Raw genomic sequence first — 72089 nt, 5'->3', positions numbered from 1 at the left:
CCGACCCGTTGGTCAGGAGCCTGCTGGACACCACGACCCCACTAGGCCTAGTGGAGGTCCTTGCACAGCTCCCCCGAGACCGGGAGTGTGCGCAGACTGCCCTGGAGGGCCTCGCACGGAGGATGGCCCGGGTACAGCGCGAGATATTGGCGGAGTGGAGCCGTGAGATGGCCCAGCAAGCTGAAACCAAGACGCAAGCTGAAACCAAGACCCGGAGCACGCCAGCCGAGATGAGGAAGGAGACCGCCTCTGAGGATGGCGCGGGAGGACCCAAGGCCGGAGACGGCGCCGAGGAGGGAGCCGAACGCATGGAGGCAGGTAAAGGGGACGCCTATACCCCAAGCCGTGACACCGCTTACCTGCCCCAGCTCCCCGTCGCAGAGCCCGAAAGTCCCCCTGCTGTGCCCGAAAACGCCATGTCACCGACGCAGACTAGGCCCCAACCGGAAGCCGCCGCCGCGACCCCTGTGACGTCACACGCCTCGACCCCGAGCGTGACCAAGCAGGAAGTACCACCAGCCTGGTCGCAAGGCCTAGTACCCCCGGGCGCCGCATCACCAACAGCGCCCCCTACCTCCGCGGAGCCTCCGGCCTGGTCGCAAGGCCAGGTAGCCCAGGGCGCCGCCGTATTAACGGTGCCCTTCACCTTCCAGGTGCCCCAGGCCTGGCCGCAAGGCCTGGGTAACCCGGGCGCCACCACCACCGCGCCCGCACCCGTAAAACCAAGGGTGCCGCGTCTGGGAGAGGACTTGTTTGCCCAGCACACGTGGCCGGACGGGCAGCCTTTCATCTGGCCCCAGAAGTATTACGAACTGGAGCACCAGAGGAGGGTTGGGGCCATGTGTGCACCCCTGATTCCGGCTCCGAAGCCCGTAATAAGGATCTCGCCCCCGCTAGCGGAAGCGCAGTTTGAGTGGGACCCCACCGGAGAAGATCTAATGGGGTTCACTCAGGAAACTAGGGCAGCTGCAGCAGAGCGTGCGGAGTGCTGCCGCCAACAGCTCGAGGAGTTTGCGAGGGAGCGGAGAGAGAGGCGGGTCCGGGAACAACAGGCCCAAATAAGGAGCGCGGACCAGAAGAGCCGGACCAGGAGGGACCCCCGTGCAGCGCATTGTCCCCGCACCATCGGGACAGTGATAAAGTTCAACCAGCAGCACGGGTGGGGCTTCATTAGAGACAACAACACCCCCGGCGACGTCTTTGTCACGCGCAGAGACGTGGAGTCCCATCTGCCGGAGGGGCACAGAGGTCGTGACCTCTACATCGGAGACGAGGTCACCTTCACCCGGCACAAGTGTGCCAAAGGACCTTACGCCCTCCACGTACACCGCCTGACGGAGGAGGAGTTGCGGTGCGAGGAGGAGGAGCAAGAGGACCCGGACGGGTCTGAAGTTACCAACAGCTACAAGCAAAGAGCAGGAGGAAGACGCCGTTGAGTGCGGCAGAGCAGGTGCTGTAAATAAGTTACCCGATCGGGGTATAAAGAAACTGAAACTGTTGATACTTATATATAGTCCCCGTTGGGACCAGCTGAGTGAACTGTTTACCCGTTAACCCCTTAATCCCACAGGCTGAGGACTGTGAGCAGCCATCCCCTTCCCTATACCTGGCCGAGGACTGAGAGCGGCCAACTTCCCCTGTATATAGTTGCGCGTCCTAAAGCGCCCCCTACCGGTTTTATAGTAAAACCAGTTTTCTAAGAGACTGTCGCACTTTTCCCGGACACACGTTGCACAGTGTCCGGAGGAGGAACCTGAAACAAGAGACGACGAGAATGTTTATATGAAAAGTTTTATATATATAATGTTTTATATGTTTTATTATGTTTATATGAAAATTTTGTATGTTTTTGGTGTTGTTTTTGTCTTACAGCCCGAGGGCGTGCTGTGATTTACCAGGGGGGAATGTAGCACCCTGAGGATTCGGCTGCTACAGGGGTATTGCACCTCAACCCAGAGGTGTGATATTCCACTCCCGGGTAAGGATGGAGTGTGGATCTGAGCTCGGTAGGCTGCATGCACTACACACATCCCATTTCCGGGGAACAGGCCGACGGTACTCCCACTTAGAAATGTGCAGGTACGACCGAGTCTGTTCCTGGCTGGAGTGGGAGGGGGGTGGTACATCCCATGTAGTGTAGGGGCAGATAGGGGGAGCAGCCTGGGTAAAGATAGGAGCTCATTGGGTGCTGGTCACCTGAGCTCACACATAGAGGGTGTATATAAGGTGGGCACCAACTAAGAACAGGGTCAGATGCAGAGAACAAGTCAGTTGGAGACAGCAAGACAGCTGCAGAGGAGCAGACAGCAAGCAGAGAGAGGAAGTCAGCCTGCAGCAAGGGAGAAGAGAGACCCTGAGTGAGAGAGGAGCAGAGAAGGAGTACCCAGAGGGGAAAACAGAGAGGACCCAAGAACCCAAATTAAAGCACCGGGTGAGGAGTCGGCACAGGGTACCGGAACCCAAGCTGGTGGGGGTAAAAACATTCCCCAGCCAGAGACCGGAGACCGTGGGCAGCGTTTGCCACGGTCACCCACCACATCCACCCCGAAGGCACACCACATGAAGGGTCAGGGAACCCAAGGCCAAGGGTGTCCCAACAGAAGGCCCGAGGGAGCTGGACCTAGGTGGATTACTGGTGGGGACGGCCAGAGAACGGGACAGAAAGAGAGCTCAGGGCCACGCTCCGGACTTGTTTGGGGGTTGGCTGGATCCAGGACCTGGTGGACGCAGCACGGCTCGGGTGGTCACTAGCAGCTGGAGTGACCAGTACAACATCTGCAGTAAGTAAACACCCTTAACTGCACAACCCGACTCTGTCTTCACTGCCGTCTGCACTACACCACCACAACCCCCATCCTCTGCGCCTGTCCCCTCTGAGGCTATACCCCTCCCGTTGGGGGTTATCCCACCAAGCTGCGCACCCACCATCAGCCTCAGCGGACCCTGCTGCAGCGGCGGCCACAGTGACCGCATCACAACGGGTGGCGTAGTCGACACAAAAGAACTCTTAATAACATCTGTAGGACTGCCACATAACACTGAGCTTGACGCCCTGGGCACGGGCCGGGTCACAGCCGCTCGGAGACTACAACCCCCCATCTGATCCGGTGCCGGGTATTCCCCTCAAAAAGGAATATGTCCCAGGGGGCGCGTCATATGCACTATGTGGTATATGGACACCGGCCGCTCCTCATCACCAGTCTGCACTATGTGGTATATGGACACCGGCCGCTCCTCATCACCAGTATGCACTATGTGGTATATGGACACCGGCCGCTCCTCATCACCAGTCTGCACTATGTGGGATATGGACACCGGCCACTCCTCATCACCAGTCTGCTGCACTATGTGGGATATGGACACCGGCCGCTCCTCATCACCAGTATGCACTATGTGGTATATGGACACCGGCCGCTCCTCATCACCAGTCTGCACTATGTGGTATATGGACACCGGCCGCTCCTCATCATCAGTATGCACTATGTGGTATATGGACACCGGCCGCTCCTCATCACCAGTATGCACTATGTGGGATATGGACACTGGCCGATCCTCATCACCAGTATGCACTATGTGGTATATAGACACCGGCCGCTCCTCATCATCAGTATGCACTATGTGGTATATGGACACCGGCCGCTCCTCATCATCAGTATGCACTATATGGTATATGGACACCGGCCGCTCCTCATCACCAGTATGCACTATGTGATATATGGACACCGGCCGCTCCTCATCATCAGTATGCAATATGTGGTATATAGACACCGGCCGCTCCTCATCATCAGTATGCACTATATGGTATATGGACACCGGCCGCTCCTCATCATCAGTATGCACTATGTGGTATATGGACACCGGCCGCTCCTCATCACCAGTATGCACTATGTGGGATATGGACACTGGCCGATCCTCATCACCAGTATGCACTATGTGGTATATAGACACCGGCCGCTCCTCATCATCAGTATGCACTATGTGGTATATGGACACCGGCCGCTACTCATCACCAGTCTGCACTATGTGGTATATGGACACCGGCCGCTCCTCATCACCAGTATGCACTATGTGGTATATGGACACCGGCCGCTCCTCATCACCAGTCTGCACTATGTGGTATATGGACACCGGCCGCTCCTCATCACCAGTATGCACTATGTGGGATATGGACACCGGCCGCTCCTCATCACCAGTCTGCACTATGTGGTATATGGACACCGGCCGCTCCTCATCACCAGTCTGCACTATGTGCTATATGGACACCGGCCGCTCCTCATCACCAGTATGCACTATGTGGTATATGGACACCGACCGCTCCTCATCACCAGTCTGCTGCACTATGTGGGATATGGACACCGGCCGCTCCTCATCACCAGTATGCACTATGTGGTATATGGACACCGGCCGCTCCTCATCACCAGTATGCACTATGTGGTATATGGACACCGGCCGCTCCTCATCACCAGTATGCACTATGTGGTATATGGACACCGGCCGCTCCTCATCACCAGTCTGCTGCACTATGTGGGATATGGACACCGGCCGCTCCTCATCACCAGTATGCACTATGTGGTATATGGACACCGGCCGCTCCTCATCACCAGTATGCACTATGTGGTATATGGACACCGGCCGCTCCTCATCACCAGTCTGCTGCACTATGTGGGATATGGACACCGGCCGCTCCTCATCACCAGTATGCACTATGTGGTATATGGACACCGGCCACTCCTCATCACCAGTATGCACTATGTGGTATATGGACACCGGCCGCTCCTCATCACCAGCATGCACTATGTGGTATATGGACACCGGCCGCTCCTCATCACCAGTATGCACTATGTGGTATATGGACACCGGCCGCTCCTCATCACCAGTCTGCACTATGTGGTATATGGACACCGGCCGCTCCTCATCACCAGTATGCACTATGTGGTATATGGACACCGGCCGCTCCTCATCACCAGTATGCACTATGTGGTATATGGACACCGGCCGCTCCTCATCACCAGTATGCACTATGTGGTATATGGACACCAGCCGCTCCTCATCACCAGTCTGCACTATGTGGTATATGGACACCGGCCGCTCCTCATCACCAGTCTGCACTATGTGCTATATGGACACCGGCCGCTCCTCATCACCAGTATGCACTATGTGGTATATGGACACCGGCCGCTCCTCATCACCAGTATGCACTAAGTGGTATATGGACACCGGCCGCTCCTCATCACCAGTCTGCACTATGTGGTATATGGACACAGGCCGCTCCTCATCACCAGTATGCACTATGTGGGACATGGACACCGGCCGCTCCTCATCACCAGTCTGCACTATGTGGTATATGGACACCGGCCGCTCCTCATCACCAGTCTGCACTATGTGGTATATGGACACCGGTCGATCCACATCACCAGTCTGCACTATGTGGTTTATGGACACCGGCCGCTCCTCATCACCAGTATGCACTATGTGGTATATGGACACCGGCCGCTCCTCATCACCAGTATGCACTATGTGGTATATGGACACCGGTCGCTCCTCATCACCAGTATGCACTATGTGGTATATGGACACCGGCTGCTCCTCATCATCAGTATGCACTATGTGGTATATGGACACCGGCCGCTCCTCATCACCAGTATGCACTATGTGGTATATGGACACCGGCCGCTCCTCATTACCAGTATGCACTATGTGGTATATGGACACCGGCCGCTCCTCATCACCAGTATGCACTATGTGGTATATGGACACCGGCCGCTCCTGATCACCAGTATGCACTATGTGGTATATGGACACCGGCCGCTCCTCATCACCAGTATGCACTATGTGGTATATGGACACCGGTCGCTCCTCATCACCAGTATGCACTATGTGGTATATGGACACCGGCCGCTCCTCATCACCAGTCTGCACTATGTGGTATATGGACACCGGTCGCTCCTCATCACCAGTATGCACTATGTGGTATATGGACACCGGTCGCTCCTCATCACCAGTATGCACTATGTGGTATATGGACACCGGCCGCTCCTCATCACCAGTCTGCACTATGTGGTATATGGACACCGGTCGCTCCTGATCACCAGTATGCACTATGTGGTATATGGACACCGGCCGCTCCTCATCACCAGTCTGCACTATGTGGTATATGGACACCGGTCGCTCCTCATCACCAGTATGCACTATGTGGTATATGGACACCGGCCGCTCCTCATCACCAGTCTGCACTATGTGGTATATGGACACCGGCCGCTCCTCATCACCAGTCTGCACTATGTGGGATATGGACACCGGCCGCTCCTCATCACCAGTATGCACTATGTGGTATATGGACACCGGCCGCTCCTCATCACCAGTCTGCACTATGTGGTATATGGACACCGGCCGCTCCTCATCACCAGTCTGCACTATGTGGGATATGGACACCGGCCGCTCCTCATCACCAGTCTGCACTATGTGGTATATGGACACCGGCCGCTCCTCATCACCAGTCTGCACTATGTGGTATATGGACACCGGCCGCTCCTCATCACCAGTCTGCACTATGTGGGATATGGACACCGGCCGCTCCTCATCACCAGTCTGCACTATGTGGTATATGGACACCGGCCGCTCCTCATCACCAGTCTGCACTATTTGGGATATGGACACCGGCCGCTCCTCATCACCAGTATGCACTATGTGGTATATGGACACCGGCCGCTCCTCATCACCAGTCTGCACTATGTGGTATATGGACACCGGCCGCTCCTCATCACCAGTCTGCACTATGTGGTATATGGACACCGGCCGCTCCTCATCACCAGTATGCACTATGTGGTATATGGACACCGGCCGCTCCTCATCACCAGTCTGCACTATGTGGTATATGGACACCGGCCACTCCTCATCACCAGTCTGCACTATTTGGGATATGGACACCGGCCGCTCCTCATCACCAGTCTGCTGCACTATGTGGTATATGGACACTGGCCGATCCTCATCACCAGTATGCACTATGTCGTATATGGACACCGGCCGCTCCTCATCACCAGTCTGCACTATGTGGTATATGGACACCGGCCACTCCTCATCACCAGTCTGCACTATTTGGGATATGGACACCGGCAGCTCCTCATCATCAGTATGCACTATGTCGTATATGGACACCGGCCGCTCCTCATCACCAGTCTGCACTATGTGGTATATGGACACCGGCCACTCCTCATCACCAGTCTGCACTATTTGGGATATGGACACCGGCCGCTCCTCATCACCAGTCTGCTGCACTATGTGGTATATAGACACCGGCCGCTCCTCATCACCAGTATGCACTATGTGGTATATAGACACCGGCCGCTCCTCATCATCAGTATGCACTATGTGGTATATGGACACCGGCCGCTCCTCATCCCCAGTCTGCACTATGTGGTATATGGACACCGGCCGCTCCTCATCACCAGTATGCACTATGTGGGATATGGACACCGGCCGCTCCTCATCACCAGTATGCACTATGTGGTATATGGACACCGGCCGCTCCTCATCACCAGTCTGCTGCACTATGTGGTATATGGACACCGGCCGCTCCTCATCACCAGTCTGCACTATGTGGTATATGGACACCGGCCGCTCCTCATCACCAGTCTGCACTATGTGGGATATGGACACCGGCCGCTCCTCATCACCAGTATGCACTATGTGGTATATGGACACCGGCCGCTCCTCATCACCAGTCTGCTGCAGTATGTGGTATATGGACACCGGCCGCTCCTCATCACCAGTATGCACTATGTGGTATATGGACACCGGCCGCTCCTCATCACCAGTATGCACTATGTGGTATATGGACACCGGCCGCTCCTCATCACCAGTATGCACTATGTGGTATATGGACACCGGCCGCTCCTCATCACCAGTCTGCACTATGTGGTATATGGACACCGGCCGCTCCTCATCACCAGTATGCACTATGTGGTATATGGACACCGGCCGCTCCTCATCACCAGTCTGCACTATGTGGGATATGGACACCGGCCGCTCCTCATCACCAGTCTGCTGCACTATGTGGGATATGGACACCGGCCGCTCCTCATCACCAGTATGCACTATGTGATATATGGACACCGGCCGCTCCTCATCACCAGTCTGCACTATGTGGTATATGGACACCGGCCGCTCCTCATCATCAGTATGCACTATGTGGTATATGGACACCGGACGCTCCTCATCAGCAGTATGCACTATGTGGTATATGGACACCGGCCGCTCCTCATCACCAGTATGCACTATGTGGTATATAGACACCGGCCGCTCCTCATCATCAGTATGCACTATGTGGTATATGGACACCGGCCGCTCCTCATCATCAGTATGCACTATATGGTATATGGACACCGGCCGCTCCTCATCACCAGTATGCACTATGTGATATATGGACACCGGCCGCTCCTCATCACCAGTATGCACTATGTGGTATATGGACAGCGGCCGCTCCTCATCACCAGTCTGCACTATGTGATATATGGACACCGGCCGCTCCTCATCACCAGTCTGCACTATGTGGTATATGGACACCGGCCGCTCCTCATCACCAGTATGCACTATGTGGTATATGGACACCGGCCGCTCCTCATCACCAGTATGCACTATGTGGTATATGGACACCGGCCGCTCCTCATCACCAGTATGCACTATGTGATATATGGACACCGGCCGCTCCTCATCACCAGTCTGCACTATGTGGTATATGGACACCGGCCGCTCCTCATCACCAGTATGCACTATGTGGTATATGGACACCGGCCGCTCCTCATCACCAGTATGCACTATGTGATATATGGACACCGGCCGCTCCTCATCACCAGTATGCACTATGTGGTATATGGACACCGGCCGCTCCTCATCACCAGTCTGCACTATGTGGTATATGGACACCGGCCGCTCCTCATCACCAGTATGCACTATGTGGTATATGGACACCGGCCGCTCCTCATCACCAGTCTGCACTATGTGGTATATGGACACCGGCCGCTCCTCATCACCAGTATGCACTATGTGCTATATAGACACCGGCCGCTCCTCATCACCAGTCTGCACTATGTGGTATATGGACACCTGCCGCTCCTCATCACCAGTCTGCACTATGTGGTATATGGACACCGGCCGCTCCTCATCACCAGTATGCACTATGTGGTATATGGACACCGGCCGCTCCTCATCACCAGTCTGCACTATGTGGTATATGGACACCGGCCGCTCCTCATCACCAGTATGCACTATGTGGTATATGGACACCTTCCGCTCCTCATCACCAGTATGCACTATGTGGTATATGGACACCGGCCGCTCCTCATCACCAGTCTGCACTATGTGGTATATGGACACCGGCCGCTCCTCATCACCAGTCTGCACTATGTGGTATATGGACACCGGCCGCTCCTCATCACCAGTATGCACTATGTGGTATATGGACACCTGCCGCTCCTCATCACCAGTATGCACTATGTGGTATATGGACACCGGTCGCTCCTCATCACCAGTATGCACTATGTGGTATATGGACACCGGCCGATCCTCATCACCAGTATGCACTATGTGGTATATGGACACCGGTCGCTCCTCATCACCAGTCTGCACTATGTGGTATATAGACACCGGCCGCTCCTCATCACCAGTATGCACTATGTGGTATATGGACACCGGCCGATCCTCATCACCAGTATGCACTATGTGGTATATGGACACCGGCAGCTCCTCATCACCAGTATGCACTATGTGGTATATGGACACCGGCAGCTCCTCATCACCAGTATGCACTATGTGGTATATGGACACCAGCCGCTCCTCATCACCAGTATGCACTATGTGGTATATGGACACCGGCCGATCCTCATCACCAGCATGCACTATGTGGTATATGGACACCGGCCGATCCTCATCACCAGCATGCACTATGTGGTATATGGACACCGGCCGATCCTCATCACCAGTATGCACTATGTGGTATATGGACACCGGCCGATCCTCATCACCAGCATGCACTATGTGGTATATGGACACCGGCCGATCCTCATCACCAGTCTGCACTATGTGGTATATGGACACCGGCCGCTCCTCATCACCAGTATGCACTATGTGGTATATGGACACCGGCCGATCCTCATCACCAGCATGCACTATGTGGTATATGGACACCGGCCGATCCTCATCACCAGTATGCACTATGTGGTATATGGACACCGGCCGCTCCTCATCACCAGTATGCACTATGTGGTATATGGACACCGGCAGCTCCTCATCACCAGTATGCACTATGTGGTATATGGACACCGGCCGATCCTCATCACCAGTATGCACTATGTGGTATATGGACACTGGCCGCTCCTCATCACCAGTATGCACTATGTGGTATATGGACACCGGCCGATCCTCATCACCAGCATGCACTATGTGGTATATGGACACCGGCCGATCCTCATCACCAGTATGCACTATGTGGTATATGGACACCGGCCGCTCCTCATCACCAGTATGCACTATGTGGTATATGGACACCGGCTGCTCCTCATCACCAGTATGCACTATGTGGTATATGGACACCGGCCGCTCCTCATCACCAGTATGCACTATGTGGTATATGGACACCGGCCGATCCTCATCACCAGTCTGCACTATGTGGTATATGGACACCGGCCGCTCCTCATCACCAGTATGCACTATGTGGTATATGGACACCGGCCGATCCTCATCACCAGTATGCACTATGTGGTATATGGACACCGGCCTCTCCTCATCACCAGTATGCACTATGTGGTATATGGACACCGGCTGCTCCTCATCACCAGTATGCACTATGTGGTATATGCACACCGGCCGATCCTCATCACCAGTCTGCACTATGTGGTATATGGACACCGGCAGCTCCTCATCACCAGTCTGCACTATGTGGGATATGGACACCGGCCGCTCCTCATCACCAGTCTGCACTATGTGGGATATGGACACCGGCCGCTCCTCATCAACAGTATGCACTATGTGGGATATGGACACCGGCCGCTCCTCATCACCAGTATGCACTATGTGATATATGGACACCGGCCGCTCCTCATCACCAGTATGCACTATGTGGTATATGGACACCGGCCGCTCCTCATCACCAGTCTGCACTATGTGGTATATGGACACCGGCCGCTCCTCATCACCAGTATGCACTATGTGGTATATGGACACCGACCGCTCCTCATCACCAGTCTGCACTATGTGGTATATGGACACCGGCCGCTCCTCATCACCAGTCTGCACTATGTGGTATATGGACACCGGCCACTCCTCATCACCAGTATGCACTATGTGGGATATGGACACCGACCGCTCCTCATCACCAGTCTGCACTATGTGGTATATGGACACCGGCCGCTCCTCATCACCAGTCTGCACTATGTGGTATATGGACACCGGCCGCTCCTCATCACCAGTATGCACTATGTGGTATATGGACACCGACCGCTCCTCATCACCAGTCTGCACTATGTGGTATATGGACACCGGCCGCTCCTCATCACCAGTATGCACTATGTGGTATATGGACACCGGCCGCTCCTCATCACCAGTCTGCACTATGTGGTATATGGACACCGGCCGCTCCTCATCACCAGTATGCACTATGTGGTATATGGACACCGGCCGCTCCTCATCACCAGTCTGCACTATGTGGTATATGGACACCGGCCGCTCCTCATCACCAGTATGCACTATGTGGTATATGGACATCTTCCGCTCCTCATCACCAGTATGCACTATGTGGTATATGGACACCGGCCGCTACTCATCACCAGTCTGCACTATGTGGTATATGGACACCGGCCGCTCCTCATCACCAGTCTGCACTATGTGGTATATGGACACCGGCCGCTCCTCATCACCAGTATGCACTATGTGGTATATGGACACCGGCCGCTCCTCATCACCAGTATGCACTATATGGGATATGGACACCGGCCGCTCCTCATCACCAGTATGCACTATGTGGTATATGGACACCTTCCGCTCCTCATCACCAGTCTGCACTATGTGGTATATGGACACCGGTCGCTCCTCATCACCAGTCTGCACTATGTGGTATATGGACACCGGCCGCTCCTCATCACCAGTATGCGCTATGTGGTATATGGACATCTTCCGCTCCTCATCACCAGTATGCACTATGTGGTATATGGACACCGGCCGCTCCTCATCACCAGTCTGCACTATGTGGTATATGGACACCGGCCGCTCCTCATCACCAGTCTGCACTATGTGGTATATGGACACCGGCCGCTCCTCATCACCAGTATGCACTATGTGGTATATGGACACCGGCCGCTCCTCATCACCAGTATGCACTATATGGGATATGGACACCGGCCGCTCCTCATCACCAGTATGCACTATGTGGTATATGGACACCTTCCGCTCCTCATCACCAGTCTGCACTATGTGGTATATGGACACCGGCCGCTCCTCATCACCAGTATGCACTATGTGGTATATGGACACCGGCCGCTCCTCATCACCAGTATGCACTATATGGGATATGGACACCGGCCGCTCCTCATCACCAGTATGCACTATGTGGTATATGGACACCTTCCGCTCCTCATCACCAGTCTGCACTATGTGGTATATGGACACCGGCCGCTCCTCATCACCAGTATGCACTATGTGATATATGGACAGCGGCCGCTCCTCATCACCAGTATGCACTATGTGGTATATGGACACCGGCCGCTCCTCATCACCAGTCTGCACTATGTGGTATATGGACACCGGCCGCTCCTCATCACCAGTCTGCACTATGTGGTATATGGACACCGGCCGCTCCTCATCACCAGTCTGCACTATGTGGTATATGGACACCGGCCGCTCCTCATCACCAGTATGCACTATGTGGTATATGGACACCGGCCGCTCCTCATCACCAGTCTGCACTATGTGGTATATGGACACCGGCCGATCCTCATCACCAGTATGCACTATGTGGTATATGGACACCGGCAGCTCCTCATCACCAGTATGCACTATGTGGTATATGGACACCGGCCGATCCTCATCACCAGTATGCACTATGTGGTATATGGACACCGGCCGCTCCTCATCACCAGTATGCACTATGTGGTATATGGACACCTTCCGCTCCTCATCACCAGTCTGCACTATGTGGTATATGGACACCGGCCGATCCTCATCACCAGTATGCACTATGTGGTATATGGACACCGGCAGCTCCTCATCACCAGTATGCACTATGTGGTATATGGACACCGGCCGATCCTCATCACCAGTATGCACTATGTGGCATATGGACACCGGCCGCTCCTCATCACCAGTATGCACTATGTGGTATATGGACACCGGCCGATCCTCATCACCAGCATCCACCATGTGGTATATGGACACCGGCCGATCCTCATCACCAGTATGCACTATGTGGTATATGGACACCGGCCGCTCCTCATCACCAGTATGCACTATGTGGTATATGGACACCGGCTGCTCCTCATCACCAGTATGCACTATGTGGTATATGGACACCGGCCGCTCCTCATCACCAGTCTGCACTATGTGGTATATGGACACCGGCCGCTCCTCATCACCAGTCTGCACTATGTGGTATATGGACACCGGCCGATCCTCATCACCAGTCTGCACTATGTGGTATATGGACACCGGCCGCTCCTCATCACCAGTATGCACTATGTGGTATATGGACACCGGCCGATCCTCATCACCAGTCTGCACTATGTGGTATATGGACACCGGCCGCTCCTCATCACCAGTATGCACTATGTGGTATATGGACACCGGCCGATCCTCATCACCAGTCTGCACTATGTGGTATATGGACATCGGCCGCTCCTCATCACCAGTATGCACTATGTGGTATATGGACACCGGTCGCTCCTCATCACCAGTATGCACTATGTGGTATATGGACACCGGCTGCTCCTCATCACCAGTATGCACTATGTGGTATATGCACACCGGCCGATCCTCATCACCAGTCTGCACTATGTGGTATATGGACACCGGCCGCTCCTCATCACCAGTATGCACTATGTGGTATATGGACACCGGCCGCTCCTCATCATCAGTCTGCACTATGTGGTATATGGACACCGGCAGCTCCTCATCACCAGTCTGCACTATGTGGTATATGGACACAGGCCGCTCCTCATCACCAGTATGCACTATGTGGTATATGGACACCGGCCGCTCCTCATCACCAGTATGCACTATGTGGTATATGGACACCGGCCGCTCCTCATCACCAGTCTGCACTATGTGGTATATGGACACCGGCCGCTCCTCATCACCAGTCTGCACTATGTGGTATATGGACACCGGCCGCTCCTCATCACCAGTATGCACTATGTGGTATATGGACACCGGCCGCTCCTCATCACCAGTATGCACTATGTGGTATATGGACACCGGCCGCTACTCATCACCAGTATGCACTATGTGGTATATGGACACCGGCCGCTCCTCATCACCAGTATGCACTATGTGGTATATGGACACCGGCCGCTCCTCATCACCAGTATGCACTATGTGGTATATAGACACCGGCCGCTCCTCATCACCAGTCTGCACTATGTGGGATATGGACACCGGCCGCTCCTCATCACCAGTATGCACTATGTGGTATATGGACACCGGCCGCTCCTCATCACCAGTCTGCACTATGTGGTATATGGACACCGGCCGCTCCTCATCACCAGTCTGCACTATGTGGGATATGGACACCGGCCGCTCCTCATCACCAGTATGCACTATGTGGTATATGGACACCGGCCGCTCCTCATCATCAGTCTGCACTATGTGGTATATGGCACCGGCCGCTCCTCATCACCAGTCTGCACTCTGTGGGATATGGACACCGGCCGCTCCTCATCACCAGTATGCACTATGTGGTATATGGACACCGGCCGCTCCTCATCACCAGTATGCACTATGTGGTATATGGACAACGGCCGCTCCTCATCATCAGTATGCACTATGTGGTATATGGACACCGGCCGCTCCTCATCACCAGTATGCACTATGTGGTATATGGACACCGGCCGCTCCTCATCACCAGTATGCACTATGTGGTATATGGACACCGGCCGCTCCTCATCACCAGTATGCACTATGTGGTATATGGACACCGATCGCTCCTCATCACCAGTATGCACTATGTGGTATATGGACACCGGTCGCTCCTCATCATCAGTATGCACTATGTGGGATATGGACACCGGCCGCTCCTCATCACCAGTCTGCTGCACTATGTGGTATATGGACACCGGCTGCTCCTCATCACCAGTATGCACTATGTGGTATATGGACACCGGTCGCTCCTCATCATCAGTATGCACTATGTGGGATATGGACACCGGCCGCTCCTCATCACCAGTATGCACTATGTGGTATATGGACACCGGCCGCTCCTCATCACCAGTATGCACTATGTGGTATATGGACACCGGCCGCTCCTCATCACCAGTCTGCATTATGTGGTATATGGACACCGGCTGCTCCTCATCACCAGTCTGCACTATGTGGTATATGGACACCGGCCGCTCCTCATCACCAGTCTGCACTATGTGGTATATGGACACCGGCCGCTCCTCATCACCAGTCTGCTGCACTATGTGGGATATGGACACCGGCCGTTCCTCATCACCAGTCTGCACTATGTGGGATATGGACACCGGCTGCTCCTCTTCACCAGTCTGAACTATGTGGGATATGGTCACCGGCCGCTCCTCATCACCGGTATGCACTATGTGGTATATAGACACCGGCCGCTCCTCATCACCAGTATGCACTATGTGGTATATGGACACCGGCCGCTCCTCATCACCAGTCTGCTGCACTATGTGGGATATGGACACCGGCCGTTCCTCATCACCAGTCTGCACTATGTGGGATATGGACACCGGCTGCTCCTCTTCACCAGTCTGAACTATGTGGGATATGGTCACCGGCCGCTCCTCATCACCGGTATGCACTATGTGGTATATAGACACCGGCCGCTCCTCATCACCAGTATGCACTATGTGGTATATGGACACCGGCCGCTCCTCATCACCAGTCTGCACTATGTGGTATATGGACACCGGCCGCTCCTCATCACCAGTCTGCACTATGTGGTATATGGACACCGGTCGCTCCTCATCATCAGTATGCACTATGTGGGATATGGACACCGGCCGCTCCTCATCACCAGTATGCACTATGTGGTATATGGACACCGGCCGCTCCTCATCACCAGTATGCACTATGTGGTATATGGACACCGGCCGCTCCTCATCACCAGTCTGCACTATGTGGGATATGGACACCGGCTGCTCCTCATCACCAGTCTGCACTATGTGGTATATGGACACCGGCCGCTCCTCATCACCAGTATGCACTATGTGGTATATGGACACCGGCCGCTCCTCATCACCAGTCTGCTGCACTATGTGGGATATGGACACCGGCCGCTCCTCATCACCAGTCTGCACTATGTGGGATATGGACACCGGCTGCTCCTCTTCACCAGTCTGAACTATGTGGTATATAGACACCGGCCGCTCCTCATCACCAGTATGCACTATGTGGTATATGGACACCGGCCGCTCCTCATCACCAGTCTGCACTATGTGGTATATGGACACCGGCCGCTCCTCATCACCAGTATGCACTATGTGGTATATGGACACCGGCCGCTCCTCATCACCAGTCTGCACTATGTGGTATATGGACACCGGCCGCTCCTCATCACCAGTATGCACTATGTGGTATATGGACACCGGCCGCTCCTCATCACCAGTCTGCACTATGTGGGATATGGACACCGGCCGCTCCTCATCACCAGTATGAACTATGTGGTATATGGACACCGGCCGCTCCTCATCACCAGTCTGCACTATGTGGGATATGGACACCGGCCGCTCCTCATCACCAGTATGCACTATGTGGTATATGGACACCGGCCGCTCCTCATCACCAGTATGCACTATGTGGTATATGGACACCGGCCGCTCCTCATCACCAGTATGCACTATGTGGTATATGGACACCGGCCGCTCCTCATCACCAGTATGCACTATGTGGTATATGGACACCGGCCGCTCCTCATCACCAGTATGCACTATGTGGGATGTGGACACCGGCCGCTCCTCATCACCAGTCTGCACTATGTGGTATATGGACACCGGCCGCTCCTCATCACCAGTCTGCACTATGTGGTATATGGACACCGGCTGCTCCTCATCACCAGTCTGCACTATGTGGTATATGGACACCGGCCGCTCCTCGTCACCAGTATGCACTATGTGGTATATGGACACCGGCCGCTCCTCATCACCAGTCTGCTGCACTATGTGGGATATAGACACCGGCCGCACCTCATCACCAGTCTGCACTATGTGGTATATGGACACCGGCCGCTCCTCATCACCAGTATACACTATGTGGTATATAGACACCGGCCGCTCCTCTTCACCAGTCTGAACTATGTGGGATATGGACACCGGCCGCTCCTCATCACCAGTATGCACTATGTGGAATATAGACACCGGCCGCTCCTCATCACCAGTCTGCACTATGTGGTATATGGACACCGGCCGCTCCTCATCACCAGTCTGCACTATGTGGGATATGGACACCGGCCGCTCCTCATCACCAGTATGAACTATGTGGTATATGGACACCGGCCGCTCCTCATCACCAGTCTGCACTATGTGGGATATGGACACCGGCCGTTCCTCATCACCAGTATGCACTATGTGGTATATGGACACCGGCCGCTCCTCATCACCAGTCTGCACTATGTGGTATATGGACACCGGCCGCTCCTCATCACCAGTCTGCACTATGTGGTATATGGACACCGGCCGATCCTCATCACCAGTCTGCACTATGTGGGATATGGACACCGGCCGCTCCTCATCACCAGTATGCACTATGTGGTATATGGACACCGGCCGCTCCTCATCACCAGTCTGCACTATGTGGTATATGGACACCGGCCGCTCCTCATCACCAGTATGCACTATGTGGGATATGGACACCGGCCGCTCCTCATCACCAGTATGCACTATGTGGGATATGGACACCGGCCGCTCCTCATCTCCAGTCTGCACTATGTGGGATATGGACACCGGTCGCTCCTCATCACCAGTATGCACTATGTGGTATATGGACACCGGCCGCTCCTCATCACCAGTCTGCACTATGTGGGATATGGACACCGGTCGCTCCTCATCACCAGTATGCACTATGTGGTATATGGACACCGGCCGCTCCTCATCGCCAGTATGCACTATGTGGTATATGGACACCGGCCGATCCTCATCACCAGTATGCACTATGTGGTATATGGACACCGGCAGCTCCTCATCACCAGTATGCACTATGTGGTATATGGACACCGGCCGCTCCTCATCACCAGTCTGCACTATGTGGTATATGGACACCGGCCGCTCCTCATCACCAGTATGCACTATGTGGTATATGGACACCGGCAGCTCCTCATCACCAGTATGCACTATGTGGTATATGGACACCGGCCGCTCCTCATCACCAGTCTGCACTATGTGGTATATGGACACCGGCTGCTCCTCATCACCAGTATGCACTATGTGGGATATGGACACCGGCCGCTCCTCATCACCAGTATGCACTATGTAGTATATGGACACCGGCCGCTCCTCATCACCAGTCTGCACTATGTGGTATTTGGACACCGGCCGCTCCTCATCACCAGTATGCACTATGTGGTATATGGACACCGGCCGCTCCTCATCACCAGTATGCACTATGTGGTATATAGACACCGGCCGCTCCTCATCACCAGTATGCACTATGTGGTATATGGACACCGGCCGCTCCTCATCACCAGTATGCACTATGTGGTATATGGACACCGGCCGCTCCTCATCACCAGTCTGCACTATGTGGTATATGGACACCGGCCGCTCCTCATGACCAGTATGCACTATGTGGGATATGGACACCGGCCGCTCCTCATTACCAGTATGCACTATGTGGTATATGGACACCGGCCGCTCCTCATCACCAGTATGCACTATGTGGTATATGGACACCGGCCGCTCCTCATTACCAGTATGCACTATGTGGGATATGGACACCGGCCGCTCCTCATTACCAGTATGCACTATGTGGTATATGGACACCGGCCGCTCCTCATCACCAGTATGCACTATGTGGTATATAGACACCGGCCGCTCCTCATCACCAGTCTGCACTATGTGGTATATGGACACCGGCCGCTCCTCATCACCAGTATGCACTATGTGGTATATGGACACCGGCCGCTCCTCATCACCAGTCTGCACTATGTGGGATATGGACACCGGCCGCTCCTCATCACCAGTCTGAACTATGTGGGATATGGACACCGGCGGCTCCTCATCACCAGTATGCACTATGTGGTATATAGACACCGGCTGCTCCTCATCACCAGTCTGCACTATGTGGGATATAGACACCGGCCGCTCCTCATCACCAGTCTGCACTATGTGGTATATGGACACCGGCCGCTCCTCATCACCAGTATGCACTATGTGGTATATGGACACCGGCCGCTCCTCATCACCAGTCTGCACTATGTGGGATATGGACACCGGCTGCTCCTCATCACCAGTCTGCACTATGTGGTATATGGACACCGGCCGCTCCTCATCACCAGTATGCACTATGTGGTATATGGACACCGGCCGCTCCTCATCACCAGTATGCACTATGTGGTATATGGACACCGGCCGCTCCTCATCACCAGTTTGCACTATGTGGTATATGGACACCGGCCGCTCCTCATCACCAGTCTGCACTATGTGGGATATGGACACCGGCCGCTCCTCATCACCAGTCTGAACTATATGGGATATGGACACCGGCCGCTCCTCATCACCAGTATGCACTATGTGGTATATAGACACCGGCCGCTCCTCATCACCAGTATGCACTATGTGGGATATGGACACCGGCCGATCCTCATCACCAGTCTGCACTATGTGGTATATAGACACCGGCCGCTCCTCATCACCAGTCTGCACTATGTGGTATATAGACACCGGCCGCTCCTCATCACCAGTATGCACTATGTGGTATATGGACACCGGCCGCTCCTCATCACCAGTCTGCACTATGTGGTATATGGACACCAGCAGCTCCTCATCACCAGTATGCACTATGTGGTATATGGACACCGGCCGCTCCTCATCACCAGTCTGCACTATGTGGTATATGGGCACCGGTCGCTCCTCATCACCAGTATGCACTATGTGGTATATGGACACCGGTCGCTCCTCATCACCAGTATGCACTATGTGGTATATAGACACCGGTCGCTCCTCATCACCAGTCTGCACTATGTGGTATATGGACACCGGCCGCTCCTCATCACCAGTCTGCACTATGTGGTATATGGGCACCGGTCGCTCCTCATCACCAGTATGCACTATGTGGTATATGGACACCGGCCGATCCTCATCACCAGTCTGCACTATGTGGTATATAGACACCGGCCGCTCCTCATCACCAGTCTGCACTATGTGGTATATGGACAACGGCCGCTCCTCATCACCAGTATGCACTATGTGGTATATAGACACCGGCCGCTCCTCATCACCAGTCTGCACTATGTGGTATATGGACACCGGCCGCTCCTCATCACCAGTCTGCACTATGTGGTATATGGACACCGGCCGCTCCTCATCACCAGTATGCACTATGTGGTATATAGACACCGGCCGCTCCTCATCACCAGTATGCACTATGTGGTATATGGACACCGGCCGCTCCTCATCACCAGTATGCACTATGTGGTATATGGACACCGGCCGCTCCTCATCACCAGTATGCACTATGTGGGATATGGACACCGGCCGATCCTCATCACCAGTTTGCACTATGTGGTATATGGACACCGGCCGCTCCTCATCACCAGTCTGCACTATGTGGTATATGGACATCGGCCGCTCCTCATCACCAGTATGCACTATGTGGTATATGGACACTGGCCGCTCCTCATCACCAGTATGCACTATGTGGTATATGGACACCGGCCGCTCCTCATCACCAGTATGCACTATGTGGTATATAGACACCGACCGCTCCTCATCACCAGTATGCACTATGTGGTATATGGGCACCGGCCGCTCCTCATCACCAGTATGCACTATGTGGTATATGGACACCGACCGCTCCTCATCACCAGTATGCACTATGTGGTATATGGACACCGGCCGCTCCTCATCACCAGTATGCACTATGTGGTATATGGACACCGGCCGCTCCTCATCACCAGTCTGCACTATGTGGTATATGGACACCGGCCGCTCCTCATCACCAGTCTGCACTATGTGGTATATGGACACCGGCCGCTCCTCATCACCAGTCTGCACTATGTGGTATATGGACACCGGCCGCTCCTCATCACCAGTCTGCACTATGTGGTATATGGACACCGGCCGCTCCTCATCACCAGTATGCACTATGTGGTATATGGACACCGGTCGCTCCTCATCACCAGTATGCACTATGTGGTATATGGACACCGGTCGCTCCTCATCACCAGTATGCACTATGTGGTATATGGACACCGGTCGCTCCTCATCACCAGTATGCACTATGTGGTATATGGACACCGGCAGCTCCTCATCAACAGTATGCACTATGTGGTATATGGACACCGGCCGCTCCTCATCACCAGTATGCACTATGTGGTATATGGACATCGGCCGCTCCTCATCACCAGTATGCACTATGTGGTATATGGACACCGGCAGCTCCTCATCAACAGTATGCACTATGTGGTATATGGACACCGGCCGCTCCTCATCACCAGTATGCACTATGTGGTATATGGACACCGGCCGCTCCTCATCACCAGTATGCACTATGTGGTATATGGACACCGGCCGCTCCTCATCACCAGTATGCACTATGTGATATATGGACACCGGCAGCTCCTCATCACCAGTATGCACTATGTGGTATATGGACACCGGCCGCTCCTCATCACCAGTCTGCACTATGTGGGATATAGACACCGGCCGCTCCTCATCACCAGTATGCACTATGTGATATATGGACACCGGCAGCTCCTCATCACCAGTATGCACTATGTGGTATATGGACACCGGCCGCTCCTCATCACCAGTCTGCACTATGTGGTATATGGGCACCGGTCGCTCCTCATCACCAGTATGCACTATGTGGTATATGGACACCGGTCGCTCCTCATCACCAGTATGCACTATGTGGTATATAGACACCGGTCGCTCCTCATCACCAGTATGCACTATGTGGTATATGGACACCGGCCGCTCCTCATCACCAGTATGCACTATGTGGTATATGGACACCGGTCGCTCCTCATCACCAGTATGCACTATGTGGTATATGGACACCGGTCGCTCCTCATCACCAGTATGCACTATGTGGTATATGGACACCGGCCGCTCCTCATCACCAGTCTGCACTATGTGGTATATGGACACCGGTCGCTCCTCATCACCAGTCTGCACTATGTGGTATATGGACACCGGCCGCTCCTCATCACCAGTATGCACTATGTGATATATGGACACCGGCAGCTCCTCATCACCAGTATGCACTATGTGGTATATGGACACCGGCCGCTCCTCATCACCAGTATGCACTATGTGGTATATGGACACCGGCCGCTCCTCATCACCAGTATGTACTATGTGGTATATGGACACCGGTCGCTCCTCATCACCAGTATGCACTATGTGGTATATGGACACCGGCCGCTCCTCATCACCAGTCTGCACTATGTGGTATATGGACACCGGTCGCTCCTCATCACCAGTATGCACTATGTGGTATATAGACACCGGTCACTCCTCATCACCAGTATGCACTATGTGGTATATGGACACCGGCCGCTCCTCATCTCCAGTATGCACTATGTGGTATATGGACACCGACCGCTCCTCATCACCAGTATGCACTATGTGGTATATGGACACCGGCCGCTCCTCATCACCAGTATGCACTATGTGGTATATGGACACCGGCCGCTCCTCATCACCAGTATGCACTATGTGGTATATGGACACCGGCCGCTCCTCATCACCAGTCTGCACTATGTGGTATATGGACACCGGCCGCTCCTCATCACCAGTCTGCACTATGTGATATATGGACACCGGCCGCTCCTCATCACCAGTATGCACTATGTGGTATATGGACACCGGCCGCTCCTCATCACCAGTATGCACTATGTGGTATATGGACACCGGCCGCTCCTCATCACCAGTATGCACTATGTTTTATATGGACACCGGCCGCTCCTCATCACCAGTATGCACTATGTGGTATATGAACACCGGTCGCTCCTCATCACCAGTATGCACTATGTGGTATATGGACACCGGCCGCTCCTCATCATCAGTATGCACTATGTGGTATATGGACACCGGCCGCTCCTCATCACCAGTATGCACTATGTGGTATATGGACACCGGCCGCTCCTCATCACCAGTATGCACTATGTGGTATATGGACACCGGCCGCTCCTCATCACCAGTATGCACTATGTGGTATATGGACACCGGTCGATCCACATAACCAGTATGCACTATGTGGTATATGAACACCGGCCGCTCCTCATCACCAGTATGCACTATGTGGTATATGGACACCGGACGCTCCTCATCACCAGTATGCACTATGTGGTATATGGACACCGGCCGCTCCTCATCACCAGTATGCACTATGTGATATATGGACACCGGCGGCTCCTCATCATCAGTATGCACTATGTGGTATATGGACACCGGTCGCTCCTCATCACCAGTATGCACTATGTGGTATATGGACACCGGCCGCTCCTCATCATCAGTATGCACTATGTGGTATATGGACACTGGCCGCTCCTCATCACCAGTCTGCACAATGTGATATATGGACACCGGCGGCTCCTCATCACCAGTCTGCACTATGTGGTATATGGACACTGGCCGCTCCTCATCACCAGTATGCACTATGTGATATATGGACAGCGGCCGCTCCTCATCATCAGTATGCACTATGTGATATATGGACAGCGGCCGCTCCTCATCACCAGTATGCACTATGTGGTATATGGACACCGGCCGCTCCTCATCACCAGTATGCACTATGTGGTATATGGACACCGGCCGCTCCTCATCACCAGTATGCACTATGTGGTATATGAACACCGGTCGCTCCTCATCACCAGTATGCACTATGTGGTATATGGACACCGGCTGCTCCTCATCACCAGTATGCACTATGTGGTATATGAACACCGGTCGCTCCTCATCACCAGTATGCACTATGTGGTATATGGACACCGGCTGCTCCTCATCACCAGTATGCACTATGTGGTATATGAACACCGGTCGCTCCTCATCACCAGTATGCACTATGTGGTATATGGACACCGGCTGCTCCTCATCACCAGTATGCACTATGTGGTATATGAACACCGGTCGCTCCTCATCACCAGTATGCACTATGTGGTATATGGACACCGGCCGCTCCTCATCACCAGTATGCACTATGTGGTATATGGACACCGGTCGCTCCTCATCACCAGTTTGCACTATGTGGTATATGGACACCGGCCGCTCCTCATCACCAGTATGCACTATGTGGTATATGGACACCGGCCGATCCTCATCACCAGTATGCACTATGTGGTATATGGACACCGGCCGATCCTCATCACCAGTATGCACTATGTGGTATATGGACACCGGCCGATCCTCATCACCAGTCTGCACTATGTGGTATATGGACACCGGCCGCTCCTCATCACCAGCCTGCACTATGTGGTATATGGACACCGGCCGCTCCTCATCACCAGTATGCACTATGTGGTGTATGGACACCGGCCGCTCCTCATCACCAATCTGCACTATGTGGGATATGGACACCGGCCGCTCCTCATCACCAGTATGCACTATGTGGTATATGGACACCGGCCGCTCCTCATCACCAGTCTGCTGCACTATGTGGTATATGGACACCGGCCGATCCTCATCACCAGTATGCACTATGTGGTATATGGACACCGGCCGCTCCTCATCACCAGTATGCACTATGTGGTATATGGACACCGGCCGCTCCTCATCACCAGTATGCACTATGTGGGATATGGACACCGGCCGCTCCTCATCACCAGTATGCACTATGTGGTATATGGACACCGGCCGATCCTCATCACCAGTATGCACTATGTGGTATATGGACACCGGCCGCTCCTCATCACCAGTATGCACTATGTGGGATATGGACACCGGCCGATCCTCATCACCAGTCTGCACTATGTGGGATATGGACACCGGCCGCTCCTCATCACCAGTCTGCTGCACTATGTGGTATATGGACACCGGCCGCTCCTCATCACCAGTCTGCACTATGTGGGATATGGACACCGGCCGCTCCTCATCACCAGTATGCACTATGTGGTATATGGACACCGGCCGCTCCTCCTCACCAGTATGCACTATGTGGTATATGGACACCGGCCGCTCCTCATCACCAGTATGCACTATGTGGTATATGGACACCGGCCGCTCCTCATCACCAGTATGCACTATGTGGTATATAGACACCGGCCGCTCCTCATCATCAGTATGCACTATGTGGTATATGGACACCGGCCGCTCCTCATCACCAGCCTGCACTATGTGGTATATGGACACCGGCCGCTCCTCATCACCAGTATGCACTATGTGGGATATGGACACCGGCCGCTCCTCATCACCAGTATGCACTATGTGGTATATGGACACCGGCCGCTCCTCATCACCAGTCTGCTGCACTATGTGGTATATGGACACCGGCCGCTCCTCATCACCAGTATGCACTATGTGGGATATGGACACCGGCCGATCCTCAACACCAGTCTGCACTATGTGGGATATGGACACCGGCCGCTCCTCATCACCAGTCTGCTGCACTATGTGGTATATGGACACCGGCCGCTCCTCATCACCAGTATGCACTATGTGGTATATGGACACCGGCCGCTCCTCATCACCAGTCTGCTGCACTATGTGGTATATGGACACCGGCCGCTCCTCATCACCAGTATGCACTATGTGGGATATGGACACCGGCCACTCCTCATCACCAGTATGCACTATGTGGTATATGGACACCGGCCGCTCCTCATCACCAGTCTGCACTATGTGGGATATGGACACCGGCCGCTCCTCATCACCAGTATGCACTATGTGGTATATGGACACCGGCCGCTCCTCATCACCAGTCTGCACTATGTGGTATATGGACACCGGCCGCTCCTCATCACCAGCCTGCACTATGTGGTATATGGACACCGGCCGCTCCTCATCACCAGTATGCACTATGTGGTATATGGACACCGGCCGCTCCTCATCATCAGTATGCACTATGTGGTATATGGACACCGGCCGCTCCTCATCACCAGCCTGCACTATGTGGTATATGGACACCGGCCGCTCCTCATCACCAGTATGCACTATGTGGGATATGGACACCGGCCGCTCCTCATCACCAGTATGCACTATGTGGTATATGGACACCGGCCGCTCCTCATCACCAGTCTGCTGCACTATGTGGTATATGGACACCGGCCGCTCCTCATCACCAGTATGCACTATGTGGGATATGGACACCGGCCGATCCTCATCACCAGTCTGCACTATGTGGGATATGGACACCGGCCGCTCCTCATCACCAGTCTGCTGCACTATGTGGTATATGGACACCGGCCGCTCCTCATCACCAGTCTGCACTATGTGGGATATGGACACCGGCCGCTCCTCATCACCAGTATGCACTATGTGGTATATGGACACCGGCCGCTCCTCATCACCAGTCTGCTGCACTATGTGGTATATGGACACCGGCCGCTCCTCATCACCAGTATGCACTATGTGGTATATGGACACCGGCCGCTCCTCATCACCAGTATGCACTATGTGGTATATGGACACCGGCCGCTCCTCATCACCAGTATGCACTATGTGGTATATAGACACCGGCCGCTCCTCATCATCAGTATGCACTATGTGGTATATGGACACCGGCCGCTCCTCATCACCAGCCTGCACTATGTGGTATATGGACACCGGCCGCTCCTCATCACCAGTATGCACTATGTGGGATATGGACACCGGCCGCTCCTCATCACCAGTATGCACTATGTGGTATATGGACACCGGCCGCTCCTCATCACCAGTCTGCTGCACTATGTGGTATATGGACACCGGCCGCTCCTCATCACCAGTATGCACTATGTGGGATATGGACATCGGCCGATCCTCATCACCAGTCTGCACTATGTGGGATATGGACACCGGCCGCTCCTCATCACCAGTCTGCTGCACTATGTGGTATATGGACACCGGCCGCTCCTCATCACCAGTATGCACTATGTGGTATATGGACACCGGCCGCTCCTCATCACCAGTCTGCACTATGTGGGATATGGACACCGGCCGCTCCTCATCACCAGTATGCACTATGTGGTATATGGACACCGGCCGCTCCTCATCACCAGTCTGCACTATGTGGTATATGGACACCGGCCGCTCCTCATCACCAGTATGCATTATGTGGTATATGGACACCGGCCGCTCCTCATCGCCAGTCTGCACTATGTGGGATATGGACACCGGCCGCTCCTCATCACCAGTCTGCACTATGTGGGATATGGACACCGGCCGCTCCTCATCACCAGTCTGCTGCACTATGTGGGATATGGACACCGGCCGCTCCTCATCACCAGTCTGCACTATGTGGTATATGGACACCGGCCGCTCCTCATCAGCAGTCTGCACTATGTGGTATATGGACACCGGCCGCTCCTCATCACCAGTATGCACTATGTGGTATATGGACACCGGCCGCTCCTCATCACCAGTATGCACTATGTGGTATATGGACACCGGCCGCTCCTCATCACCAGTCTGCACTATGTGGTATATGGACACCGGCCGCTCCTCATCACCAGTATGCACTATGTGGTATATGGACACCGGCCGCTCCTCATCATCAGTATGCACTATGTGGTATATGGACACCGGCCGCTCCTCATCACCAGTCTGCACTATGTGGTATATGGACACCGGCCGCTCCTCATCACCAGTATGCACTATGTGGTATATGGACACCGGCCGCTCCTCATCACCAGTCTGCACTATGTGGTATATGGACACCGGCTGCTCCTCATCACCAGTATGCACTATGTGGGATATGGACACCGGTCGCTCCTCATCAACAGTCTGCACTATGTGGTGTATAGACACCGGCCGCTCCTCATCACCAGTATGCACTATGTGGGATATGGACACCGGTCGCTCCTCATCATCAGTCTGCACTATGTGGTGTATAGACACCGGCTGCTCCTCATCACCAGTATGCACTATGTGGTATATGGACACCGGCCGCTCCTCATCACCAGTATGCACTATGTGGTATATGGACACCGGCCGCTCCTCATCACCAGTATGCACTATGTGGTATATGGACACCGGCTGCTCCTCATCACCAGTATGCACTATGTGGTATATGGACACCGGCCGCTCCTCATCACCAGTATGCACTATGTGGTATATGGACACCGGCCGCTCCTCATCACCAGTATGCACTATGTGGTATATGGACACCGGCTGCTCCTCATCACCAGTCTGCACTATGTGGTATATGGACACCGGCCGCTCCTCATCACCAGTATGCACTATGTGATATATGGACACCGGCCGCTCCTCATCACCAGTATGCACTATGTGGTATATGGACACCGGCCGCTCCTCATCACCAGTATGCACTATGTGGTATATGGACACCGGCCGCTCCTCATCACCAGTATGCACTATGTGATATATGGACACCGGCCGCTCCTCATCACCAGTATGCACTATGTGGTATATGGACACCGGCCGCTCCTCATCACCAGTATGCACTATGTGGTATATGGACACCGGCTGCTCCTCATCACCAGTATGCACTATGTGGTATATGGACACCGGCCGCTCCTCATCACCAGTATGCACTATGTGGTATATGGACACCGGCCGCTCCTCATCACCAGTATGCACTATGTGATATATGGACACCGGCCGCTCCTCATCACCAGTATGCACTATGTGGTATATGGACACCGGCCGCTCCTCATCACCAGTATGCACTATGTGGTATATGGACACCGGCAGCTCCTCATCACCAGTATGCACTATGTGATATATGGACACCGGCCGCTCCTCATCACCAGTATGCACTATGTGGTATATGGACACCGGCCGCTCCTCATCACCAGTATGCACTATGTGATATATGGACACCGGCCGCTCCTCATCACCAGTATGCACTATGTGGTATATGGACACCGGCCGCTCCTCATCACCAGTATGCACTATGTGGTATATGGACACCGGCTGCTCCTCATCACCAGTCTGCAGTATGTGGTATATGGACACCGGCCGCTCCTCATCACCAGTCTGCACTATGTGGTATATGGACACCGGCCGCTCCTCATCACCAGTCTGCACTATGTGGTATATGGACACCGGCTGCTCCTCATCACCAGTATGCACTATGTGGTATATGGACACCGGCCGCTCCTCATCACCAGTATGCACTATGTGGTATATGGACACCGGTCGCTCCTCATCACCAGTATGCACTATGTGGTATATGGACACCGGTCGCTCCTCATCACCAGTATGCACTATGTGGTATATGGACACCGGCCGCTCCTCATCACCAGTATGCACTATGTGGTATATGGACACCGGCCGCTCCTCATCACCAGTCTGCACTATGTGGTATATGGACACCGGCCGCTCCTCATCACCAGTCTGCACTATGTGGTATATGGACACCGGCCGCTACTCATCATCAGTCTGCACTATGTGGTATATCGACACCGGTCGCTCCTCATCACCAGTATGCACTATGTGTTATATGGACACCGGCCGCTCCTCATCACCAGTATGCACTATGTGGTATATGGACACCGGCCGCTCCTCATCACCAGTCTGCACTATGTGGTATATGGACACCGGCCGCTCCTCATCACCAGTCTGCACTATGTGGGATATGGACACCGGCAGCTCCTCATCACCAGTCTGCACTATGTGGGATATGGCCACCGGCCGCTCCTCATCACCAGTATGCACTATGTGGTATATGGACACCGGCCGCTTCTCATCATTAGTATGCACTATGTGGTATATGGACACCGGCCGCTCCTCATCACCAGTATGCACTATGTGGTATATGGACACCGGCCGCTTCTCATCATTAGTATGCACTATGTGGTATATGGACACCGGCCGCTCCTCATCACCAGTCTGCACTATGTGGTATATGGACACCGGCCGCTCCTCATCACCAGTATGCACTATGTGGGATATGGACACCGGCAGCTCCTCATCACCAGTATGCACTATGTGGGATATGGACACCGGCCGCTCCTCATCACCAGTATGCACTATGTGGTATATGGACACCGGCCGCTCCTCATCACCAGTATGCACTATGTGGTATATGGACACCGGCAGCTCCTCATCACCAGTCTGCACTATGTGGTATATGGACACCGGCCGCTCCTCATCACCAGTCTGCACAATGTGGGATATGGATACCGGCCGCTCCTCATCACCAGTCTGCACTATGTGGTATATGGACACTGGCCGCTCCTCATCACCAGTATGCACTATGTGGTATATGGACACCGGCCGCTCCTCATAACCAGTATGCACTATGTGGTATATGGACACCGGCAGCTCCTCATCACCAGTCTGCACTATGTGGTATATGGACACCGGCCGCTCCTCATCACCTGTATGCACTATGTGGGATATGGACACCGGCCGCTCCTCATCACCAGTCTGCACTATGTGGGATATGGACACCGGCCGCTCCTCATCACCAGTCTGCACAATGTGGGATATGGATACCGGCCGCTCCTCATCACCAGTCTGCACTATGTGGTATATGGACACCGGCCGCTCCTCATCACCAGTCTGCACTATGTGGTATATGGACACCGGCAGCTCCTCATCACCAGTATGCACTATGTGGTATATGGACACCGGCAGCTCCTCATCACCAGTCTGCACTATGTGGTATATGGACACCGGCCGCTCCTCATCACCAGTATGCACTATGTGGTATATGGACACCGGCCGCTCCTCATCACCAGTATGCACTATGTGGTATATGGACATCGGCCGCTCCTCATCACCAGTCTGCACTATGTGGGATATGGACACCGGCCGCTCCTCATCACCAGTCTGCACTATGTGGTATATGGACACCGGCCGCTCCTCATCACCAGTATGCACTATGTGGGATATGGACACCGGTCGCTCCTCATCACCAGTATGCACTATGTGGTATATGGACACCGGCCGCTCCTCATCACCAGTCTGCACTATGTGGTATATGGACACCGGCCGCTCCTCATCACCAGTCTGCACTATGTGGTATATGGACACCGGTCGCTCCTCATCACCAGTATGCACTATGTGGTATATGGACACCGGCCGCTCCTCATCACCAGTCTGCACTATGTGGGATATGGACACCGGCCGCTCCTCATCACCAGTATGCACTATGTGGTATATGGACACCGGCCGCTCCTCATCACCAGTATGCACTATGTGGGATATGGACACCGGCAGCTCCTCATAACCAGTCTGCACTATGTGGGATATGGAAACCGGTCGCTCCTCATCACCAGTCAGCACTATGTGGTATATGGACACCGGCCGCTCCTCATCACCAGTATGCACTATGTGGTATATGGACACCGGCCGCTCCTCATCACCAGTATGCACTATGTGGTATATGGACACCGGCCGCTCCTCATCACCAGTATGCACTATGTGGTATATGGACACCGGCCGCTCCTCATCACCAGTCTGCACTATGTGGTATATGGACACCGGCCGCTCCTCATCACCAGTCTGCACTATGTGGTATATAGACACCGGCCGCTCCTCATCACCAGTCTGCGCTATGTGGTATATGGACACCGGCCGCTCCTCATCACCAGTCTGCTGCACTATGTGGTATATGGACACCGGCCGCTCCTCATCACCAGTCTGCACTATGTGGTATATGGACACCGGCCGCTCCTCATCACCAGTCTGCACTATGTGGGATATGGACACCGGCCGCTCCTCATCACCAGTCTGCACTATGTGGTATATGGACACCGGCCGCTCCTCATCACCAGTCTGCACTATGTGATATATGGACACCGGCCGCTCCTCATCACCAGTATGCACTATGTGGTATATGGACACCGGCCGCTCCTCATCACCAGTCTGCACTATGTGGTATATGGACACCGGCCGCTCCTCATCACCAGTCTGCACTATGTGGTATATGGACACCGGTCGCTCCTCATCACCAGTCTGCACTATGTGGTATATGGACACCGGCCGCTCCTCATCACCAGTCTGCACTATGTGGTATATGGACACCGGTCGCTCCTCATCACCAGTCTGCACTATGTGGTATATGGACACCGGCCGCTCCTCATCACCAGTATGCACTATGTGGTATATGGACACCGGCCGCTCCTCATCACCAGTCTGCACTATGTGGTATATGGACACCGGCCGCTCCTCATCACCAGTCTGCACTATGTGGTATATAGACACCGGCCCCTCCTCATCACCAGTCTGCACTATGTGGTATATGGACACCGGCCGATCCTCATCACCAGTCTGCTGCACTATGTGGTATATGGACACCGGCCGCTCCTCATCACCAGTCTGCACTATGTGGTATATGGACACCGGCCGCTCCTCATCACCAGTATGCACTATGTGGTATATGGACACCGGCCGCTCCTCATCACCAGTCTGCACTATGTGATATATGGACACCGGCCGCTCCTCATCACCAGTATGCACTATGTGGTATATGGACACCGGCCGCTCCTCATCACCAGTCTGCACTATGTGGTATATGGACACCGGCCGCTCCTCATCACCAGTCTGCACTATGTGGTATATGGACACCGGTCGCTCCTCATCACCAGTCTGCACTATGTGGTATATGGACACCGGCCGCTCCTCATCACCAGTCTGCACTATGTGGTATATGGACACCGGCTGCTCCTCATCACCAGTATGCACTATGTGGTATATGGACACCGGTCGCTCCTCATCACCAGTATGCACTATGTGGTATATGGACACCGGTCGCTCCTCATCACCAGTCTGCACTATGTGGTATATGGACACCGGCCGCTCCTCATCACCAGTCTGCACTATGTGGTATATGGACACCGGTCGCTCCTCATCACCAGTCTGCACTATGTGGTATATGGACACCGGCCGCTCCTCATCACCAGTATGCACTATGTGGTATATGGACACCGGCTGCTCCTCATCACCAGTATGCACTATGTGGTATATGGACACCGGTCGCTCCTCATCACCAGTATGCACTATGTGGTATATGGACACCGGCCGCTCCTCCTCACCAGTATGCACTATGTGGTATATGGACACCGGCCGCTCCTCATCACCAGTATGCACTATGTGGGATATGGACACCGGCCGCTCCTCATCACCAGTATGCACTATGTGGTATATGGACACCGGCCGCTCCTCATCACCAGTCTGCACTATGTGGGATATGGACACCGGCCGCTCCTCATCACCAGTATGCACTATGTGGGATATGGACACCGGCCGCTCCTCATCATCAGTCTGCACTATGTGGTATATGGACACCGGCCGCTCCTCATCACCAGTATACACTATGTGGTATATGGACACCGGTCGCTCCTCATCACCAGTATGCACTATGTGGTATATGGACACCGGCTGCTCCTCATCACCAGTATGCACTATGTGGTATATGGACACCGGTCGCTCCTCATCACCAGTATGCACTATGTGGTATATGGACACCGGCCGCTCCTCATCACCAGTATGCACTATGTGGTATATGGACACCGGCCGCTCCTCATCACCAGTATGCACTATGTGGGATATGGACACCGGCCGCTCCTCATCACCAGTATGAACTATGTGGTATATGGACACCGGCCGCTCCTCATCACCAGTCTGCACTATGTGGGATATGGACACCGGCCGTTCCTCATCACCAGTATGCACTATGTGGTATATGGACACCGGCCGCTCCTCATCACCAGTCTGCACTATGTGGTATATGGACACCGGCCGCTCCTCATCATCAGTCTGCACTATGTGCTATATGGACACCGGCCGCTCCTCATCACCAGTATGCACTATGTGGTATATGGACACCGGCCGCTCCTCATCATCAGTCTGCACTATGTGGTATATGGACACCGGCTGCTCCTCATCACCAGTCTGCACTATGTGGTATATGGACACCGGCCGCTCCTCATCACCAGTCTGCACTATGTGGTATATGGACACCGGTCGCTCCTCTTCACCAGTATGCACTATGTGGTATATGGACACCGGCCGCTCCTCATCACCAGTATGCACTATGTGGTATATGGACACCGGTCGCTCCTCATCACCAGTATGCACTATGTGGTATATGGACACCGGCCGCTCCTCATCATCAGTCTGCACTATGTGCTATATGGACACCGGCCGCTCCTCATCACCAGTATGCACTATGTGGTATATGGACATCGGCCGCTCCTCATCACCAGTATGCACTATGTGGTATATGGACACCGGCCGCTCCTCATCACCAGTATGCACTATGTGGTATATGGACACCGGCCGCTCCTCATCACCAGTCTGCACTATGTGGTATATGGACACCGGCCGCTCCTCATCACCAGTCTGCACTATGTGGTATATAGACACCGGCCGCTCCTCATCACCAGTCTGCACTATGTGGTATATGGACACCGGCCGCTCCTCATCACCAGTCTGCTGCACTATGTGGTATATGGACACCGGCCGCTCCTCATCACCAGTCTGCACTATGTGGTATATGGACACCGGTCGCTCCTCATCACCAGTCTGCACTATGTGGTATATGGACACCGGCCGCTCCTCATCACCAGTCTGCACTATGTGGTATATGGACACCGGTCGCTCCTCATCACCAGTCTGCACTATGTGGTATATGGACACCGGCCGCTCCTCATCACCAGTATGCACTATGTGGTATATGGACACCGGCCGCTCCTCATCACCAGTCTGCACTATGTGGTATATGGACACCGGCCGCTCCTCATCACCAGTCTGCACTATGTGGTATATAGACACCGGCCGCTCCTCATCACCAGTCTGCACTATGTGGTATATGGACACCGGCCGATCCTCATCACCAGTCTGCTGCACTATGTGGTATATGGACACCGGCCGCTCCTCATCACCAGTCTGCACTATGTGGTATATGGACACCGGCCGCTCCTCATCACCAGTATGCACTATGTGGTATATGGACACCGGCCGCTCCTCATCACCAGTCTGCACTATGTGATATATGGACACCGGCCGCTCCTCATCACCAGTATGCACTATGTGGTATATGGACACCGGCCGCTCCTCATCACCAGTCTGCACTATGTGGTATATGGACACCGGCCGCTCCTCATCACCAGTCTGCACTATGTGGTATATGGACACCGGTCGCTCCTCATCACCAGTCTGCACTATGTGGTATATGGACACCGGTCGCTCCTCATCACCAGTATGCACTATGTGGTATATGGACACCGGCTGCTCCTCATCACCAGTATGCACTATGTGGTATATGGACACCGGTCGCTCCTCATCACCAGTATGCACTATGTGGTATATGGACACCGGCCGCTCCTCCTCACCAGTATGCACTATGTGGTATATGGACACCGGCCGCTCCTCATCACCAGTATGCACTATGTGGGATATGGACACCGGCCGCTCATCACCAGTATGCACTATGTGGTATATGGACACCGGCCGCTCCTCATCACCAGTCTGCACTATGTGGGATATGGACACCGGCCGCTCCTCATCACCAGTATGCACTATGTGGGATATGGACACCGGCCGCTCCTCATCATCAGTCTGCACTATGTGGTATATGGACACCGGCCGCTCCTCATCACCAGTATACACTATGTGGTATATGGACACCGGTCGCTCCTCATCACCAGTATGCACTATGTGGTATATGGACACCGGCCGCTCCTCATCACCAGTATGCACTATGTGGTATATGGACACCGGTCGCTCCTCATCACCAGTATGCACTATGTGGTATATGGACACCGGCCGCTCCTCATCACCAGTATGCACTATGTGGTATATGGACACCGGCCGCTCCTCATCACCAGTATGCACTATGTGGGATATGGACACCGGCCGCTCCTCATCACCAATATGCACTATGTGGTATATGGACACCGGCCGCTCCTCATCACCAGTATGCACTATGTGGTATATGGACACCGGCCGCTCCTCATCACCAGTATGCACTATGTGGTATATGGACACCGGCCGCTCCTCATCACCAGTCTGCACTATGTGGTATATGGACACCGGCCGATCCTCATCACCAGTATGCACTATGTGGTATATGGACACCGGCTGCTCCTCATCACCAGTCTGCACTATGTGGTATATGGACACCGGCCGCTCCTCATCACCAGTATGCACTATGTGGTATATGGACACCGGTCGCTCCTCTTCACCAGTATGCACTATGTGGTATATGGACACCGGCCGCTCCTCATCACCAGTATGCACTATGTGGTATATGGACACCGGTCGCTCCTCATCACCAGTATGCACTATGTGGTATATGGACACCGGCCGCTCCTCATCATCAATCTGCACTATGTGCTATATGGACACCGGCCGCTCCTCATCACCAGTATGCACTATGTGGTATATGGACACAGGCCGCTCCTCATCACCAGTATGCACTATGTGGTATATGGACACCGGCCGCTCCTCATCACCAGTATGCACTATGTGGTATATGGACACCGGCCGCTCCTCATCATCAGTCTGCACTATGTGCTATATGGACACCGGCCGCTCCTCATCACCAGTATGCACTATGTGGTATATGGACACCGGCCGCTCCTCATCACCAGTCTGCACTATGTGGTATATGGACACCGGCCGCTCCTCATCACCAGTCTGCACTATGTGGTATATGGACACCGGCCGCTCCTCATCACCAGTCTGCACTATGTGGTATATGGACACCGGCCGCTCCTCATCACCAGTATGCACTATGTGGTATATGGACACAGGCCGCCCCTCATCACCAGTCTGCACTATGTGGTATATGGACACCGGCCGCTCCTTATCACCAGTCTGCACTATGTGGTATATGGACACAGGCCGCTCCTCATCACCAGTCTGCACTATGTGGTATATGGACACCGGCCGCTCCTCATCACCAGTCTGCACTATGTGGTATATGGACACCGGCCGCTCCTCATCACCAGTATGCACTATGTGGTATATGGACACCGGCCGCTCCTCATCACCAGTCTGCACTATGTGGTATATGGACACCGGCCGCTCCTCATCACCAGTCTGCACTATGTGGTATATGGACACCGGCCGCTCCTCATCACCAGTCTGCACTATGTGGTATATGGACACCGGTCGCTCCTCATCACCAGTATGCACTATGTGGTATATGGACACCGGCCGCTCCTCATCACCAGTCTGCACTATGTGGTATATGGACACCGGCCGCTCCTCATCACCAGTATGCACTATGTGGTATATGGACACCGGTCGCTCCTCATCACCAGTATGCACTATGTGGTATATGGACACCGGCCGCTCCTCATCACCAGTCTGCACTATGTGGTATATGGACACCGGCCGCTCCTCATCACCAGTCTGCACTATGTGGTATATGGACACCGGTCGCTCCTCATCACCAGTATGCACTATGTGGTATATGGACACCGGCCGCTCCTCATCACCAGTCTGCACTATGTGGTATATGGACACCGGCCGCTCCTCATCACCAGTATGCACTATGTGGTATATGGACACCGGCCGCTCCTCATCACCAGTCTGCACTATGTGGTATATGGACACCGGCCGCTCCTCATCATCAGTCTGCACTGTGTGGTATATGGACACCGGCCGCTCCTCATCACCAGTATGCACTATGTGGGATATGGACACCGGCCGCTCCTCATCACCAGTCTGCACTATGTGGTATATGGACACCGGCCGCTCCTCATCACCAGTCTGCACTATGTGGTATATGGACACCGGTCGCTCCTCATCACCATTATGCACTATGTGGGATATGGACACCGGCCGCTCCTCATCACTAGTATGCACTATGTGGTATATGGACACCGGCCGCTCCTCATCACCAGTATGCACTATGTGGTATATGGACACCGGCCGCTCCTCATCACCAGTATGCACTATGTGGTATATGGACACCGGCTGCTCCTCATCACCAGTCTGCACTATGTGGTATATGGACACCGGCCGCTCCTCATCACCAGTATGCACTATGTGATATATGGACACCGGCCGCTCCTCATCACCAGTATGCACTATGTGATATATGGACACCGGCCGCTCCTCATCACCAGTATGCACTATGTGGTATATGGACACCGGCCGCTCCTCATCACCAGTATGCATTATGTGATATATGGACACCGGCCGCTCCTCATCACCAGTATGCACTATGTGGTATATGGACACCGGCCGCTCCTCATCACCAGTATGCACTATGTGGTATATGGACACCGGCTGCTCCTCATCACCAGTCTGCACTATGTGGTATATGGACACCGGCCGCTCCTCATCACCAGTCTGCACTATGTGGTATATGGACACCGGCCGCTCCTCATCACCAGTCTGCACTATGTGGTATATGGACACCGGCTGCTCCTCATCACCAGTATGCACTATGTGGTATATGGACACCGGCCGCTCCTCATCACCAGTATGCACTATGTGGTATATGGACACCGGTCGCTCCTCATCACCAGTATGCACTATGTGGTATATGGACACCGGTCGCTCCTCATCACCAGTATGCACTATGTGGTATATGGACACCGGCCGCTCCTCATCACCAGTATGCACTATGTGGTATATGGACACCGGCCGCTCCTCATCACCAGTCTGCACTATGTGGTATATGGACACCGGCCGCTCCTCATCACCAGTATGCACTATGTGGGATATGGACACCGGCCGCTCCTCATCACCAGTCTGCACTATGTGGTATATGGACACCGGCCGCTACTCATCATCAGTCTGCACTATGTGGTATATGGACACCGGTCGCTCCTCATCACCAGTATGCACTATGTGTTATATGGACACCGGCCGCTCCTCATCACCAGTATGCACTATGTGGTATATGGACACCGGCCGCTCCTCATCACCAGTCTGCACTATGTGGTATATGGACACCGGCCGCTCCTCATCACCAGTCTGCACTATGTGGGATATGGACACCGGCAGCTCCTCATCACCAGTCTGCACTATGTGGGATATGGCCACCGGCCGCTCCTCATCACCAGTATGCACTATGTGGTATATGGACACCGGCCGCTTCTCATCATTAGTATGCACTATGTGGTATATGGACACCGGCCGCTCCTCATCACCAGTATGCACTATGTGGTATATGGACACCGGCCGCTTCTCATCATTAGTATGCACTATGTGGTATATGGACACCGGCCGCTCCTCATCACCAGTCTGCACTATGTGGTATATGGACACCGGCCGCTCCTCATCACCAGTATGCACTATGTGGTATATGGACACCGGCCGCTCCTCATCACCAGTATGCACTATGTGGGATATGGACACCGGCAGCTCCTCATCACCAGTATGCACTATGTGGTATATGGACACCGGCCGCTCCTCATCACCAGTATGCACTATGTGGTATATGGACACCGGCAGCTCCTCATCACCAGTATGCACTATGTGGGATATGGACACCGGCCGCTCCTCATCACCAGTATGCACTATGTGGGATATGGACACCGGCCGCTCCTCATCACCAGTATGCACTATGTGGTATATGGACACCGGCCGCTCCTCATCACCAGTATGCACTATGTGGTATATGGACACCGGCAGCTCCTCATCACCAGTCTGCACTATGTGGTATATGGACACCGGCCGCTCCTCATCACCAGTCTGCACAATGTGGGATATGGATACCGGCCGCTCCTCATCACCAGTCTGCACTATGTGGTATATGGACACTGGCCGCTCCTCATCACCAGTATGCACTATGTGGTATATGGACACCGGCCGCTCCTCATCACCAGTATGCACTATGTGGTATATGGACACCGGCAGCTCCTCATCACCAGTCTGCACTATGTGGTATATGGACACCGGCCGCTCCTCATCACCAGTCTGCACAATGTGGGATATGGATACCGGCCGCTCCTCATCACCAGTCTGCACTATGTGGTATATGGACACCGGCCGCTCCTCATCACCAGTCTGCACTATGTGGTATATGGACACCGGCAGCTCCTCATCACCAGTATGCACTATGTGGTATATGGACACCGGCAGCTCCTCATCACCAGTCTGCACTATGTGGTATATGGACACCGGCCGCTCCTCATCACCAGTATGCACTATGTGGTATATGGACACCGGCCGCTCCTCATCACCAGTATGCACTATGTGGTATATGGACATCGGCCGCTCCTCATCACCAGTCTGCACTATGTGGGATATGGACACCGGCCGCTCCTCATCACCAGTATGCACTATGTGGTATATGGACACCGGCCGCTCCTCATCACCAGTATGCACTATGTGGTATATGGACACCGGCCGCTCCTCATCACCAGTATGCACTATGTGGTATATGGACATCGGCCGCTCCTCATCACCAGTCTGCACTATGTGGGATATGGACACCGGCCGCTCCTCATCACCAGTATGCACTATGTGGTATATGGACACCGGCCGCTCCTCATCACCAGTATGCACTATGTGGGATATGGACACCGGCAGCTCCTCATAACCAGTCTGCACTATGTGGGATATGGAAACCGGTCGCTCCTCATCACCAGTCAGCACTATGTGGTATATGGACACCGGCCGCTCCTCATCACCAGTATGCACTATGTGGTATATGGACACCGGCCGCTCCTCATCACCAGTATGCACTATGTGGTATATGGACACCGGCCGCTCCTCATCACCAGTCTGCACTATGTGGTATATGGACACCGGCCGCTCCTCATCACCAGTATGCACTATGTGGTATATGGACACCGGCCGCTCCTCATCACCAGTCTGCACTATGTGGTATATGGACACCGGCCGCTCCTCATCACCAGTCTGCACTATGTGGTATATGGACACCGGCCGCTCCTCATCACCAGTCTGCACTATGTGGTATATGGACACCGGCCGCTCCTCATCACCAGTATGCACTATGTGGTATATGGACACCGGCCGCTCCTCATCACCAGTATGCACTATGTGGTATATGGACACCGGCCGCTCCTCATCACCAGTCTGCACTATGTGGTATATGGACACCGGCCGCTCCTCATCACCAGTATGCACTATGTGGTATATGGACACCGGCCGCTCCTCATCACCAGTATGCACTATGTGGTATATGGACACCGGTCGCTCCTCATCACCAGTATGCACTATGTGGTATATGGAAACCGGCCGCTCCTCATCACCAGTCTGCACTATGTGGTATATGGACACCGGTCGCCCCTCATCACCAGTCTGCACTATGTGGTATATGGACACCGGTCGCTCCTCATCACCAGTCTGCTGCACTATGTGGTATATGGAAACCGGCCGCTCCTCATCACCAGTCTGCACTATGTGGTATATGGACACCGGCCGCTCCTCATCACCAGTCTGCACTATGTGGTATATGGACACCGGCCGCTCCTCATCACCAGTATGCACTATGTGGTATATGGACACCGGCCGCTCCTCATCACCAGTATGCACTATGTGGTATATGGACACCGGCAGCTCCTCATCACCAGTCTGCACTATGTGGTATATGGACACCGGCCGCTCCTCATCACCAGTCTGCACTATGTGGTATATGGACACCGGCAGCTCCTCATCACCAGTATGCACTATGTGGTATATGGACACCGGCAGCTCCTCATCACCAGTCTGCACTATGTGGTATATGGACACCGGCCGCTCCTCATCACCAGTATGCACTATGTGGTATATGGACACCGGCCGCTCCTCATCACCAGTATGCACTATGTGGTATATGGACACCGGCCGCTCCTCATCACCAGTCTGCACTATGTGGGATATGGACACCGGCCGCTCCTCATCACCAGTATGCACTATGTGGTATATGGACACCGGCCGCTCCTCATCACCAGTATGCACTATGTGGTATATGGACACCGGCCGCTCCTCATCACCAGTCTGCACTATGTGGTATATGGACACCGGCCGCTCCTCATCACCAGTATGCACTATGTGGTATATGGACACCGGCCGCTCCTCATCACCAGTATGCACTATGTGGTATATGGACACCGGCCGCTCCTCATCACCAGTCTGCACTATGTGGTATATGGACACCGGCCGCTCCTCATCACCAGTATGCACTATGTGGTATATGGACACCGGCCGCTCCTCATCACCAGTCTGCACTATGTGGTATATGGACACCGGCCGCTCCTCATCACCAGTCTGCACTATGTGGTATATGGACACCGGCCGCTCCTCATCACCAGTCTGCACTATGTGGTATATGGACACCGGCCGCTCCTCATCACCAGTATGCACTATGTGGTATATGGACACCGGCCGCTCCTCATCACCAGTATGCACTATGTGGTATATGGACACCGGCCGCTCCTCATCACCAGTATGCACTATGTGGTATATGGACACCGGTCGCTCCTCATCACCAGTATGCACTATGTGGTATATGGAAACCGGCCGCTCCTCATCACCAGTCTGCACTATGTGGTATATGGACACCGGTCGCCCCTCATCACCAGTCTGCACTATGTGGTATATGGATACCGGTCGCTCCTCATCACCAGTCTGCTGCACTATGTGGTATATGGAAACCGGCCGCTCCTCATCACCAGTCTGCACTATGTGGTATATGGACACCGGCCGCTCCTCATCACCAGTCTGCACTATGTGGTATATGGACACCGGCCGCTCCTCATCACCAGTCTGCACTATGTGGTATATGGAAACCGGCCGCTCCTCATCACCAGTCTGCACTATGTGGTATATGGACACCGGCCGCTCCTCATCACCAGTATGCACTATGTGGTATATGGAAACCGGTCGCTCCTCATCACCAGTCTGCACTATGTGGTATATGGACACCGGCCGCTCCTCATCACCAGTCTGCACTATGTGGTATATGAACACCGGCCGCTCCTCATCACCAGTATGCACTATGTGGTATATAGACACCGGCCGCTCCTCATCACCAGTCTGCACTATGTGGTATATGGACACCGGCCGCTCCTCATCACCAGTATGCACTATGTGGTATATGGACACCGGCCGCTTCTCATCATCAGTATGCACTATGTGGTATATGGACACCGGCCGCTCCTCATCACCAGTATGCACTATGTGGTATATGGACACCGGCCGCTTCTCATCATCAGTATGCACTATGTGGTATATGGACACCGGCCGCTCCTCATCACCAGTATGCACTATGTGGTATATGGACACCAGCCGCTCCTCATCACCAGTCTGCACTATGTGGTATATGGACACCGGCCGCTCCTCATCACCAGTATGCACTATATGGTATATGGACACCGGTCGCTCCTCATCACCAGTGTGCACTATGTGGTATATGGACACCGGCCGCTCCTCATCACCAGTCTGCACTATGTGGTATATGGACACCGGCCGCTCCTCATCACCAGTATGCACTATGTGGTATATGGACACCGGCCGCTCCTCATCACCAGTATGCACTATATGGTATATGGACACCGGTCGCTCCTCATCACCAGTATGCACTATGTGGTATATGGACACCGGCCGCTCCTCATCACCAGTATGCACTATGTGGTATATGGACACCGGCCGCTCCTCATCACCATTATGCACTATGTGGTATATGGACACCGGCCGCTCCTCATCACCAGTATGCACTATGTGGTATATGGACACCGGCCGCTCCTCATCACCAGTATGCACTATGTGGTATATGGACACCGGCCGCTCCTCATCACCAGTATGCACTATGTGGTATATGGACACCGGCAGCTCCTCATCACCAGTCTGCACTATGTGGGATATGGACACCGGCCGCTCCTCATCACCAGTATGCACTATGTGGTATATGGACACCGGCCGCTCCTCATCACCATTATGCACTATGTGGTATATGGACACCGGTCGCTCCTCATCACCAGTATGCACTATGTGGTATATAGACACCGGCCGCTCCTCATCACCAGTATGCACTATGTGGTATATGGACACCGGCCGCTCCTCATCACCAGTATGCACTATGTGGTATATGGACACCGGCCGCTCCTCATCACCAGTATGCACTATGTGGTATATGGACACCGGCAGCTCCTCATCACCAGTCTGCACTATGTGGTATATGGACACCGGCCGCTCCTCATCACCAGTCTGCACAATGTGGGATATGGATACCGGCCGCTCCTCATCACCAGTCTGCACTATGTGGTATATGGACACCGGCCGCTCCTCATCACCAGTATGCACTATGTGGGATATGGACACCGGCAGCTCCTCATCACCAGTATGCACTATGTGGGATATGGACACCGGCCGCTCCTCATCACCAGTCTGCACTATGTGGTATATGGACACCGGCCGCTCCTCATCACCAGTATGCACTATGTGGGATATGGACACCGGCCGCTCCTCATCACCAGTATGCACTATGTGGTATATGGACACCGGCCGCTCCTCATCACCAGCCTGCACTATGTGGGATATGGACACCGGCCGCTCCTCATCACCAGTCTGCACTATGTGGTATATGGACACCCGCCGCTCCTCATCACCAGTCTGCACTATGTGGTATATGGACACCGGCCGCTCCTCATCATCAGTCTGCACTATGTGGTATATGGACACCGGCCGCTCCTCATCACCAGTCTGCACTATGTGGTATATGGACACCGGCCGCTCCTCATCATCAGTCTGCACTATGTGGTATATGGACACCGGCCGCTCCTCATCACCAGTCTGCACTATGTGGTATATGGACACCGGCCGCTCCTCATCACCAGTCTGCACTATGTGGTATATGGACACCGGCCGCTCCTCATCACCAGTATGTACTATGTGGTATATGACACCGGCCGCTCCTCATCACCAGTCTGCACTATGTGGTATATGGACACCGGCCGCTCCTCATCACCAGTATGTACTATGTGGTATATGGACACCGGCCGCTCCTCATCACCAGTATGCACTATGTGGTATATGGACACCGGCCGCTCCTCATCACCAGTATGCACTATGTGGGATATGGACACCGGCAGCTCCTCATCACCAGTATGTACTATGTGGTATATGGACACCGGCCGCTCCTCATCACCAGTATGTACTATGTGGGATATGGACACCGGCCGCTCCTCATCACCAGTATGTACTATGTGGTATATGGACACCGGCCGCTCCTCATCACCAGTCTGCACTATGTGGGATATGGACACCGGCCGCTCCTCATCACCAGTATGCACTATGTGGTATATGGACACCGGCCGCTCCTCATCACCAGTCTGCACTATGTGGTATATGGACACCGGCCGCTCCTCATCACCAGTATGCACTATGTGGTATATGGACACCGGCCGCTCCTCATCACCAGTATGCACTATGTGGTATATAGACACCGGCCGCTCCTCATCACCAGTATGCACTATGTGGTATATGGACACCGGCCGCTCCTCATCACCAGTATGCACTATGTGGTATATGGACACTGGCCGCTCCTCATCACCAGTATGCACTATGTGGTATATGGACACCGGCCGCTCCTCATCACCAGTATGCACTATGTGGTATATGGATACCGGCCGCTCCTAATCACCAGTATGCACTATGTGGTATATGGACACCGGCCGCTCCTCATCACCAGTATGCACTATGTGGTATATGGACACCGGCCGCTCCTCATCACCAGTATGCACTATGTGGTATATGGACACCGGCCGCTCCTCATCACCAGTATGCACTATGTGGGATATGGACACCGGCCGCTCCTCATCACCAGTCTGCACTTTGTGGTATATGGACACCGGCCGCTCCTCATCACCAGTATGCACTATGTGGTATATGGACACCGGCCGCTCCTCATCACCAGTATGCACTATGTGGGATATGGACACCGGCCGCTCCTCATCACCAGTATGCACTATGTGGTATATGGACACCGGCCGCTCCTCATCACCAGTCTGCACTATGTGGTATATGGACACCGGCCGCTCCTCATCACCAGTATGCACTATGTGGTATATGGACACCGGCCGCTCCTCATCACCAGTATGCACTATGTGGGATATGGACACCGGCCGCTCCTCATCACCAGTATGCACTATGTGGTATATGGACACCGGCCGCTCCTCATCACCAGTCTGCACTATGTGGTATATGGACACCGGCCGCTCCTCATCACCAGTCTGCACTATGTGGTATATGGACACCGGCCGCTCCTCATCACCAGTATGCACTATGTGGTATATGGACACCGGCCGCTCCTCATCACCAGTCTGCACTATGTGGTATATGGACACCGGCCGCTCCTTATCACCAGTCTGCACTATGTGGTATATGGACACCGGTCGCTCCTCATCACCAGTCTGCACTATGTGGTATATGGACACCGGCCGCTCCTCATCACCAGTCTGCACTATGTGGTATATGGACACCGGCCGCTCCTCATCACCAGTATGCACTATGTGGTATATGGACACCGGCCGCTCCTCCTCACCAGTATGCACTATGTGGGATATGGACACCGGCAGCTCCTCATCACCAGTCTGCACTATGTGGGATATGGACACCGGCCGCTCCTCATCACCAGTCTGCACTATGTGGTATATGGACACCGGCCTCTCCTCATCACCAGTATGCACTATGTGGTATATGGACACCGGCCGCTCCTCCTCACCAGTATGCACTATGTGGTATATGGACACCGGCCGCTCCTCATCACCAGTCTGCACTATGTGGTATATGGACACCGGCCGCTCCTCATCACCAGTATGCACTATGTGGGATATGGACACCGTCAGCTCCTCATCACCAGTCTGCACTATGTGGTATATGGACACCGGCCGCTCCTCATCACCAGTATGCACTATGTGGTATATGGACACCGGCCGCTCCTCCTCACCAGTATGCACTATGTGGGATATGGACACCGGCAGCTCCTCATTACCAGTATGCACTATGTGGTATATGGACACCGGCCGCTCCTCATCACCAGTATGCACTATGTGGTATATGGACACCGGCCGCTCCTCCTCACCAGTATGCACTATGTGGGATATGGACACCGGCAGCTCCTCATCACCAGTCTGCACTATGTGGGATATGGACACCGGCCGCTCCTCATCACCAGTCTGCACTATGTGATATATGGACACCGGCCGCTCCTCATCACCAGTATGCACTATGTGGGATATGGACACCGGCCGCTCCTCATCACCAGTCTGCACTATGTGGTATATGGACACCGGCCGCTCCTCATCACCAGTATGCACTATGTGGTATATGGACACCGGTCGCTCCTCATCACCAGTATGCACTATGTGGTATATGGACACCGGCCGCTCCTCATCACCAGTATGCACTATGTGGTATATGGACACCGGCCGCTCCTCATCACCAGTCTGCACTATGTGGTATATGGACACCGGCCGCTCCTCATCACCAGTCTGCACTATGTGGTATATGGACACCGGCCGCTCCTCATCACCAGTATGCACTATGTGGTATATGGACACCGGTCGCTCCTCATCACCAGTCTGCACTATGTGGTATATGGACACCGGCCGCTCCTCATCAACAGTCTGCACTATGTGGTATATGGACACCGGCAGCTCCTCATCACCAGTCTGCACTATGTGGTATATGGACACCGGCCGCTCCTCATCAACAGTCTGCACTATGTGGTATATGGACACCGGCAGCTCCTCATCAACAGTCTGCACTATGTGGTATATGGACACCGGCAGCTCCTCATCACCAGTATGCACTATGTGGTATATGGACACCGGCCGCTCCTCATCACCAGTATGCACTATGTGGTATATGGACACCGGCTGCTCCTCATCACCAGTCTGCACTATGTGGTATATGGACACCGGCCGCTCCTCCTCACCAGTATGCACTATGTGGGATATGGACACCGGCAGCTCCTCATCACCAGTCTGCACTATGTGGGATATGGACACCGGCCGCTCCTCATCACCAGTCTGCACTATGTGGTATATGGACACCGGCCGCTCCTCATCACCAGTCTGCACTATGTGGGATATGGACACCGGCAGCTCCTCATCACCAGTCTGCACTATGTGGTATATGGACACCGGCAGCTCCTCATCACCAGTCTGCACTATGTGGTATATGGACACCGGCCGCTCCTCATCACCAGTCTGCACTATGTGGGATATGGACACCGGCAGCTCCTCATCACCAGTCTGCACTATGTGGGATATGGACACCGGCAGCTCCTCATCACCAGTCTGCACTATGTGGGATATGGACACCGGCCGCTCCTCATCACCAGTATGCACTATGTGGTATATGGACACCGGCCGTTCCTCATCACCAGTATGCACTATGTGGTATATGGACACCGGCCGCTCCTCATCACCAGTATGCACTATGTGGTATATGGACACCGGCCGCTCCTCATCACCAGTATGCACTATGTGGTATATGGACACCGGCCGCTACTCATCACAAGTCTGCACTATGTGGTATATGGACACCGGCCGCTCCTCATCACCAGTCTGCACTATGTGGGATATGGACACCGGCCGCTCCTCATCACCAGTATGCACTATGTGGTATATAGACACCGGCCGCTCCTCATCACCAGTCTGCACTATGTGGGATATGGACACCGGCCGCTCCTCATCACCAGTATGCACTATGTGGGATATGGACACCGGCCGCTCCTCATCACCAGTATGCACTATGTGGTATATAGACACCGGCCGCTCCTCATAACCAGTCTGCACTATGTGGGATATGGACACCGGCCGCTCCTCATCACCAGTATGCACTATGTGGTATATGGACACCGGCCGCTCCTCATCACCAGTATGCACTATGTGGTATATGGACACCGGCCGCTCCTCATCACCAGTATGCACTATGTGGTATATGGACACCGGCCGCTCCTCATCACCAGTATGCACTATGTGGGATATGGACACCGGCCGCTCCTCATCACCAGTATGCACTATGTGGTATATGGACACCGGCCGCTCCTCATCACCAGTATGCACTATGTGGTATATGGACACCGGCCGCTCCTCATCACCAGTATGCACTATGTGGTATATGGACACCGGCCGCTCCTCATCACCAGTATGCACTATGTGGGATATGGACACCGGCCGCTCCTCATCACCAGTATGCACTATGTGGTATATGGACACCGGCCGCTCCTCATCATCAGTATGCACTATGTGGTATATGGACACCGGCCGCTCCTCATCACCAGTATGCACTATGTGGTATATGGACAGCGGCAGCTCCTCATCACCAGTATGCACTATGTGGTATATGGACACCGGCAGCTCCTCATCACCAGTATGCACTATGTGGTATATAGACACCGGCCGCTCCTCATCACCAGTATGCACTATGTGGTATATGGACACCGGCCGCTCCTCATCACCAGTATGCACTATGTGGTATATAGACACCGGCCGCTCCTCATCACCAGTCTGCACTATGTGGGATATGGACACCGGCCGCTCCTCATCACCAGTATGCACTATGTGGTATATGGACACCGGCCGCTCCTCATCACCAGTATGCACTATGTGGTATATGGACACCGGCCGCTCCTCATCACCAGTATGCACTATGTGGTATATGGACACCGGCCGCTCCTCATCACCAGTATGCACTATGTGGTATATGGACACCGGCCGCTCCTCATCACCAGTCTGCACCATGTGGTATATGGACACAGGCCGCTCCTCATCACCAGTATGCACTATGTGGTATATGGACACCGGCCGCTCCTCATCACCAGTCTGCACTATGTGGTATATAGACACCGGCCGCTCCTCATCACCAGTATGCACTATGTGGTATATGGACACCGGCCGCTCCTCATCACCAGTCTGCACTATGTGGTATATGGACACAGGCCGCTCCTCATCACCAGTATGCACTATGTGGTATATGGACACAGGCCGCTCCTCATCACCAGTCTGCACTATGTGGTATATGGACACCGGCCGCTCCTCATCACCAGTCTGCACTATGTGGGATATGGACACCGGCAGCTCCTCATCACCAGTATGTACTATGTGGGATATGGACACTGGCCGCTCCTCATCACCAGTCTGCACTATGTGGTATATGGACACCGGCCGCTCCTCATCATCAGTATGCACTATGTGGTATATGGACACCGGCCGCTCCTCATCACCAGTCTGCACTATGTGGTATATGGACACCGGCAGCTCCTCATCACCAGTATGCACTATGTGGTATATAGACACCGGCCGCTCCTCATCACCAATATGCACTATGTGGTATATGGACACCGGCCGCTCCTCATCACCAGTATGCACTATGTGGGATATGGACACCGGCCGCTCCTCATCACCAGTATGCACTATGTGATATATGGACACCGGCCGCTCCTCATCACCAGTATGCACTATGTGGTATATGGACACCGGCCGCTCCTCATCACCAGTATGCACTATGTGGTATATGGACACCGGCCGCTCCTCATCACCAGTGTGCACTATGTGGTATATGGACACCGGCCGCTCCTCATCACCAGTATGCACTATGTGGGATATGGACACCGGCCGCTCCTCATCACCAGTATGCACTATGTGATATATGGACACCGGCCGCTCCTCATCACCAGTATGCACTATGTGGTATATGGACACCGGCCGCTCCTCATCACCAGTATGCACTATGTGGGACATGGACACCGGCCGCTCCTCATCACCAGTCTGCACTATGTGATATATGGACACCGGCCGCTCCTCATCACCAGTATGCACTATGTGGGACATGGACACCGGCCGCTCCTCATCACCAGTATGCACTATGTGGTATATGGACACCGGCCGCTCCTCATCACCAGTCTGCACTATGTGGTATATGGACACCGGCCGCTCCTCATCACCAGTCTGCACTATGTGGTATATGGACACCGGCCGCTCCTCATCACCAGTCTGCACTATGTGGTATATGGACACCGGCCGCTCCTCATCACCAGTATGCACTATGTGGTATATGGACACCGGCCGCTCCTCATCACCAGTCTGCACTATGTGGTATATGGACACCGGCCGCTCCTCATCACCAGTATGCACTATGTGGGATATGGACACCGGCCGCTCCTCATCACCAGTATGCACTATGTGGGATATGGACACCGGCCGCTCCTCATCATCAGTATGCACTATGTGGGATATGGACACCGGCCGCTCCTCATCACTACTATGCACTATGTGGGATATGGACACCGGCCGCTCCTCATCATCAGTATGCACTATGTGGTATATGGACACCGGCCGATCCTCATCACCAGTATGCACTATGTGATATATGGACACCGGCCGCTCCTCATCACCAGTCTGCACTATGTGGTATATGGACACCGGCCGCTCCTCATCACCAGTATGCACTATGTGGTATATGGACACCGGCAGCTCCTCATCACCAGTCTGCACTATGTGCTATATGGACACCGGCCGCTACTCATCATCAGTATGCACTATGTGGGATATGGACACCGGCCGCTCCTCATCATCATTATGCACTATGTGGGATATGGACACCGGCCGCTCCTCATCACCAGTCTGCACTATGTGGTATATGGACACCGGCCGCTCCTCATCACCAGTCTGCACTATGTGGTATATGGACACCGGCCGCTCCTCATCATCAGTCTGCACTATGTGGTATATGGACACCGGCTGCTCCTCATCACCAGTATGCACTATGTGGTATATCGACACCGGCCGCTCCTCATCACCAGTCTGCACTATGTGGGATATGGACACCGGCAGCTCCTCATCACCAGTATGCACTATATGGTATATGGACACCGGCCGCTCCTCATCATCAGTATGCACTATGTGGTATATGGACACCGGCCGCTCCTCATCACCAGTCTGCACTATGTGGTATATGGACACCGGCCGCTCCTCATCACCAGTCTGCACTATGTGGTATATGGACACCGGCAGCTCCTCATCACCAGTCTGCACTATGTGGGATATGGACACCGGCCGCTCCTCATCACCAGTCTGCACTATGTGGTATATGGACACCGGCCGCTCCTCATCACCAGTATGCACTATGTGGTATATGGACACCGGCCGCTCCTCATCACCAGTATGCACTATGTGGGATATGGACACCGGCCGCTCCTCATCACCAGTCTGCACTATGTGGGATATGGACACCGGCCGCTCCTCATCATCAGTCTGCACTATGTGGTATATGGACACCGGCCGCTCCTCATCACCAGTATGCACTATGTGGTATATGGACACCGGCCGCTCCTCATCACCAGTATGCACTATGTGGTATATGGACACCGGCCGCTCCTCATCACCAGTATGCACTATGTGGTATATGGACACCGGCCGCTCCTCATCACCAGTATGCACTGTGTGGTATATGGACACCGGCCGCTCCTCATCACCAGTATGCACTATGTGGTATATCGTCACCGGCCGCTCCTCATCACCAGTCTGCACTATGTGGGATATGGACACCGGCCGCTCCTCATCATCAGTACGCACTATGTGGGATATGGACACCGGCCGCTCCTCATCACCAGTATGCACTATGTGGTATATGGACACCGGCCGCTCCTCATCACCAGTATGCACTATGTGGTATATGGACACCGGCCGCTCCTCATCACCAGTATGCACTATGCGGGATATGGACACCGGCCGCTCCTCATCACCAGTATGCACTATGTGGTATATGGACACCGGCAGCTCCTCATCACCAGTATGCACTATGTGGTATATGGACACCGGCCGCTCCTCATCACCAGTATGCACTATGCGGGATATGGACACCGGACGCTCCTCATCACCAGTATGCACTATGTGGTATATGGACACCGGCCGCTCCTCATCACCAGTATGCACTATGTGCTATATGGACACCGGCCGCTCCTCATCACCAGTATGCACTATGTGGTATATGGACACCGGCCGCTCCTCATCACCAGTCTGCACTATGTGGTATATGGACACCGGCCGCTCCTCATCACCAGTATGCACTATGTGGGATATGGACACCGGCCGCTCCTCATCACCAGTATGCACTATGTGGTATATGGACACCGGCCGCTCCTCATCACCAGTATGCACTATGTGGTATATGGACACCGGCCGCTCCTCATCACCAGTCTACACTATGTGGTATATGGCACCGGCCGCTCCTCATCACCAGTCTGCACTATGTGGTATATGGACACCGGCCGCTCCTCATCACCAGTCTGCACTATGTGGTATATGGACACCGGCCGCTCATCATCACCAGTATGCACTATGTGGTATATGGACACCGGCCGCTCCTCATCACCAGTCTGCACTATGTGGTATATGGACACCGGCCGCTCCTCATCACCAGTCTCCACTATGTGGTATATGGACACCGGCAGCTCCTCATCACCAGTCTGCACTATGTGGTATATGGACACCGGCCGCTCATCATCACCAGTATGCACTATGTGGTATATGGACACCGGCCGCTCCTCATCACCAGTCTGCACTATGTGGTATATGGACACCGGCAGCTCCTCATCACCAGTCTGCACTATGTGGTATATGGACACCGGCCGCTCCTCATCACCAGTCTGCACTATGTGGTATATGGACACCGGCAGCTCCTCATCACCAGTCTGCACTATGTGGTATATGGACACCGGCAGCTCCTCATCACCAGTCTGCACTATGTGGTATATAGACACCGGCCGCTCCTCATCACCAGTCTGCACTATGTGGTATATGGACACCGGCAGCTCCTCATCACCAGTCTGCACTATGTGGTATATGGACACTGGCCGCTCCTCATCACCAGTATGCACTATGTGGTATATGGACACCGGCCGCTCCTCATCACCAGTCTGCACTATGTGGGATATGGACACCGGCCGCTCCTCATCACCAGTATGCACTATGTGGTATATGGACACCGGCCGCTCCTCATCACCAGTCTGCACTATGTGGTATATGGACACCGGCCGCTCCTCATCACCAGTATGCACTATGTGGTATATGGACACCGGCCGCTCCTCATCACCAGTTTGCACTATGTGGTATATGGACACCGGCAGCTCCTCATCACCAGTCTGCACTATGTGGGATATGGACACCGGCCGCTCCTCATCACCAGTATGCACTATGTGGTATATGGACACCGGCCGCTCCTCATCACCAGTCTGCACTATGTGGGATATGGACACCGGCCGCTCCTCATCACCAGTATGCACTATGTGGTATATGGACACCGGCCGCTCCTCATCACCAGTCTGCACTATGTGGTATAGGGACACCGGTCGCTCCTCATCACCAGTATGCACTATGTGGTATACGGACACCGGCCGCTCCTCATCACCAGTATGCACTATGTGGTATAGGGACACCGGTCGCTCCTCATCACCAGTATGCACTATGTGGTATATGGACACCGGCCGCTCCTCATCACCAGTCTGCACTATGTGGTATAGGGACACCGGCCGCTCCTCATCACCAGTATGCACTATGTGGTATACGGACACCGGCCGCTCCTCATCAAAAGTATGCACTATGTGGTATATGGACACCGGCCGCTCCTCATCACCAGTATGCACTATGTGGTATAGGGACACCGGTCGCTCCTCATCACCAGTATGCACTATGTGGTATATGGACACCGGCCGCTCCTCATCACCAGTCTGCACTATGTGGTATAGGGACACCGGCCGCTCCTCATCACCAGTATGCACTATGTGGTATATGGACACCGGCCGCTCCTCATCACCAGTCTGCACTATGTGGGATATAGACACCGGCCGCTCCTCATCACCAGTATGCACTATGTGGTATAGGGACACCGGTCGCTCCTCATCACCAGTATGCACTATGTGGTATATGGACACCGGCCGCTCCTCATCACCAGTCTGCACTATGTGGTATATGGACACCGGCCGCTCCTCATCACCAGTATGCACTATGTGGTATAGGGACACCGGTCGCTCCTCATCACCAGTATGCACTATGTGGTATATGGACACCGGCCGCTCCTCATCACCAGTATGCACTATGTGGTATATGGACACCGGCCGCTCCTCATCACCAGTCTGCACTATGTGGTATACGGACACCGGCCGCTTCTCATCACCAGTATGCACTATGTGGTATATGGACACCGGCCGCTCCTCATCACCAGTCTGCACTATGTGGGATATAGACACCGGCCGCTCCTCATCACCAGTATGCACTATGTGGTATAGGGACACCGGTCGCTCCTCATCACCAGTATGCACTATGTGGTATATGGACACCGGCCGCTCCTCATCACCAGTCTGCACTATGTGGTATATGGACACCGGCCGCTCCTCATCACCAGTATGCACTATGTGGTATAGGGACACCGGTCGCTCCTCATCACCAGTATGCACTATGTGGTATATGGACACCGGCCGCTCCTCATCACCAGTATGCACTATGTGGTATATGGACACCGGCCGCTCCTCATCACCAGTCTGCACTATGTGGTATACGGACACCGGCCGCTTCTCATCACCAGTATGCACTATGTGGTATATGGACACCGGCAGCTCCTCATCACCAGTCTGCACTATGTGGTATATGGACACCGGCCGCTCCTCATCACCAGTATGCACTATGTGGTATATGGACACCGGCCGCTCCTCATCACCAGTCTGCACTATGTGGTATATGGACACAGGCCGCTCCTCATCACCAGTATGCACTATGTGGTATATGGACACCGGCCGCTCCTCATCACCAGTATGCACTATGTGGGATATGGACACCGGCCGCTCCTCATCACCAGTATGCACTATGTGGTATATGGACACCGGCCGCTCCTCATCACCAGTATGCACTATGTGGTATATGGACACCGGCCGCTCCTCATCACCAGTATGCACTATGTGGTATATGGACACCGGCCGCTCCTCATCACCAGTCTGCACTATGTGGGATATGGACACCGGCCGCTCCTCATCACCAGTATGCACTATGTGGTATATGGACACCGGTCGCTCCTCATCACCAGTATGCACTATGTGGTATATGGACACCGGCCGCTCCTCATCACCAGTATGCACTATATGGTATATGGACACCGGCCGCTCATCATCACCAGTCTGCACTATGTGGGATATGGACACCGGCCGCTCCTCATCACCAGTCTGCACTATGTGGTATATGGACACCGGCCGCTCCTCATCACCAGTCTGCACTATGTGGTATATGGACACAGGCCGCTCCTCATCACCAGTATGCACTATGTGGTATATGGACACCGGCCGCTCCTCATCACCAGTATGCACTATGTGGGATATGGACACCGGCCGCTCCTCATCACCAGTCTGCACTATGTGGGATATGGACACCGGCCGCTCCTCATCACCAGTATGCACTATGTGGTATATGGACACCGGCCGCTCCTCATCACCAGTCTGCACTATGTGGTATATGGACACAGGCCGCTCCTCATCACCAGTATGCACTATGTGGTATATGGACACCGGCCGCTCCTCATCACCAGTATGCACTATGTGGGATATGGACACCGGCCGCTCCTCATCACCAGTATGCACTATGTGGTATATGGACACCGGCCGCTCCTCATCACCAGTATGCACTATGTGGTATATGGACACCGGCCGCTCCTCATCACCAGTATGCACTATGTGGTATATGGACACCGGCCGCTCCTCATCACCAGTCTGCACTATGTGGGATATGGACACCGGCCGCTCCTCATCACCAGTATGCACTATGTGGTATATGGACACCGGTCGCTCCTCATCACCAGTATGCACTATGTGGTATATGGACACCGGCCGCTCCTCATCACCAGTCTGCACTATGTGGTATATGGACACCGGCCGCTCCTCATCACCAGTATGCACTATGTGGTATATGGACACCGGCCGATCCTCATCACCAGTATGCACTATGTGGTATATGGACACCGGCCGCTCCTCATCACCAGTCTGCACTATGTGGTATATGGACACCGGCCGCTCCTCATCATCAGTATGCACTATGCGGGATATGGACACCGGCCGCTCCTCATCACCAGTATGCACTATGTGGTATATGGACACCGGCCGCTCATCATCACCAGTCTGCACTATGTGGGATATGGACACCGGCCGCTCCTCATCACCAGTCTGCACTATGTGGTATATGGACACCGGCAGCTCCTCATCACCAGTCTGCACTATGTGGTATATGGACACCGGCCGCTCCTCATCACCAGTATGCACTATGTGGTATATGGACACCGGCCGCTCCTCATCACCAGTATGCACTATGTGGTATATGGACACCGGCAGCTCCTCATCACCAGTCTGCACTATGTGGTATATGGACACCGGCCGCTCCTCATCACCAGTATGCACTATGTGGTATATGGACACCGGCCGCTCCTCATCACCAGTCTGCACTATGTGGTATATGGACACCGGCAGCTCCTCATCACCAGTCTGCACTATGTGGTATATGGACAGCGGCCGCTCCTCATCACCAGTCTGCACTATGTGGTATATGGACACCGGCCGCTCCTCATCACCAGTCTGCACTATGTGGGATATGGACACCGGCCGCTCCTCATCACCAGTCTGCACTATGTGGGATATGGACTCCGGCCGCTCCTCATCACCAGTATGCACTATGTGGTATATGGACACCGGCCGCTCCTCATCACCAGTATGCACTATGTGGTATATGGACACAGGCCGCTCCTCATCACCAGTCTGCATTATGTGGGATATGGACACCGGCCGCTCCTCATCACCAGTATGCACTATGTGGTATATGGACACCGGCCGCTCCTCATCACCAGTATGCACTATGTGGTATATGGACACCGGCCGCTCCTCATCACCAGTCTGCACTATGTGGTATATGGACACCGGCCGCTCCTCATCACCAGTATGCACTATGTGGGATATGGACACCGGCCGCTCCTCATCACCAGTATGCACTATGTGGTATATGGACACCGGCCGCTCCTCATCACCAGTCTGCACTATGTGGTATATGGACACCGGCCGCTCCTCATCACCAGTATGCACTATGTGGTATATGGACACCGGCCGCTCCTCATCACCAGTATGCACTGTGTGGTATATGGACAGCGGCCGCTCCTCATCACCAGTATGCACTATGTGGTATATGGACACCGGCCGCTCCTCATCACCAGTATGCACTATGTGGTATATGGACACCGGCCGCTCCTCATCACCAGTCTGCACTATGTGGTATATGGACACCGGCCGCTCCTCATCACCAGTATGCACTATGTGGTATATGGACACCGGCCGCTCCTCATCACCAGTCTGCACTATGTGGGATATGGACACCGGCCGCTCCTCATCACCAGTCTGCACTATGTGGTATATGGACACCGGCCGCTCCTCATCACCAGTCTGCACTATGTGATATATGGACACCGGCCGCTCCTCATCACCAGTCTGCACTATGTGGTATATGGACACCGGCCGCTCCTCATCACCAGTATGCACTATGTGGTATATGGACACCGGCCGCTCCTCATCACCAGTCTGCACTATGTGGTATATGGACACCGGCCGCTCCTCATCACCAGTATGCACTATGTGGTATATGGACACCGGCCGCTCCTCATCACCAGTCTGCACTATGTGGTATATGGACACCAGCTGCTCCTCATCACCAGTATGCACTATGTGGTATATGGACACCAGCTGCTCCTCATCACCAGTATGCACTATGTGGTATATGGACACCAGCTGCTCCTCATCACCAGTATGCACTATGTGGTATATGGACACCGGCCGCTCCTCATCACCAGTCTGCACTATGTGGTATATGGACACCAGCTGCCCCTCATCACCAGTATGCACTATGTGGTATATGGACACCGGCCGCTCCTCATCACCAGTATGCACTATGTGGTATATGGACACCGGCCGCTCCTCATCATCAGTCTGCACCATGTGGTATATGGACACCGGCCGCTCCTCATCACCAGTATGCACTATGTGGTATATGGACACCGGCCGCTCCTCATCACCAGTCTGCACTATGTGGGATATGGACACCGGCCGCTCTTCATCACCAGTCTGCACTATGTGGTATATGGACACCGGCCGCTCCTCATCACCAGTCTGCACTATGTGGTATATAGACACCGGCCGCTCCTCATCGCCAGTCTACACTATGTGGTATATGGACACCGGCCGCTCCTCATCACCAGTCTGCACTATGTGGTATATGGACACCGGCCGCTCCTCATCACCAGTATGCACTATGTGGTATATAGACACCGGCCGCTCCTCATCACCAGTCTGCACTATGTGGTATATGGACACCGGCCGCTCCTCATCACCAGTCTGCACTATGTGGTATATGGACACCGGCCGCTCCTCATCACCAGTATGCACTATATGGGATATGGACACCGGCCGCTCCTCATCACCAGTCTGCACTATGTGGTATATGGACACCGGCCGCTCCTCATCACCAGTATGCACTATGTGGTATATGGACACCGGCCGCTCCTCATCACCAGTCTGCACTATGTGGTATATGGACACCGGCCGCTCCTCATCACCAGTATGCACTATGTGGGATATGGACACCGGCCGCTCCTCATCACCAGTATGCACTATGTGGTATATGGACACCGGCCGCTCCTCATCACCAGTCTGCACTATGTGGGATATGGACACCGGCCGCTCCTCATCACCAGTCTGCACTATGTGGTATATGGACACCGGCCGCTCCTCATCACCAGTCTGCACTATGTGGTATATGGACACCGGCCGCTCCTCATCACCAGTATGCACTATGTGGTATATGGACACCGGCCGCTCCTCATCACCAGTCTGCACTATGTGGTATATGGACACCGGCCGCTCCTCATCACCAGTATGCACTATGTGGTATATGGACACCGGCCGCTCCTCATCACCAGTATGCACTATGTGGGATATGGACACCGGCCGCTCCTCATCACCAGTATGCACTATGTGGTATATGGACACCGGCCGCTCCTCATCACCAGTCTGCACTATGTGGGATATGGACACCGGCCGCTCCTCATCACCAGTCTGCACTATGTGGTATATGGACACCGGCCGCTCCTCATCACCAGTCTGCACTATGTGGTATATGGACACCGGCTGCTCCTCATCACCAGTATGCACTATGTGGTATATGGACACCGGCCGCTCCTCATCGCCAGTCTGCACTATGTGGTATATGGACACCGGCCGCTCCTCATCACCAGTCTGCACTATGTGGTATATGGACACCGGCCGCTCCTCATCACCAGTCTGCACTATGTGGTATATGGACACCGGCCGCTCCTCATCACCAGTATGCACTATGTGGTATATGGACACCGGCCGCTCCTCATCACCAGTATGCACTATGTGGGATATGGACACCGGCCGCTCCTCATCACCAGTATGCACTATGTGGTATATGGACACCGGCCGCTCCTCATCACCAGTCTGCACTATGTGGTATATGGACACCGGCCGCTCCTCATCACCAGTCTGCACTATGTGGTATATGGACACCGGCCGCTCCTCATCACCAGTATGCACTATGTGATATATGGACACCGGCCGCTCCTCATCACCAGTATGCACTATGTGGTATATGGACACCGGCCGCTCCTCATCACCAGTATGCACTATGTGGTATATGGACACCGGCCGCTCCTCATCACCAGTATGCACTATGTGATATATGGACACCGGCCGCTCCTCATCACCAGTCTGCACTATGTGGTATATGGACACCGGCCGCTCCTCATCACCAGTATGCACTATGTGATATATGGACACCGGCCGCTCCTCATCACCAGTCTGCACTATGTGGTATATGGACACCGGCCGCTCCTCATCACCAGTCTGCACTATGTGATATATGGACACCGGCCGCTCCTCATCACCAGTCTGCACTATGTGATATATGGACACCGGCCGCTCCTCATCACCAGTCTGCACTATGTGGTATATGGACACCGGCCGCTCCTCATCACCAGTATGCACTATGTGATATATGGACACCGGCCGCTCCTCATCACCAGTCTGCACTATGTGGTATATGGACACCGGCCGCTCCTCATCACCAGTCTGCACTATGTGATATATGGACACCGGCCGCTCCTCATCACCAGTCTGCACTATGTGGTATATGGACACAGGCCGCTCCTCATCACCAGTATGCACTATGTGATATATGGACACCGGCCGCTCCTCATCACCAGTATGCACTATGTGGTATATAGACACCGGCGGCTCCTCATCACCAGTATGCACTATGTGGTATATGGACACCGGCCGCTCCTCATCACCAGTATGCACTATGTGGGATATGGACACCGGCCGCTCCTCATCACCAGTATGCACTATGTGGTATATAGATACCGGCCGCTCCTCATCACCAGTATGCACTATGTGGGATATGGACACCGGCCTCTCCTCATCACCAGTATGCACTATGTGGGATATGGACACCGGCCGCTCCTCATCACCAGTATGCACTATGTGGGATATGGACACCGGCCGCTCCTCATCACCAGTATGCACTATGTGGTATATGGACACCGGCCGCTCCTCATCACCAGTATGCACTATGTGGTATATAGACACCGGCCGCTCCTCATCACCAGTATGCACTATGTGGGATATGGACACCGGCCGCTCCTCATCACCAGTATGCACTATGTGGGATATGGACACCGGCCGCTCCTCATCACCAGTATGCACTATGTGGTATATGGACACCGGCCGCTCCTCATCACCAGTCTGCACTATGTGGTATATGGACACCGGCCGCTCCTCATCACCAGTATGCACTATGTGGTATATGGACACCGGCTGCTCCTCATCACCAGTATGCACTATGTGGGATATGGACACCGGCCGCTCCTCATCACCAGTATGCACTATGTGGTATATGGACACCGGCCGCTCCTCATCACCAGTATGCACTATGTAGTATATGGACGCCCGCCGCTCCTCATCACCAGTCTGCACTATGTGGTATATGGACACCGGCCGCTCCTCATCACCAGTCTGCACTATGTGGTATATGGACGCCGGCCGCTCCTCATCACCAGTATGCACTATGTGGTATATGGACGCCGGCCGCTCCTCATCACCAGTCTGCACTATGTGGTATATGGACGCCGGCCGCTCCTCATCACCAGTCTGCACTATGTGGTATATGGACACCCGCCGCTCCTCATCACCAGTATGCACTATGTAGTATATGGACGCCCGCCGCTCCTCATCACCAGTCTGCACTATGTGGTATATGGACACCGGCCGCTCCTCATCACCAGTCTGCACTATGTGGTATATGGACGCCGGCCGCTCCTCATCACCAGTATGCACTATGTGGTATATGGACGCCGGCCGCTCCTCATCACCAGTCTGCACTATGTGGTATATGGACGCCGGCCGCTCCTCATCACCAGTCTGCACTATGTGGGATATGGACGCCGGCCGCTACTCATCACCAGTCTGCACTATGTGGTATATGGACGCCGGCCGCTCCTCATCACCAGTCTGCACTATGTGGTATATGGACGCCGGCCGCTCCTCATCACCAGTCTGCACTATGTGGGATATGGACGCCGGCCGCTCCTCATCACCAGTCTGCACTATGTGGTATATGGACACCGGCCGCTCCTCATCACCAGTATGCACTATGTGGTATATGGACACCGGCCGCTCCTCATCACCAGTCTGCACTATGTGGTATATGGTCACCGGCCGCTCCTCATCACCAGTCTGCACTATGTGGTATATGGACACCGGCCGCTCCTCATCACCAGTATGGACTATGTGGTATATGGACACCGGACGCTCCTCATCACCAGTATGCACTATGTGCTATATGGACACCGGACGCTCCTCATCACCAGTCTTCACTATGTGGTATATGGACACCGGCCGCTCCTCATCACCAGTATGCACTATGTGCTATATGGACACCGGACGCTCCTCATCACCAGTCTTCACTATGTGGTATATGGACACCGGCCGCTCCTCATCACCAGTCTGCACTATGTGGTATATGGACACCGGCCGCTCCTCATCACCAGTCTGCACTATGTGGTATATGGTCACCGGCCGCTCCTCATCACCAGTCTGCACTATGTGGTATATGGACACCGGCCGCTCCTCATCACCAGTATGCACTATGTGCTATATGGACACCGGACGCTCCTCATCACCAGTATGCACTATGTGGTATATGGACACCGGCCGCTCCTCATCACCAGTATGCACTATGTGCTATATGGACACCGGACGCTCCTCATCACCAGTCTTCACTATGTGGTATATGGACACCGGCCGCTCCTCATCACCAGAATGCACTATGTGGTATATGGACACCGGCCGCTCCTCATCACCAGTCTGCACTATGTGGTATATGGACACCGGCCGCTCCTCATCACCAGTCTGCACTATGTGGTATATGGACACCGGCCGCTCCTCATCACCAGTATGCACTATGTGCTATATGGACACCGGACGCTCCTCATCACCAGTCTTCACTATGTGGTATATGGACACCGGCCGCTCCTCATCACCAGAATGCACTATGTGGTATATGGACACCGGCCGCTCCTCATCACCAGTCTGCACTATGTGGTATATGGACACCGGCCGCTCCTCATCACCAGTCTGCACTATGTGCTATATGGACACCGGCCGCTCCTCATCACCAGTCTGCACTATGTGGTATATGGACACCGGCCGCTCCTCATCACCAGTATGCACTATGTGGTATATGGACACCGGCCGCTCCTCATCTCCAGTATGCACTATGTGGTATATGGACACCGGCCGCTCCTCATCACCAGTCTGCACTATGTGATATATGGACACCGGCCGCTCCTCATCACCAGTATGCACTATGTGATATATGGACACCGGCCGCTCCTCATCACCAGTATGCACTATGTGATATATGGACACCGGCCGCTCCTCATCACCAGTATGCACTATGTGGTATATGGACACCGGCCGCTCCTCATCACCAGTCTGCACTATGTGATATATGGACACCGGCCGCTCCTCATCACCAGTATGCACTATGTGGTATATGGACACCGGCCGCTCCTCATCACCAGTCTGCACTATGTGGTATATGGACACCGGCCGCTCCTCATCACCAGTATGCACTATGTGATATATGGACACCGGCCGCTCCTCATCACCAGTATGCACTATGTGATATATGGACACAGGCCGCTCCTCATCACCAGTATGCACTATGTGATATATGGACACCGGCCGCTCCTCATCACCAGTATGCACTACGTGGTATATGGACACCGGCCGCTCCTCATCACCAGTCTGCACTATGTGGGATATGGACACCGGCCGCTCCTCATCACCAGTCTGCACTATGTGGTATATGGACACCGGCCGCTCCTCATCACCAGTCTGCACTATGTGGTATATGGACACCGGCCGCTCCTCATCACCAGTATGCACTATGTGGTATATGGACACCGGCCGCTCCTCATCACCAGTCTGCACTATGTGGTATATGGACACCGGCCGCTCCTCATCACCAGTATGCACTATGTGGTATATGGACACCGGCCGCTCCTCATCACCAGTATGCACTATGTGGGATATGGACACCGGCCGCTCCTCATCACCAGTATGCACTATGTGGTATATGGACACCGGCCGCTCCTCATCACCAGTCTGCACTATGTGGTATATGGACACCGGCCGCTCCTCATCACCAGTCTGCACTATGTGGTATATGGACACCGGCCGCTCCTCATCACCAGTATGCACTATGTGATATATGGACACCGGCCGCTCCTCATCACCAGTATGCACTATGTGATATATGGACACCGGCCGCTCCTCATCACCAGTCTGCACTATGTGGTATATGGACACAGGCCGCTCCTCATCACCAGTATGCACTATGTGATATATGGACACCGGCCGCTCCTCATCACCAGTATGCACTATGTGGTATATAGACACCGGCGGCTCCTCATCACCAGTATGCACTATGTGGTATATGGACACCGGCCGCTCCTCATCACCAGTATGCACTATGTGGGATATGGACACCGGCCGCTCCTCATCACCAGTATGCACTATGTGGTATATAGATACCGGCCGCTCCTCATCACCAGTATGCACTATGTGGGATATGGACACCGGCCTCTCCTCATCACCAGTATGCACTATGTGGGATATGGACACCGGCCGCTCCTCATCACCAGTATGCACTATGTGGGATATGGACACCGGCCGCTCCTCATCACCAGTATGCACTATGTGGTATATGGACACCGGCCGCTCCTCATCACCAGTATGCACTATGTGGTATATAGACACCGGCCGCTCCTCATCACCAGTATGCACTATGTGGGATATGGACACCGGCCGCTCCTCATCACCAGTATGCACTATGTGGGATATGGACACCGGCCGCTCCTCATCACCAGTATGCACTATGTGGTATATGGACACCGGCCGCTCCTCATCACCAGTCTGCACTATGTGGTATATGGACACCGGCCGCTCCTCATCACCAGTATGCACTATGTGGTATATGGACACCGGCTGCTCCTCATCACCAGTATGCACTATGTGGGATATGGACACCGGCCGCTCCTCATCACCAGTATGCACTATGTGGTATATGGACACCGGCCGCTCCTCATCACCAGTATGCACTATGTAGTATATGGACGCCCGCCGCTCCTCATCACCAGTCTGCACTATGTGGTATATGGACACCGGCCGCTCCTCATCACCAGTCTGCACTATGTGGTATATGGACGCCGGCCGCTCCTCATCACCAGTATGCACTATGTGGTATATGGACGCCGGCCGCTCCTCATCACCAGTCTGCACTATGTGGTATATGGACGCCGGCCGCTCCTCATCACCAGTCTGCACTATGTGGTATATGGACACCCGCCGCTCCTCATCACCAGTATGCACTATGTAGTATATGGACGCCCGCCGCTCCTCATCACCAGTCTGCACTATGTGGTATATGGACACCGGCCGCTCCTCATCACCAGTCTGCACTATGTGGTATATGGACGCCGGCCGCTCCTCATCACCAGTATGCACTATGTGGTATATGGACGCCGGCCGCTCCTCATCACCAGTCTGCACTATGTGGTATATGGACGCCGGCCGCTCCTCATCACCAGTCTGCACTATGTGGGATATGGACGCCGGCCGCTCCTCATCACCAGTCTGCACTATGTGGGATATGGACGCCGGCCGCTCCTCATCACCAGTCTGCACTATGTGGTATATGGACGCCGGCCGCTCCTCATCACCAGTCTGCACTATGTGGGATATGGACGCCGGCCGCTCCTCATCACCAGTCTGCACTATGTGGGATATGGACGCCGGCCGCTCCTCATCACCAGTATGCACTATGTGGTATATGGACACCGGCCGCTCCTCATCACCAGTCTGCACTATGTGGTATATGGACGCCGGCCGCTCCTCATCACCAGTCTGCACTATGTGGGATATGGACGCCGGCCGCTCCTCATCACCAGTCTGCACTATGTGGTATATGGACACCGGCCGCTCCTCATCACCAGTATGCACTATGTGGTATATGGACACCGGCCGCTCCTCATCACCAGTCTGCACTATGTGGTATATGGTCACCGGCCGCTCCTCATCACCAGTCTGCACTATGTGGTATATGGACACCGGCCGCTCCTCATCACCAGTATGGACTATGTGGTATATGGACACCGGACGCTCCTCATCACCAGTATGCACTATGTGCTATATGGACACCGGACGCTCCTCATCACCAGTCTTCACTATGTGGTATATGGACACCGGCCGCTCCTCATCACCAGTATGCACTATGTGCTATATGGACACCGGACGCTCCTCATCACCAGTCTTCACTATGTGGTATATGGACACCGGCCGCTCCTCATCACCAGTCTGCACTATGTGGTATATGGACACCGGCCGCTCCTCATCACCAGTCTGCACTATGTGGTATATGGTCACCGGCCGCTCCTCATCACCAGTCTGCACTATGTGGTATATGGACACCGGCCGCTCCTCATCACCAGTATGCACTATGTGCTATATGGACACCGGACGCTCCTCATCACCAGTATGCACTATGTGGTATATGGACACCGGCCGCTCCTCATCACCAGTATGCACTATGTGCTATATGGACACCGGACGCTCCTCATCACCAGTCTTCACTATGTGGTATATGGACACCGGCCGCTCCTCATCACCAGAATGCACTATGTGGTATATGGACACCGGCCGCTCCTCATCACCAGTCTGCACTATGTGGTATATGGACACCGGCCGCTCCTCATCACCAGTCTGCACTATGTGGTATATGGACACCGGCCGCTCCTCATCACCAGTATGCACTATGTGCTATATGGACACCGGACGCTCCTCATCACCAGTCTTCACTATGTGGTATATGGACACCGGCCGCTCCTCATCACCAGAATGCACTATGTGGTATATGGACACCGGCCGCTCCTCATCACCAGTCTGCACTATGTGGTATATGGACACCGGCCGCTCCTCATCACCAGTCTGCACTATGTGCTATATGGACACCGGCCGCTCCTCATCACCAGTCTGCACTATGTGGTATATGGACACCGGCCGCTCCTCATCACCAGTATGCACTATGTGGTATATGGACACCGGCCGCTCCTCATCTCCAGTATGCACTATGTGGTATATGGACACCGGCCGCTCCTCATCACCAGTCTGCACTATGTGATATATGGACACCGGCCGCTCCTCATCACCAGTATGCACTATGTGATATATGGACACCGGCCGCTCCTCATCACCAGTATGCACTATGTGATATATGGACACCGGCCGCTCCTCATCACCAGTATGCACTATGTGGTATATGGACACCGGCCGCTCCTCATCACCAGTCTGCACTATGTGATATATGGACACCGGCCGCTCCTCATCACCAGTATGCACTATGTGGTATATGGACACCGGCCGCTCCTCATCACCAGTCTGCACTATGTGGTATATGGACACCGGCCGCTCCTCATCACCAGTATGCACTATGTGATATATGGACACCGGCCGCTCCTCATCACCAGTATGCACTATGTGATATATGGACACAGGCCGCTCCTCATCACCAGTATGCACTATGTGATATATGGACACCGGCCGCTCCTCATCACCAGTATGCACTACGTGATATATGGACACCGGCCGCTCCTCATCACCAGTATGCACTACGTGGTATATGGACACCGGCCGCTCCTCATCACCAGTCTGCACTATGTGGTATATGGACACCGGCCGCTCCTCATCACCAGTCTGCACTATGTGGTATATGGACACCGGCCGCTCCTCATCACCAGTATGCACTATGTGGTATATGGACACCGGCCGCTCCTCATCACCAGTATGCACTATGTGATATATGGACACCAGCCGCTCCTCATCACCAGTATGCACTATGTGGTATATGGACACCGGCCGCTCCTCATCACCAGTCTGCACTATGTGGTATATGGACACCGGCCGCTCCTCATCACCAGTCTGCACTATGTGGGATATGGACACCGGCCGCTCCTCATCACCAGTCTGCACTTTGTGGTATATGGACACCGGCCGCTCCTCATCACCAGTCTGCACTATGTGGTATATGGACACCGGCCGCTCCTCATCACCAGTCTGCACTATGTGGGATATGGACACCGGCCGCTCCTCATCACCAGTCTGCACTATGTGGTATATGGACACCGGCCGCTCCTCATCACCAGTATGCACTATGTGGTATATGGACACCGGCCGCTCCTCATCACCAGTCTGCACTATGTGGTAGATGGACACCGGCCGCTCCTCATCACCAGTCTGCACTATGTGGTATATGGACACCGGCCGCTCCTCATCACCAGTATGCACTATGTGGTATATGGACACCGGCCGCTCCTCATCACCAGTATGCACTATGTGGTATATGGACACCGGCCGCTCCTCATCACCAGTATGCACTATGTGGTATATGGACACCGGCCGCTCCTCATCACCAGTATGCACTATGTGGTATATGGACACCGGCCGCTCCTCATCACCAGTCTGCACTATGTGATATATGGACACCGGCCGCTCCTCATCACCATTATGCACTATGTGATATATGGACACCGGCCGCTCCTCATCACCAGTCTGCACTATGTGGTATATGGACACCGGCCGCTCCTCATCACCAGTCTGCACTATGTGGTATATGGACACCGGCCGCTCCTCATCACCAGTATGCACTATGTGGGATATGGACACCGGCCGCTCCTCATCACCAGTATGCACTATGTGGTATATGGACACCGGCCGCTCCTCATCACCAGTATGCACTATGTGATATATGGACACCGGCCGCTCCTCATCACCAGTCTGCACTATGTGGTATATGGACACCGGCCGCTCCTCATCACCAGTATGCACTATGTGGGATATGGACACCGGCCGCTCCTCATCACCAGTATGCACTATGTGGGATATGGACACCGGCCGCTCCTCATCACCAGTCTGCACTATGTGGTATATGGACACCGGCCGCTCCTCATCACCAGTCTGCACTATGTGGTATATGGACACCGGCCGCTCCTCATCACCAGTATGCACTATGTGGGATATGGACACCGGCCGCTCTTCATCACCAGTATGCACTATGTGGTATATGGACACCGGCCGCTCCTCATCACCAGTATGCACTATGTGGTATATGGACACCGGCCGCTCCTCATCACCAGTATGCACTATGTGGTATATGGACACCGGCCGCTCCTCATCACCAGTATGCACTATGTGGGATATGGACACCGGCCGCTCCTCATCACCAGTCTGCACTATGTGGTATATGGACACCGGCCGCTCCTCATCACCAGTATGCACTATGTGGTATATAGACACCGGCTGCTCCTCATCACCAGTATGCACTATGTGGTATATGGACACCGGCCGCTCCTCATCACCAGTCTGCACTATGTGGTATATGGACACCGGCCGCTCCTCATCACCAGTCTGCACTATGTGGTATATGGACACCGGCCGCTCCTCATCACCAGTATGCACTATGTGGGATATGGACACCGGCCGCTCTTCATCACCAGTATGCACTATGTGGTATATGGACACCGGCCGCTCCTCATCACCAGTATGCACTATGTGGTATATGGACACCGGCCGCTCCTCATCACCAGTATGCACTATGTGGTATATGGACACCGGCCGCTCCTCATCACCAGTATGCACTATGTGGTATATGGACACCGGCCGCTCCTCATCACCAGTCTGCACTATGTGGTATATGGACACCGGCCGCTCCTCATCACCAGTATGCACTATGTGGGATATGGACACCGGCCGCTCCTCATCACCAGTATGCACTATGTGGTATATGGACACCGGCCGCTCCTCATCACCAGTCTGCACTATGTGGTATATGGATACCGGCCGCTCCTCATCACCAGTATGCACTATGTGGTATATGGACACCGGCCGCTCCTCATCACCAGTATGCACTATGTGGTATATGGACACCGGCCGCTCCTCATCACCAGTATGCACTATGTGGTATATGGACACCGGCCGCTCCTCATCACCAGTATGCACTATGTGGTATATGGACACCGGCCGCTCCTCATCACCAGTCTGCACTATGTGATATATGGACACCGGCCGCTCCTCATCACCAGTATGCACTATGTGGTATATGGACACCGGCCGCTCCTCATCACCAGTATGCACTATGTGGTATATGGACACCGGCAGCTCCTCATCACCAGTATGCACTATGTGGTATATGGACACCGGCCGCTCCTCATCACCAGTATGCACTATGTGGTATATGGACACCGGCCGCTCCTCATCACCAGTCTGCACTATGTGGTATATGGACACCGGCCGCTCCTCATCACCAGTATGCACTATGTGGTATATGGACACCGGCCGCTCCTCATCACCAGTCTGCACTATGTGGTATATGGACACCGGCCGCTCCTCATCACCAGTCTGCACTATGTGGTATATGGACACCGGCCGCTCCTCATCACCAGTCTGCACTATGTGGTATATGGACACCGGCCGCTCCTCATCACCAGTATGCACTATGTGGTATATGGACACCGGCAGCTCCTCATCACCAGTGTGCACTATGTGGTATATGGACACCGGCCGCTCCTCATCACCAGTCTGCACTATGTGGTATATGGACACCGGCCGCTCCTCATCACCAGTCTGCACTATGTGGTATATGGACACCGGCCGCTCCTCATCACCAGTATGCACTATGTGGTATATGGACACCGGCCGCTCCTCATCACCAGTATGCACTATGTGGTATATGGACACCGGCAGCTCCTCATCACCAGTCTGCACTATGTGGTATATGGACACCGGCCGCTCCTCATCACCAGTCTGCACTATGTGGTATATGGACACCGGCAGCTCCTCATCACCAGTCTGCACTATGTGGTATATGGACACCGGCAGCTCCTCATCACCAGTCTGCACTATGTGGTATATGGACACCGGCCGCTCCTCATCAGCAGTATACACTATGTGGTATATGGACACCGGCCGCTCCTCATCAC

This window comes from Phyllobates terribilis, unplaced genomic scaffold (assembly GCF_046119375.1).
Source record: "Phyllobates terribilis strain yellow unplaced genomic scaffold, ASM4611937v1 Scaffold_8__6_contigs__length_399053987, whole genome shotgun sequence".
Classification (NCBI taxonomy): Eukaryota; Metazoa; Chordata; class Amphibia; order Anura; family Dendrobatidae; genus Phyllobates; species Phyllobates terribilis.
Note: the sequence above shows the minus strand (reverse complement) of the source record.